Source organism: Dendrobates tinctorius, unplaced genomic scaffold (genome assembly GCF_039654945.1).
Source record: "Dendrobates tinctorius isolate UK_male_01 unplaced genomic scaffold, ASM3965494v1 ptg000019l, whole genome shotgun sequence".
In the NCBI taxonomy this organism is placed as follows: Eukaryota; Metazoa; Chordata; class Amphibia; order Anura; family Dendrobatidae; genus Dendrobates; species Dendrobates tinctorius.
In genome coordinates this window covers 80,917,370-80,989,458 of record NW_027361687.1, presented here as the reverse complement: position 1 = coordinate 80,989,458, position 72,089 = coordinate 80,917,370, and the positions used below count along the sequence as shown (strand labels likewise).

The following is a 72,089-nucleotide window of genomic DNA, read 5'->3' as shown; positions in this document are numbered from 1 at the left end:
AGCCCTTGTTTTATGCAGGACTCTGCTGTCTGTCATCATCCTGGATGAGGGAAGATTATTTGTGGGGTCAGGGGGGTTTACAGGGTGGATGTAGCAGAGCCGCGAGTGTGTGAGGTGTACGGAGCAGAGCTGCACGTGTACGGAGCAGAGATGTGTACGGAGTGGAGCTGTGTGTGTGTACGAGGTGTACGGAGCAGAGATGTGTACGGAGTGTAGCTGTGTGTGTACACGGAGTGGAACCGTGTGTGTGTACTAAGTGTACGGAGCAGAGCCGCGTGTGTACGAGGTGTAAGGAGCGGAGCCGCGTGTGTACGGAGCGGGGCCGCGTGTGTACGAGGTGTACGGAGTGGATCCGCGTGTGTACGAGGTGTACGGAGCGGAGCCACGTGTATACAGGTGTACGGAACGGAGCCGTGTGTGTACAAGGTGAACGGAGTGGAGCCGCGCATGTGGGAGGTACACGGGCAGAGCTGCACGTTTACGAGGTGTACGGAGCTGAGATGTGTACAGAGTGGAGCTGTGTGTGTACGGAGTGCAGCCGTGTGTGTACAAGGTGTACGGAGCAGAGATGTGTGCGGAGTGGAGCTGTGTGTGTACACGGAGCGGAGCCGTGTGTTCGTACGAGGTGTACAGAGCAGAGCCGCGAGTGTGTGGGGTGTACGGAGCGGAGCTGTGTGTGTGCGAGGTGTACGGAGAGGAGCCGAGTGTGTACGAGGTGTAAGGAGCAGAGCTGCGTGTGTACAAGGTGTATGGAGCGGAGCCGCGCATGTGGGAGGTGCATGGAGCAGAGCTGCATGTGTATGAGGTGTATGGAGCAGAGTCGCGCGTGTGTGAGGTGTATGGAGCGGAACCGCGTGTGTACGAGGTGTATGGAGCAAAGCCGCATGTGTACAAGGTTTATGGAGTGTAGCCATTTGTGTACAAGGTTTACAGAGCATGGCCACATGTGTACAAGGTGTACTGAGCAGAGCCGCATGTGTACGAGGTTTACGGAGTGTATGTACAAGGCATAAAAAGCGGAACCATGTGTGTATGATGTATGCGGAGCCATACGTGTACAAGGTGTATGGTGGGGAGCATTCATACCTCCCAGAGGGACAGTCCCGATTTTGAGAGAGATACTGCCCCGGCTGGGAGCTTACTTTTCCTGCGGACACAGGAGTACACGGCAGAGCCCCGAGGAGCACTTTAATATTCGCACGTGACGGTCCACCGGAAGTGACGTGCTAGAAGCTGACTGGAAATGAGGTAATTTCGGGAGGAGATTGTGACAGAACCATGGAGGCACTTCAGGGAATGCTTCAGATCCATCACAGTGTCCTCCCTCAACAGCGCGGACAGCAGGATCGTCTTGGACTCGGGGATGCCGGCCATGTGAGTGGATCATGATATGTCCTGCATCGGGAGGCTCAGGTGGGCACTACAGTGGGAGCCGGGCTGCTATAGTATCTTTATAGAATCTTTTTTTCTCTCTCTGTTTCTTTCTTTCTTTCTTTCTTTCTCTGTTATTTCTTTCTTTCCCCTCTTTCTTTCTCTCTGTGTTCTTTATTTCTTTCTTTCTCTCTCTGTTTTCTTTTTCTCTCTGTTCTTTCTTTCTTTTCCTCAGTACCAGTCAGTGTGCCCACAGTACCAGTCGAATAAGAGGGGTAGGAAAGTGGCACTGGTTACATTGAGCCTCTCATACTTTTTACTGGTGTATAATCATATGCCCTGAGCACCCCCATAAAGTTGGCCAGTGCCAACAAACAAATCACTATTACTATCAGTCCAAGTGGACAATTATATAGGTAAAGTTAATGATGTCCCTGTGCCAAGCACTGTGGAGGATCAGAATACACTGAGGAGACCAGAACAGCGGGGTTTGGGTAGAAGACTTATATGGGGCCCATTACACTGTATGAAGTAATATATGGTGCCCATTATGCTGTATGAAGTAATATATGGTGTCCATTATACTGTATGCAGTAATATATGGTGCCCATTATACTGTATGAAGTAATATATGGTGCCCATTATACTGTATGCAGTAATATATAGTGCCCATTATGCTGTACGAAGTAATATATGGTGCCCATTATGCTGTATGAAGTAATATATGGTGCCCATTATGCTGTATGAAATAATATTTGGGGCCCATTATACTGGATGAAGTAATATATGGTGCCTATTATTCTGTATGAAGTCATATATGGGGCCCATTATGCTGTATGCAGTCATATATGGGGCCCATTATGCTGTATGCAGTCATATATGGGGCCCATTATGCTGTATGAAGTAATATATGGTGCCTATTATGCTGTATGAAGTAATATATGGGGCCCATTATACTGTATGAAGTAATATATGGGGCCCATTATGCTGTATAAAGTAATATATGTTGCCCATTACACTGTATGAAGTAATATATGGTGCCCATTATGCTGTACGAAGTAATATATGGTGCCCATTATACTGTATGAAGTAATATATAGGGCTCATTATGCTGTATGAAATATTTGTGGCCCATTATACTGTATGAAGTAATATATGGTGCCCATTAGACTGTATGCAGTAATATACAGTTGTGGCCAAAATTATTGACACCCCTGCAATTCTGTCAGATAATTCTCAGTTTCTTCCTGAAAATGATTGTAAACACAAATTCTTTGGTATTATTCTCTTCATTTAATTTGTCTTAAATGAAAAAACACAAAAAGAATTGTCCTATAGCCAAATTGGATATAATTCCACACCAAACATGAAAAAGAGGGTGGACAAAAGTATTGGCACTGTTCGAAAAATCATGTGATGCTTCTCTAATTTGTGTAATTAACAGCACCTGTAACTTACCTGTGGCACCTAACAGGTGTTGGCAATAACTAAATCACACTTGCAGCCAGTTGACATGGATTAAAGTTGACTCAGCCTCTGTCCTGTGTCCTTGTGTGTACCACATTGAGCATGGAGAAAAGAAAGAAGACCAAAGAACTGCCTGAGGACTTGAGAAACCAAATTGTGAGGAAGCATGAGCAATCTCAAGGCTACAAGTCCATCTCCAAAGACCTGAATGTTCCTGTGTCTACCATGCGCAGTGTCATTAAGAAGTTTAAAGCCCATGGCACTGTGGCTAACCTCCCTAGATGTGGATGGAAAAGAAAAATTGACAAGAGATTTCAACGCAAGATTGTGCGGATGTTGGATAAAGAACCTCGACTAACATCCAAACAAGTTCAAGCTGCCCTGCAGTCCGAGGGTACAACAGTGTCAACCCGTACTATCCGTCGGCGTCTGAATGAAAAGGGACTGTATGGTAGGAGACCCAGGAAGACCCCACTTCTTACCCCGAGACATAAAAAAGCCAGACTGGAGTTTGCCAAAACTTACCTGAAAAAGCCTAAAACGTTTTGGAAGAATGTTCTCTGGTCAGATGAGACAAAAGTAGAGCTTTTTGGGCAAAGGCATCAACATAGAGTTTACAGGAGAAAAAAAGAGGCATTCAAAGAAAAGAACACGGTCCCTACAGTCAAACATGGCGGAGGTTCCCTGATGTTTTGGGGTTGCTTTGCTGCCTCTGGCACTGGACTGCTTGACCGTGTGCATGGCATTATGAAGTCTGCAGACTACCAACAAATTTTGCAGCATAATGTAGGGCCCAGTGTGAGAAAGCTGGGTCTCCCTCAGAGGTCATGGGTCTTCCAGCAGGACAATGACCCAAAAGACAATTCAAAAAGCACTAGAAAATGGTTTGAGAGAAAGCACTGGAGACTTCTAAGGTGGCCAGCAATGAGTCCTGACCTGAATCCCATAGAACACCTGTGGAGAAATCTAAAAATGGCAGTTTGGAGAAGGCACCCTTCAAATATCAGGGACCTGGAGCAGTTTGCCAAAGAAGAAAGGTCTAAAATTCCAGCAGAGCATTGTAAGAAACTCATTGATGGTTACCGGAAGCGGTTGGTCGCAGTTATTTGGGCTAAAGGTTGTGCAACCAAGTATTACGCTGAGGGTGCCAATACTTTTGTCTGGCCCATTATTGGAGTTTTGTGTGAAATGATCAATGTTTTGCTTTTTGGTTCATTCTCTTTTGTGTTTTTTCATTTAAGACAAATTAAATGAAGATAATAATACCAAAGAATTTGTGTTTGCAATCATTTTCAGGAAGAAACTGAGTATTATCTGACAGAATTGCAGGGGTGTCAATACTTTTGGCCACAACTGTATGGTGCTCATAATACTGTATGAAGTAATATATAGGGCCCATTATACTGTAAGAAGTAATATATGAGGCCCAGTATGCTGTATGAAATATTTGGGGCCCATTATACTGTATGCAGTAATATATGGGGCTCATTATACTGTATGAAGTGTGGCCATTATGCTGTATGAAGTGATATATGGTGCCCATTATATTTTGTACAGCATAATGGGCACCATATATCACTTCATACAGCATAATGGGCACACTTCATACAGTATAATGGGCCCCAAATATTACTTCATACAGCATACTGGGCCCCATATGTTACTTAATACAGCATAATAGGCACCATATGTTACTTCATAAAGTAATATATGGGGCCCATTATACTGTACGAAATAATATTTGGGGCCCAATATACTGTATGCAGTAATATATGGGGCCCATAACACTGTATGGAGCATTATATGGGGCCCATAATACTGTATCGACATTATGTGGGGATAGGGGATGACTTTCTGTTTGTTGTGGATCTGATCGCTGGGACCCCCATGATCCTAGGAAACGTAGCTTTGAAGAGCACCATGTAAATGGAGCTGTGGTCGATCATACCCACTGTGGTGCCATTCACATGTGGCTATTCAAATAACTCCTTAAAGAGAGTGATGAGGGGACGACAAAGTATAGCAAAAATTCACTGATCGGGGTGAGGAGTGCTATAGTTTGTGGGCTGGTGGGGTTTGTGTGGCAGGGCTGCATTTTTGTCCCAGTCCAACCCTGTGCCAGGCCTACCATTGCCATTAATGACCCTTGTTCTGGATACTTCTGTGTTGTTCTTGTATGTGCGTGTGATGGTGCTGACATCCTTGTGTTTGGACACCTTTTTTTACTATTTATCTAAATCAAAATGTCCACTATTGTACTCAGTTTTACAGGATAGATATGAAAATTTACTTTGTGTGTGGGGGGGGCGTCATTTTGCTGTTCGCCTCAGGCAGCAGATAGTCTGGGAATCAGGGGTGAACCTAGCCTATGAAAAATAAGATTCTCTGGCCTGAAAATGGAACTTTTTAGTGATAATTATAAGAGGTATGTGTGGAGAAAACCAGGCACTGCTCATCACCTGCCCAATACATTCCCAACAGTGAAACATGGTGGAGGGGTGGCAGCATCATGCTATGGGGGTGTTTTTCAGCTTCAGAGACAGGAGGACCGGTTGCAATTGAAGGAAACATGAATGTAGCCAAGTTCAGTGATATCCTGGATGAAAATCTCTTCCAGAGTGCTCTGGAGCTCAGACGTGGCCGAAGGTTCACCTTCCAACAAGACAATGACCCTAAGCACACAGCTAAAATACCAAAGGAGTGGCTTCAGAACAACTCTGTGACCATTTTTGACAGGCCAAGACAGAGCCCTGACCTAAACCCAATTGATTATCTCAAAAAATGGCTGTCCACCAACATTCACCATCCAACCTGATGGAACTGCAAGGAAGAATGGCAGAGAATTCCCAAACCCTGGTGTGAAAATCTTGTTGCATAATTCCCAAGAAGACTCATGGCTGTACAAGCTCAAAAGGGTGCTTTTACTCCAGACCCTTTGCTCAGTATTAATACTTATGACCATGTGATATGTCAGAACTGTAGAAATTTTTGCAAATTTACTGAAAAAAATAGTTTTTCTTTTTTAATAAAGATGGGTTTCAGAGTGTATATTCTTGAGAGAAAATGAACTTTGTTTCATTGCATCCGTTTGGTAAATTCAAAAAAGAGTGAAAAATGTAAAGGGGTCTGAATACTTTCCTACCCACTGTATGTGCAAAGTCTTGGTTAAATTTCAGAAAGTGTATTCAGTACTTTTTTCCTGTGTAATTATTCATTGTTACACCTATTTTAATTTATGGACATCTACGGATTGATTCCTTTGCCTGTATGAATTGGATATATTGTTAACAACATATGGTGATAATTTCATGTCATTAGTATGTCATTTCTTTAGAAATAGATTTAGTTTTAAAATTTACTTATATATATCAAAAAATATACCTATATTATCTATTTACTTTGTGCATATACTGTATATATATATATATATATATATATATTTCTAAAAATATATATACATTTTACCTTTGGCACCGGTCAAGGATGTAGCTGGGGGTCGAGGGTTCCTTGTGCATGTCCGTGGTCGGACACACTCCTGGTTCATTCAGGCTTTCTTTTTATTTGCGCGTTTCTGCATGGGTTCCTGGAACTGGACTGTCCCGAACTTATCAGGTGACATTTCCAGCTCGGGGTTCGAGGGGGTCTCTTCGACCTCTTCTACCAATACTTCTATGGGAAGCCTATCGGGTTACACTTTTCCCTAGGTTGGCAACCCCAATGGCAGGTATCCCTGACTTGGGATCTTCAAGTTCCGCGCCCAGAATAACATTTACCTTGGGAGGGTTAACCTTGGTCTCCCACAGGGACCAGAACAGGGGCAAGTCTCTTCCCAACACAGTCCCATATGTAAGGGTCTTCACCACTTCCACCACGCTTAATCTCCCTACATGATGGAAAAATTAACCTCTGCGGTCGTGTACTCCTGGATTTCCCCATGAATACCCATCACCTCCACTTTCCATCCTTTGGGGTTGTCCCTGGCAACAAGGGGCCCATGGACCAAAATCACTATGCCCCTGAGTTCAGGAGAGCGTCCGTTTGGCACCTGCTGACGAGTGCCCGGCACAGCTGTGGTTCGTCGCTGGCAATGCCCGTATTGGCAATACAGACTGGCTGGGCATACATAGACACACGGCGAGTATACCCACAGTCCATGGGTTCAGATGTCATAGGGCAGTTGACAGCCACATGTCCGGGCCCTTGACATCGCCAACACTTAATAATTACAGCACGACTATACCTTGGAGCCACTTCAGGCTACCACCTCCGTGGTCCTGGTTAGCCCCAAAAGTGGTTTGTAGACTTTTCCCTCACCAGCCGATTGACCCCGGCCCAGATGATAGAGTGGTGGTCGAAGTCTCAGGCTATAGCCATTCCTCCAATAAATGCAATAGGTTATACACCTGAGACTTGGTGCAATGAGACTCTGCAAAGGACCACTGGTACACACACTAATCGCCCCTTACCTTAGGGGTCTCTTTTTGACACTGCTGATCACTCCTCACCTTAGGGGTCTCCTTTTTACATCGCTGATGCTCTGGTGGCTGCCACTGCAACTGCAGCGCCTCTTACTGCTGCCACTGGAACTCCAGTGCCTCTTGCTGCTGCTGCTGGACCAGTAGCGCCTTCTGCTGCTGAATGAGGACCACCTGTTTCAAAAGTGCCTCCATTTTTCCAACAGGCTTGCTCACCGACGTGCAGCACGCTTTGGGGTATGCCTCAATTCACACTGCCCGCATTATCCACCACATGTAGTGCAGCAGTCTCCACACTCAGCAGTGATGAGGCAGTGAACCAGCAAAAATCAAAACAAAAGTCTCTTTAATGTTCAACTCACATAAACACAGCACGCGATATCCTCCGGATCGCAGCCGGAAACCATATCCTCTGGATTGCAGGCAATAAACACACCAGTCCTCCTCTGGTTTACTGCCAGGCACAAGACAGTCCACCTCCGGATCACATCTGGGCACAGGACTGTCTACCTCCAAGACCGGTTGCCGTGGTTGACTGCACTGCCGTGTATGCTGTGAGTGCCAGGCCTTTCAGCTCCGCTTGTCTGTGTTGCCTCACACAGGTGGAGCTCTGCGGAGCCATCTGTTCTGAACACTTGCCAGACCAAACTAACAATGACTCTGACACTGACACACCCAAACCCTTTACTGCAGGGTTTTTAACTGGAATCTGTGGCCATGGGCCACATGGAAAACCCGGACCGGGTGAAGGAAACGGACAGCACCACTACCATCCTGTAGTCCGTTTCAAAACATAAAATCCCAGAGCAGGTTTTCCCTAAGTCTGCCTTGGACACCAACCTTGTCAAAGGTCTGCTGTACTCACTTTTATTCTGCATTGCAATCCCAGCTACACCTGTGGCTGCAATGCACTTCCATCGCCTCAATGCACCTCCTTGCTCATCCTGGGGGGACAATGGTCACTGGAGTGTGACTGTTTGAGGTTGTGGACAGGTGTCTATGAACTTGTTAACAGTATAAAACAGGTGCCATTACTACAGGTAATGAGTGGAGGACAGAGGAGCCTCTTAAAGAAGGTTACAGGTTTCTGAGAGCCAGAAATCTTGCATGTTTTTAGGTGACCAAATACTTATTTTCCACCATAATTTGCAAAATAAATCTTGCCAAATCAGACAAGGTGATTTTCTTGGATTTGTTTTCTCATTTTGCCCCTCATTGTTGTGGTCTACCTATGATGTCAATTACAGGCCTCTCTCCTCTTTTTAAGTGGGAGAACTTGCACAATTGGTGGCTGACTAAATATTTTTTTTCCCCCACTGTATACATACGGTATATAAATATAATACCCCTTTTAATCTATTTTTCTTTCCTTCTTTTTCTTTTTTTTAACTCTTCCCTCCATCAAATATGCAAAGTAAATCGTTGTTGCGTACATATGTTATACTGAACTATTAGAAGCATGTACTGCATGGAAGAACAACTTTTATACATACACACACTTTTTTGGTATAAATTACCTCTCCCTTAACAAAAGTGTTAGCAGCGGATTAATCAGCGTAACATCCAGAGTCAGCAACACAGAATGTAGATTCATTCATATCCAGGTTGAACAGCTTACAGCATGAAATGTGATCAGTCTGGTATCTGCTGTGGCTTGCAGCATGGGAGCATTACAACAACAAGAAGGGAAGAGAAGGAGGGGGCATCCTGTCTGTTTTTTTTTTTTCACTGAACTTTGTTAACAAGCTCACAATATGCACAATATATAAAACAGTACAGTAGTAGTTGTTGCAATACATACAGATCAATATGCATTATTCCAACACCCCCACTCAACCACTACGTATCCTCTTAGTCCCAGTGTGGTCCTCAATTCTTGGAACCTGGCTCATGGCAATGGCTTTGTCATAATGTCAGCTGCCATCTTATCAGTTTCACAATAGACGAACTGAATTATTCCACGATCTATCAAATCACGTAAATGATGATGTCTGACGTCAATGTGCTTGGTTCTAGCACTGATCTTTTCACTGCATGCAAGTTTAATGCATCCTTGGTTTAGAAGAAAACTTCCATCTTCCTCTCTCTGGATTTGGATTCCTAGATAATATGTCACATTTCCAAGGTCTTTCGTTTCAAAATGCTGGTTCAGAATTTCAGCCATTTTTCCAATTTCTGCGTCTTCCTGATGAACTACAATCACATCGTCCACATATAAGAGAATATACATCCACTTTCCATCTGTATATTTTGTGTATAAGCATGGATCTGCTTGACCTCTTTTAAAACCTTCTTCCAACAAGACCTTATTCATCTTGGTATTCCATGCTCTTGCTGATTGCTTAAGACCATAAAGGGATTTTTGTAGTTTGCAAACAAGATTCTCTTCACCCCTTTTACATAACCTTTAGGTTGAGTCATGTATAAGTCCTCCTCAATGTCACCATTTAAAAAGGCAGTTTTTATATCCAGATGTCTGACATTCATCTTTTGTACAGCAGCTACAGCTAACAAAGCTCTGAACGTGGTCTGTTTAGCGACTGGAGCAAACGTAGCATCGTAATCTTCGTCATACTTTTGAGAATATCCTTTTGCCACCAACCTTGCTTCAAAACCAAATATGACTCTGAAGGTAAAGTCCACAGATTTAAAGACCCACTTGCACTTGATTGCCTTATTGCCCTGTGGCAGCTTGGTGAGTTTCCAAGTTTGAAGTTGATGAAGAGATTTGATTTCCTCATTAGCAGCATTGATCCACTTTGTTCTTTCATGGTCAGGTAGTTCTTGCATTTCATCCCATGACTGCAGCTCTGATTCAGGTAGTGTCTTGACTATGTAGGATAGACGTTTAGCTGGTATGCCTCTGTTTGATCTTGGAGATCTCCTGATTTCAGATTCACCTGATTTTTCTGTTGTTCCTTCAGTGGTTGAAGAATCCAGCCAGACCTCTACATCCTCCTTGCTATTGTCTTGTAATTGTGACTTCAGCTGGACTACTGGCGTTATGTCACAAAACTTGGGGGACACAAAGTTCTCATCAATCACTACATCTCTACTTATTGTGACCTTGTTTGTTTCTGATTGTAGAATCCTATAACCTTTCTGGGTTTCACTGTAGCCTACCAGGATCCCTTCCTTAGCGTGAGATTCCCACTTAGTTCGCCTTTCTTTGGAACATGTACAAGCGTTTTACTTCCGAATATTCTTATATGATGTAGTTTTGGCTTTCTGCTGTTCCATTGCTCAAACTGAGTTTTCTCTATAGCTTTACCTGGTAGTCTGTTCTGAAGATAGCAAGCTGTCATGATTGCTTCACCCCAATATGCTATGGGCAGATTTGCATCAAACAACATACTTCTTCCACTTTCACAGAGTGTTCGGTTCCTTCTTTCCACAACACCATTTTGCTCAGGATTGTACAGTACAGTGGTCTGAAATAGGATTCCATTTTTCTTTAAAATGCTCTGTGTCTCATTACTTGTGTATTCAGTCCCATTATCTGCACGTAGAATCTTTGGCATTCTCCCAAATTTATTATATACCTCAGCTAGATATACTTCAAGTTTCTCTGGAACTTCTTTCTTGCTGTGAAGCAGATGGACAACTGTATATCTTGAAAGATCATCAATAAATGTGAGAAAATATCTCTTCTTCCCAGGAGTCTGCTCATTAGACCACAGACATCTGTATGTATTAAATCTAGTGTCTGTTCTGTTCTTGTAGTACTTCTCTTAGGAAAAGCTTTTCTAGACATTTTCCCTTTGCTGCAGCTAGTACATTTCATTATCTGGTTACATAGATCAATTGTAATGTCCTCAGCTAGTTGCTTTTGAACTAACTTCCTTATTGCTTCTGGGTCTCTGTGTGCTAGGCGCCTATGCCATACATGAATGCAGTTATTGTGCCTTTCTTCCTGAGCAGTATACACACACTCTTTGCATTTAAGCTGGTAAAGTTCATTTGTGATTTTTCCTTCTGCTAGTGTGCGGCCCTCTTTTGAAATGATGCAGCTATCATGCTTAAATATAACTTCATTTCCTTGTTTTGTAAGTTTTTTCACAGATAGTAAATTACTCTCAAGACTAGGCGCATAGAGCACATCTTTTACAGGGATCTTCTTGCTTTGTGTTGGTGAGATTTGACAATCAATATAACCATCTCCTATACCTTGTGAAGTCATGTACTGACCATTAGCCATAATCACTTTCTCTGACTTACTTTGGTTAAGCTTAGAAAAGAAGTCCCTGTTATTAGTCATGTGACTAGTTGCTCCAGAGTCTATACACCATGCATGCTTTGATGTATTTACACTGACAGTAAATGCAGTTTCAGTATTCACAGAATCATTTTCTGCAGACACAGCACTTTTAACCCTTTGAAGACTGCTTTGCTTTTTCAGCTGATTCATTCTAGCTTTCCAGACTCTGCAGTCGGCTTTCAAATGTCCTGATTTCTTGCAAACAAAACATTCATGTCTTTCTTTTAGGTGCTTTCTGTTATCATTTAGATTTTGTGTCTGTAAAGCAGATTTTGCATCGCATGTCCTGCTGTTTACACCTTCCGCTTTCTGCTTATATTCATCTATGAGCTTCCCTCTGACATACTCCAATGTAAGCTCATCATCTGGGCGCGCATTTAGTGCGGTTACAAGCGTGTCATAGTTTCATGTAGCCGCATTACTGCTTAGTGGTCTTCCAGAAAAGTCCTTCAAATCTTCCCCAATGTCTCTCAGGCATTCTACAATCTCTAGAATGCTTGTTGTGTAGTCCTGCATATCCTGGCCATTCTGTAGTTTATCTCATGAGAAAATAGTACCAGTCTAAAGTTTATTGCTTAAATTTATCCTCTCATGCACCTTTTGCAGCTGCTCCCACATTTCTCTTGCAGTTTCACTTTTACACACATGCACAATCTGATCATTATCTATACTGAGTGATATGGTACTTTGTGCTTTCTGATCCATCTCTATCCACTCCTGTGATACTGGGTCAGGTTTAGGCTCCTGTGTGTATTTCCACGTACCTTCTCTTATCAGCAGCATTTTCACTTTGAATTTCCAGGATTGATAATTCTGGTTAGTGAGACTTGGTACTGTAAACTTCATGGAGTTGCTGCTGCTGGTGGCCATCTTTGCTGTCTTCCTTTCTTTTCTCTGTGCTCTGGGGATCTGGGACTCTAGGACTCTGGGCCCATAACCTGTTAGCAGCGGATTAATCAGCGTAACATCCAGAGTCAGCAACACAGAATGTAGATTTATTCATATCCAGGTTGAACAGCTTACAGCATGAAATGTGATCAGTCTGGTATCTGCTGTGGCTTGCAGCATGGGAGCGTTACAACAACAAGAAGGGAAGAGAAGGAGGGGGCATCCTGTCTGCTTTTTTTTTTTCACTGAACTTTGTTAACAATCTCACAATATGCACAATATATAAAACAGTGCAGTAGTAGTTGTTGCAATACATACAGAGCCCAAAAGAAATGACAAAAGGCAGATGATATTAGGGTTTGCGGATCGCACCAAATATAAATTATGAGAAGGTGCGATCGCAAACTGGGGTCCAATGGCGGAGCGATGCTGCGTGCAAGCATTGTAAACACATGGAGTTAAAGGTCAATCTGTATGCAAAGAGTACAAAGTACCTGCTTGGTTGCTTCACAGAGCGGTACAAAACAGAGCACTTGGAGCTATACCCTGTTAGAATTCATTGGAGTTCAGCTAGTAAAGACGCTAGTGGGGTTCCCTATAGCTACCCCCAGGAAAGTCTAGACTGGTGGTTGTGCTCGCTCTGACACATGGCTTTGCCAGCTGCACATGCGACTTAAGATGCCCAGTGTCAGATGCTGAGCCAAGCTGGAGTTCCAACCCTACACTGCCTACCTAGACACACACTTGCAGTGTTAGTAGCAGCACACGAGCACACAGGGTGGTAACGTATCCAGCAACACACCATACATAAATGATCGCTCGCTCCAGGGAACATTTTATACATTCCAGTCAGACAGGACCTTGCTCGTGGACCAATCCGGAACTGCAACATCACCTGAACAGCTGACGACCGACCACCAATGGACTTAGGCAGCGACGATCAGACGTTACAAAGGCTATTGCTAGTAACTGTAGTTTTTGCTGGAGAGCCAGCAGTAACCAAGCGAACAGCACGATTCTGAGCAGCTCCCACTGTGACCGAAGCAGTAAGGGAGACCGCAGAGACAGACAAGGATTGGGATCTACCCCGTGCAGTGGGAGAATCCCAATGCCTAACAGATGCACTCACGAATATTAATTTGCAGTAACAGCCAGCAATATGGTTATAGTACATGCACTTTTTAAATATGACAAGCAATATGGTTGAAAAACGTTTACGCTTTTTACTTATTTAGTTTTATATTGTGCCCTTCTTGATAAAAAATGCAACATAACCCGAAATTGCTACCTTGTGAAGCACAGCAGCTACATGTAGGGTCATGGCTAGAAATTGCTACCTTGTGAACCACAGTAGCAACATGTAGGGTCATGGCTAGAAACAAACATGCGGCAACCACTTGCAACATAAGACTGGGGTCACACTAGTGTAGAATACAGACGAGTGCCATGCGAGAAAACATCGCATAGCACTTGGCCCTGTGTTAATCTATGGGACAGATCACATCTGTGATTATTTTCTCATGCCAAATCGGCATGCGAGAACAAATGCAGCATGCTGTGATTGGCACTGAGACTCGGTAGAGTCTCGGCTCACTCACACCCATATAATAAGTCTATGGGTGCGAGTGACACATATCCGAGTGATGTGCGATATACGCCGACCCAGGCAATGATGGAGATGGAGAAATTACTTCTTCCACCTCCTCCGCAGCTGTGCTCTGATCTTCTCTGTGCGAGAGGCTCGGAACACAGTAACATGACTCTCAGCTCCCGCTCTCGCGTTGGATGCCATACGCTACTATGACCCCGCCTTATGCTGAGGTTTACAGTTGTTATTTGGACAATTAATACAGCTATTCAAAAATTATAATCTGTCCTTTGTTCAAAAGATGAAATGAAAAAAATAATATCCCCAGGCATTTACAAAAAATGATAGGAGAAGAAAGGCTTGTTCATTTAATATCCAAAAAGCATTCTACAACAGTTCGCCCTACTCGGGTGGCATGAACAAGTCTCATTTTGTACTATTACAGCAAGAAAGTATGCACAAAAATTGTATATTTTTTTTTAAAAATGCACATTTTGTGAGAAAAACAGTTCTCTATACATTTCTGAATGATGAAGATTTTTCTTTTGTCATTTAAAATCCCTAAAATATGACTTGCCTATCTCACAAGCCAGGAAGCTCACATTCTGTAACATAAAAACCTTGGTTTTAGGATTTTATTAATTAGCAAAATCAGGGCAGAGGGGCATTAAAATACCATTGCTGTTTACAATGTTTGTTACAGTGTTGTTATTGCAGTATATGTCAAATCACAGTCAAATTGACTATTCAGGTCCAGCACTTTCCTATATCACTTAAATTTTTTGATTTTTTTTTTTACAAATGTGACTAGCTCTCCCATTTTCAATGTGCTTCTGTGCTGCAGTAGTATATCACAATCAGGTTCAAGCATTTTTCTATCCCTACGTGGAATGATCAGCGCACTCTGAGCTTATATCCCTACACTGTTCAGACAACAAAAAAAGCGCACCTGAGCCGGTCCCCATCTTTTATACTGGCTGTGAACACCGCCCTGATTAGCTGAGCTAGACCACGTATTGTGAAAGCTGCAGGGCATTATTGGGAGGGTTGCTTGGCAATGCCTGATGACAAGAGTTCACACTCTAAGGCTATGTGCACACACTGCGGATTCACCCGCGGATTTGTATCTGCGGATCCGCAGGTAAAACCGCAGCTAAAATGACCTGCAGTTTTACCTACGGATTGGTCAGCGGTTTTCCCCTGCGGTTTGACACCTGGACAATGGAATAGGTGGCAAACGGCTGCGGAATCCGCAGAAAAAATTGACATGTCAATTCTTTCTGCGGATTCAAAACCGCAGCTTTTCCGCAGTTGAAAAACCGCAGCATGTGCACTGCGGATTGTAAATCACATAGACTTATATTGTACTGTACACTGTCTGCAGAACTGCTGCGGATCCGCAGAGGCCAAATCCGCTGCGGATCCGCAGCAGAATCCGCAGCGTGTGCGCAGTCTGTGAAATGGCACCAAGCATATATATATACCATATATACTCGAGTATAACCTGAGATTTTCAGGCCATTTTTAGGCTGAAAGTGCCTCTCTCGGCTTATACATGAGTCATTGTCCCAGAGGGCCGGCAGGGGAGGGGGAGCGGCAGGAGTCGGCGCCTGTCACAGCATACTCACCCACTCACCCACTCCTCGCGCAATCGCTGCAAGTCCTCCCTGCATCTCTCTGCTGTCCAGGCAAGGCAGCCTCTTCCTGTGTTCAGCAGACACATGGTACCGCTCATTAAAGTAATGAATATGCACACGTCTCCACTCCCATAAGCATGGAGCGCATATTCATTACTTTAATGAGCGGTACCAGGTGACCGCTGAACACAGGAAGAAGCTGCCTCGCCTGGACAATGGATAAGCAGGGAAGTGGAAGTGCAGAGACTGCACCATGAGGAGGTGAGTATAAAGGAGAGGATGGGGGAGCTATGCATACAACATGGGGAGGACAGAGGAGCCATGCATACACAGGGGGGGACACTGAGCCATGCATACAGCAGCAGGGGGGGACGAAGGAACCATATATACAGCAGGGAGAGGACAGAGGAGCCATGCATACAGCAGGGGGAGGAAGGAGGAGCCATGCATACAGCAGGGGGAGGACAGAGGAGCCATGCATACACGGGGGGGACGCCGAGCCATGCATACAGCAGCAGGGGGGAGCACGAAGGAGCTATGCATACAGCAGGGAGAGGACGGAGGAGCCATGCATACAGCAGGGGGAGGAAGGAGGAGCCATGCATACAGCAGGGGGAGGACGGAGGAGCCATGCATACAGCAGGGGGAGGAAGGAGGAGCCATGCATACAGCAGGGGGAGGACGGAGGAGCCATGCATACAGCAGGGTGAAGCGGAGGAGCCATGCATACAGCAGGGGGAGGATGGAGGAGCCATGCATACAGCAGGAGTAGCTACACACACCAGGACAGGGATGAGGGGACAATGCATGCCCAACTTATACTCAAGTCAATATGGTTACCCAGTTTTCCATGGCAAAATTAGGTGCCTCGGCTTATACTCAGGTTGGCTTACACTCAAGTATATATATTTTTATGATCTTTGCAGATTGAATTACAGAATTTTCAAATTCACGTAGATCTGAGAATTTCAGGAAATTTGTCTCAAGTCACTCCTCCAAGAATCGATCCACTAATCTCTTGAAGTAATTATTGATTTGATTGTATGAGGAATCAGAAAACAATTGTTTGCAAAATTTTAACATCTTTCTCTTTTCCTTTTTGGTCCTTCTTCATTTTATGAATATCTACAATGGACTAAATGAATGTGGCTAATCCTTATCTGACCAAGGACTCTTAGTATCTTTGATTTTCTTAGCGCTATTTTCACATCCTTGTTCCTTAGGGTATAAATAAATGGATTTAAAAATGGGATAATGACAATATATATAAGGGCAAGGAATTTGTCATGTTGACTGCCCTTAGGCTTGGCATATATGATAATGCCTGAGCTGTAGTACAAGGAGGCTACAATGAGGTGAGATGAACAAGTGGAAAAGGCTTTCTGTTTACCTCTAGTGCTTTTAATCTTTGAGATTAATGCAATGATGTGGATATAAAATCCTAAAATGACCAGGAATGGAATTAAACTGGCAAATATAGTTGTTGAACTTGTGACCAGGTTACTGACCATGGGATTAGAACATGCTAGATTTTGTAATGGAGCCAAATCACAGAAGAAATGGTTGACTTTATTGGGTCCACAAAAATCCAGTTCAGCTGTAAATATCGTAGGTATGGCAATGATGAAACATCCAATAACCCAAGGGGCAACTGCAAGTTCAATACAATGAGTTTGGGTCATTATTCTTGAATAATGCAAAGGGTTGTTAATGGCTAAATCCCGATCAAAAGCCATAACTATCAGAAGATAACATTCTGCTACTCCCAAAGAATCAAATGTATACAACTGGGCAAAGCATCCAATGAATGATATCTTCCGGCTAGCTTCTATTAAAGTAGCTAGAAGTTTAGGAATGGTGACAGATACAAATATAATTTCCATAAGAGCAAAGGTGCCAATAAAAAAATACATTGGTGTATGAAGCGAGCGCTCATATCTTACTAGGACAAGTATGACAGTGTTCCCCATGACACACGATATATAAGCCAATAGTATAAATACAAAAAGTAAAATCTGTAGGCTCTGTAGATCGGAAAATGCCAGAAGAATGAATTCTGTTACTGTGGTCTTATTAATTTTATTGATTCTGTAAAGTACAAATCCCTGTAAAAATAACAAAAACAGTTAGTAACACTATACAAAATAAATACTTTCAAAGGAACTGTCTCAACTCAATAATTTCTTGGTAAAACAGTAAAGCTTCGGTGAAGTGATATTGCCAAGGTTTTGGAAAGCTTATGTTGTATCACTGAAGTCATTAACCCCTTACCTACAATTGACGTAATATTCCGTCCATGTGACCATGGACCTAATTACCATGGACGGAATATTACGTCATCGCGATCAGCGGCGCCCACGTGGTGAGCGCCGCTGATCGCGGCCGAGTGTCAGCTAATTATCATAGCTGACACCCGGCACAATGTGTCAGGGGCGGTCACATAGCGCCCCCGACACGTTAACCCCTTGCACACCGCGATCAAACGCGATCGCGGTGTACCGGGGGTTAAAGGGAAGCATCGGCAGGGAGGGGGCTCCCTCCGTGCTTCCCTGAGCCCCCCACGGCAGCGCAATGTGCAGCGCTGCTGCGGGGGACTCCTTTCCTCCAGGCCCCCGAATCCAAGATGGCGACGGGGGCCTTCGGGGGCCTGAGGAAGCTGGCTTCCTCAGTGCCTGCAAAGCGCAGGCATGAGGAAGTCTGCAGCAGTGCCTGTGACAGATCGCTGATCTGTCACAGTGATCTGTGATGTGACAGATCAGCGATCTGTCACAGGACAGTGATGTCCCACCTGGGACAAGGTAATAAAGTAAAAAAAAAAAAAAAAGTGTTAAAAATAATAAAAAAAAAATCGCTAAATAAATTAGTAAAAAAAAAAAAAAATATTCCCCAATAAATCCATTTTTTCAAAATAAAAAAACCCAAAAACAATAAAAGTACACATATTTGGTATCGCCGCGTCCGTAATGACCTGCCCTATAAAACTGTCCTATTAGTTAACCCCTTTAGCGAACTCCTTAAAAAAAAAAAAAAAAAACAAAGCAAAAAATAATGATTTATTATCATACCACCGAACAAAAAGTGCAATAACGCGCGATCAAAAAGACGCATATAAATATCCATGGTACCGCTGAAAACGTCATCTTGTCCCGCAAAAAACGAGCTGCCACACAGCATCATCTGCAAAAAAATAAAAAAGTTATAGCTCGCAGAATAAAGCGAAACAAAAATAATTATTTTTTATATAAAATTGTTTTCATTGCAAAAAACCGACAAAACATAAAAAAACGACCTAAATGAGGTATCGCTGTAACCGTACTGACCCGAAGAATAAAACCACTTTATCAATTTTACCGCACGCGGAACTGTGTAAACGCACCCCCCCAAAAGAAATTCATGAAACGCTGGTTTTTGTTCATTCTGCGTCCCAAAAATCGAAATAAAAAGCGATCAAAAAATGTCACGTGCCCGAAAATGGTACCAATAAAAATGTCAACTCGTCCCGCAAAAAATAAGACCTCACATGACTCGGTGGGTCAAAATACGGAAAAATTATAGCTCTCAATATGTGGTGATGCAAAAACTATTTTTACAATAAAAAGCGTCTTTTAGCGTGCGACAGCCACCAAACATAAAAACCGCCATAAATCGTAAATCAAACCCCCCGTTATCACCCCCTTAGTTAGGGAAAAATAATAAAACTAAAAGAAAATGTATTTATTTCCATTTTCCTGCTAGGGTTAGGGTTAGGCTAGGGTTAGGGCTAGGGTTAGGGTTAGGGCTAGGGTTAGGGCTAGGGTTAGGGTTAGGGCTAGGCTTAGGGCTAGGGTTAGGGCTAGGGTTAGGGTTAGGGCTAGGGTTAGGGCTAGGGCTCAGATTAGGGTTAGGGGTGTGTTGAGGTTAGGGTTGGAGTTATAATTGGGGGGTTTCCACTGTTTGGGCACATCAGGTGCTCTCCAAAGGCAACATGGCGTCTGATCTCAATTCCAGCCAATTCTGCGTTGAAAAAGTCAAATGGTGCTCCTTCCCTTCCAAGCTCTGCCATGCGCCCAAACAGTGTTTTACCCCCACATGTAGGGTATCAGCCTACTCAGGACAAATTACAAAACAACTTTTGGGGTCCAATTTCTCCTGTTACCCTTAGGAAAATAAAAAATTGGGGGCAAAAATATAATTTTGCGGAAAAAAATGTTTTTTTTATTTTCACGCCCAGGCGTTATAAACTTCTGTGAAGCACTTGGGGGCTCAAAGTGCTCTCCACACATCTAGATAAGCTCTGTGGGGGGTCTAGTTTCCAAAATGGGGTCACTTGTGGGGAGTTTCAATAGTTTAGGTACATCAGGGGCTCTCCAAACGCACATGACACCCGCAGACCAATCCATCAAAGTCTGCATTGCAAAACGTCACTACTTCCCTTCCGAGCCCCGACGTGTGCCCATACAGTAGTTTTCTCCCACATATGAGGTATCAGCGTACTTAGGACAAATTGGACAACAACTTTTGGGGTCCAATTTCTCCTGTTACCCTTGGGAAAATAAAAAAATGGGGACTAAAAGATGATGTTTGTGGAAAAAATACGATTTTTTTATTTTCATGCCTGGGCATTATAAACTTCTGTGAAGCCCTTGGGGGTTCAAAGTGCTCACCACACATCTAGATAAGTTCCTCAGGGGGTCTAGTTTCCAAAATGGGATCATTTGTGGGGGGTTTCCACTGTTTAGGTACATTAGGGGCTCTCCAAAGGCAACATGACACCCACAGACCATTCCATCAAAGTCTGCATTCCAAAACGTCACTACTTCCCTTCCGAGCCCCGACGTGTCCTCATACAGTAGTTATCTCCCACATATGGGGTGTCAGCGTACTCAGAACAAATTGGACAACAACTTTTGGGGTCCAATTTCTCCTGTTACCCTTGGGAAAATAAAAAAATGGGGACTAAAAGATGATGTTTGTGGAAAAAATACGATTTTTTTATTTTCACGCCCGGACGTTATAAACTTCAGTGAAGCACTGGGGGGTTCAAAGTGCTCACCACACATCTAGATAAGTTCCTTGGGGGGTCTAGTTTCCAAAATGGTGTCATTTGTGGGGGGTTTCTACTGTTTTGGTACATCAGGGGCTCTCCTAACGCGACATGGTGTCCGATCTCAATTCCAGCCAAAAACGTCAAATGGCGCTGCTTCCCTTCCGAGCTCTGCCATGCGCCCAAATAGTGGTTTACCCCCACATGTGGGGTATCAGCGTACTCAGGATAAATTGCACAATATCTTTTAGGGTCCTGTTACTTTTGGAAAAATAAGAATTGAGGGTGAAAAGATCATTTTTGTGGAAAAAATATGATTTTTTAATTGTACTGCTGTACGTTATAAACTTCTGTGAAGCCCTTGGGGGTTCAAAGTTCTCACCACACATCTAGATAAGTTCCTTGGGGGGTCTAGATTCCAAAATGGTGTCATTTGTGGGGGTTTCCACTGTTTTGGTACATCAGGGGTTTTCCAATCGCGACATGGTGTCCGATCTCAAATCTAGCCAAAAACGTCAAATGGCGCTGCTTCCCTTCCGAGCTCTGCTATGCGCCCAAATAGTCATTTACACCCACATATGGGGTATCAGCGTACTCAGGACAAATTGCACAATAACTTTTAGGGTCCTATTACCCTTGGAAAAATAAAAATTGGGGGTGAAAAGATCATTTTTGTGGAAAAAATATGATTTTTTAATTGTACCGCTGTACGTTATAAACTTCTGTGAAGCCCTTGTGGGTTCAAAGTTCTCACCACATATCTAGATAAGTTCCTTGGGGGGTCTAGTTTCCAAAATGGGGTCACTTGGGGGGTTTCCACTGTTTAGGTACATCAGGGGCTCTCCAAACGCGACATGGCGTCCGATCTGAATTCCAGCTAATTTTGCATTGAAAAAGTCAAACGGCGCTCCTTCCCTACTGAGGTCTGCCATGCGCCGAAACAGTGGTTCCCCCCCACATATCAGGTATCAGCGTACTCAGGACAAATTGCACAATAACTTTTGCAGTCCAATTTCTCCTGTTACCCTTGGTAAAATGAAGAAAATTGAACCTGAAGTATTTTTTGTGAAAAAAAGTTAAATGTTCATTTTTTTTTAATATTCAAAAAATTCCTGTGACGCACCTAAAGGGTTAATAAACTTCTTGAATGTGGTTTTAAGCATCTTAAGGGGTGTCACTTTTGGGTATTTTCTATCATATAGACCCCTCAAAGTGGCTTCAAATGTGAAGTGGTCCCTAAAAATAAAATGGTGTTGCAAAAATGAGAAATCGCTGGTCAATTTTTAACCCTTATAACTTCCTAACAAAAAAAAATTTTGGTTCCAAAATTGTGCTGATGTAAAGTAAGCATGTGGGAAATGTTATGTATTAAGTTTTATTGTGTGCCGTATCGCTGTGATTTAAGGGCATAAAAATTCAAAGTTGGAAAATTGCGAAATTTTCAAAATTTTCGCCAAATTTCCGTTTTTTTCACAAATAAACGCAAGTTATTTGAATGCAATTTTACCACTAACATGAAGTACAATATGTCACGAGAAAACAGTGTCAGAATCACCGGGAGCCATGGAAGCGTTCCAGAGTTATGACCTCATAAAGGTACAGTGGTCAGAATTGTAAAAATTGGCCCGGTAGTTAACGTGCAAACCACCCTTGGTAGTGAAGGGGTTAAAGGTGTGGAAATTTTCACATACAAGAGAAGAATCAGGTTTGTAAAAGTTGATAAAATTATAATAACTTATTATTAACTCTCAAAAAACTACTGTACATAAAAACCTGACCTTATTATAAAACCCAGATCACTGGAAAAAACTGCAAGTTCAGAAGTTTCAAAAGGAAAAATAAATAGATAATCTTGCTAGATACTGCAGACATCTATTGGTATGGATAGACATTAATTTCCTGTTTTCATAGAAAAAAAAATAAAAGAGTTAGATTTGTTTTAGGATGTTGTCTGTGCACCACCATCAAATGATTCTTCTTGGTAGAGGAATGTTTTCCCACCCAGGGATAGCAGAAGGATGCATATGAACACAGATGTCAGTTTAAGGTACTGTCACACTTAGCGATGCACCAGCGATCCCGACCAGCGATATGATGCGGTCAGGATCGCTGGTGCATCGCTAAGTGGTCGCTAGTGAGCAGCCACACAGGCAGATCTCACCAGCGACATTGCAGGGGTCAGGGGTCGCTACTTACCTGTCACACTAGGCGACACGCTCGTCTCTCCACAGGAAGCGCCGCAGGAAGCTGACGACGAGAAATGGTCCAGGACCTTCTCGCGCGATCAGCGATAACCAGTGGGGGAGCAGGTCATAGGTAAGTATCAGACATAGCGATATCGCTAGCAATATCGCTATAACGTCACAAGTTATAGCGATATTGCTAGCGATATCGCTTAGTGTGACAGGCCCTTTATTCTCAGCCATGGGGTCATAAGTAGTGATGAGCGAACGTGCTCACCATTACTCGCTACTCGGCCGAGTATCATTGTGCTGGAATTACTCGGCAGGAACTCTGGTCTCCAGTCTGCATTTTTGGCGGTCTTTAGAGACCCAATCAACATGCAGGGATTGTCTGCCAGGCACACTGTAATGCTGCAGCCATTTTTGTCGTGGTCTTGCAGAGATTGGCTGGCCGCACAGCATCATCAGGGGTATAAGAGACCGGACGTCGCCCTGTTCGGCGCATACAGCTCCGTATTGAGATAGTGTAGGGAGAGCTGCTGCTGAGAGGGTCAGAATTGGGGATTTCTTAGTCAGTGTGGGGTCTACCATCCTAAACTACTCACATCCAGCTAAACCAATAGTCCTTCTAAGGGCTAATTCTGGAGTATATAGTGTTGTGAGCTCATTTTCTAGTTCATCTTTGATGTCCGATGAACTCCCTCTGCTGGTGAAAGGAGGTGGTGAAACTGATTTGGATGGGAGAAACCTGTCACCTGAACAGGTGGATTGCGATTGGACATCCGGAATCTCTGAGTGGGTATAAGGCAGCCGACGCCCTGTATGGTTGCTGGTGATTTCTCTGCTCGGAGCTCTGGCCTCCAGTTCAGTTCCTGTCTTCTAAAGCTAAGTTTTGCTCTGTTATTGTTCCATGAGATTTTGTCTGATTTGCTTAGTTTTGTGTTCTGCCAGCCCCGGCTGGGACTCTGCTGAATTTCCATTTTTGTCCCTGATCGGTTAAATCTCTTTTGCTCTGTCTTCAGAATATATCGGAGTGCTGATATAGGGATTTTGAAGTTTAGTGACTTCAGGGCTGTTTTTCCTATCAGACGTGTTGGGACATTTTTAGTAGGGTTTTTGCAGATTGCAGCCAGCATCTTTTCTGTCCTTTCCTATCTAGTTAGTTGGGCCCCATCGTTTGCTCTGCCTGTCTTTCTGTCTGTGTTTGTGTTTTCATCTGTTTTCACCGACAATACATGTTGGGGGCTGTCTATTGCTTTGGGGTCTGCTCTGGGGCAGTTTAGATTTCCCCTTTCTTTCTTTAGGCTTATTTAGTTCTCCGGCTGTGAAGTGGCGTCTAGGATCACCGTAGGAACGCTCCACAGCTACTGTTAGTTGTTGTGAATAGGATCAGGGCTCTGCAATCCGCTAGCTACCAAACTCTCTGGTTTTCTGTACTTAGCTTGCATTTTTGTTTTTTCCTCCTCCGGTGACTCATTCATAACAATATAGGTTGCAGTGTTAGGTAGGCAGGGGAGTGTACATCGCTCTATACATATCAGTGCAAGGTCTGCCGGCACTGTATGTGTGTATATAGATATCATTGCATACATCAAAAGGGTCCATTCCATTACTGTCTGCTGCTGCCTATAGCATATATTGACCGTATATACCTAGCGCCAGGTATAATTGGCTTTGAAAAATTTTTTGACCAGTGGTAATAGAGCTTTTTTTATTGCAAAGCAATCCAGAGCCCTTTTTTTCTCCATTTGCTTCTTGACACTGCACAATACAGCCAGATCCTTTTCCTAGCACAGCATGAAAATCCAGCAATTTTAAAGGGGTCACAAAAATCCCTTTGGAGTGCGCAGAGAAATATTTAATTTTTATGTGGTATGGTTGAGTAGATTTTTTTTAATGTCTTCCACAATTCCTTGACACTATTTTGCTGAAACCCCCCCTGTTATGATTGGGTCACCGAGGAGGAAAGCAAGACCAAGCTAAGCCACAGAAAACCAGAGAGATTGGTAACTAAGCAGATTGCAGACCCCTAATCCTATCCACATTATTATTATTATTATTATTTATTGTTATAGCGCCATTTATTCCATGGCGCTTTACATGTGAGGGGGGTATACATAAAAACAAGTACAATAATCTTAAACAATACAAGTCATAACTGGTACAGGAGGAGAGAGGACCCTGCCCGCGAGGGCTCACAATCTTCAAGGGATGGGTGATAATACAGTAGGCGAGGGTAGAGCTGGTCGTGCAGCGGTTTGGTCGATCGGTGGTTACTGCAGGTTATAGGCTTGTCGGAAGAGGTGGGTCTTCAGGCTCTTTTTGAAGGTTTCGATGGTAGGTGAGAGTCTGATATGTTGTGGTAGAGAGTTCCAGAGTAGGGGTGATGCGCGAGAGAAATCTTGTATGCGATTGTGGGAAGAGGAGATAAGAGGGGAGTAGAGAAGGAGATCTTGTGAGGATCGGAGGTTGCGTGCAGGAAAGTACCGGGAGACGAGGTCACAGATGTATGGAGGAGACAAGTTGTGGATGGCTTTGTATGTCATGGTTAGGGTTTTGTAATGGAGTCTCTGGGCAATTGGGAGCCAGTGAAGGGATTGACAGAGGGGAGAAGCTGGGGAATAGCGGGGGGACAGGTGGATTAGTCGGGCAGCAGAGTTTAGAATAGATTGGAGGGGTGCGAGAGTGTTTGAGGGGAGGCCGCAGAGCATGAGGTTGCAGTAGTCAAGGCGAGAGATGATGAGGGCATGGACTAGGGTTTTTGCAGATTCTTGGGTGAGGAATGAACGGATGCGTGAAATATTTTTGAGTTGAAGTCGGCAGGAAGTGGAAAGGGATTGGATATGTGGTTTGAAGGAGAGATCAGCATCAAGGATTACTCCGAGGCAGCGAGCTTGTGGGACTGGGGAGAGTGGGCAGTCATTTACTGTAATTGATAGGTTCGTAGGGGGGGTCACGTGGGATGGGGGAAAGATGATGAATTCTGTTTTGTCCATGTTGAGTTTCAGATATCTAGTGGAGAAGAAGGATGAAATAGTGGACAGACATTGAGGGATTCTGGTTAGTAGGGAGGTGATATCTGGTCCAGAGATGTAGATCTGTGTGTCATCAGCATAAAGATGATACTGAAAGCCATGAGATTCTATGAGCTGTCCCAGGCCAAAGGTGTAAATAGAGAACAGCAGGGGCCCTAGGACTGAACCTTGTGGGACTCCGACAGATAGGGGGCGAGGTGAGGAGGTGGTGTGCGAGTGGGAGACGCTGAATGTCCGGTCTGTTAGGTATGATGAGATCCAGGAGAGGGCCAAGTCTGTGATGCCGAGGGATGAGAGGGTCTGTAATAATAGGGAATGGTCCACTGTGTCAAAGGCAGCCGACAGGTCCAGGAGGAGGAGGACAGAGTAGTGTCGCTTGCTCTTGGCAGTTAAGAGGTCATTGGTGACCTTAGTAAGGGCAGTTTCAGTGGAGTGGTGTGACCGGAAGCCAGATTGTAAGCGGTCGAAGAGGGAGCAAGAAGAGAGATGGGAGGACAGTTCAAGGTAGACGTGTTGTTCCAGTAGCTTGGAGGCGTATGGGAGAAGTGATATAGGGCGATAGCTAGATACAGAGGATGGGTCAAGAGAGGGCTTTTTGAGGATAGGTGTGATGGAGGCATGTTTAAAGCTTGAGGGGAAAACACCAGTTGTTAGTGATAGGTTGAAGAGATGGGTTAGGGTTGGGATGAAGACTGTGGTGAGGTTTGGGATGAAGTGGGATGGGATCGGGTCGAGTGCACAGGTGGTGAGATGTGATCTTGAGAGTAGAGTGGAGAGTCGATCTTCTGTAATGGTGGAGAAGTTGGTTTTGAAGGTGGAGGGCTGGGAAGTCGGGAGGAAGGGCTCTGGGGGTTGTTGACCAAAACTGTCCCTGATGTTATCAATTTTCTGCTTGAAAAATGAGGCAAAGTCTTCAGCTGAGATGAGTGGGGAGGGAGGAGGTGCTGGGGGGCGGAGGAGAGAATTGAAGGTGTTGAATAACTGTTTAGGGTTGTGAGACAGGGAGGATATGAGAGATGAGAAGTAGGTTTGTTTAGCTGTGGCAAGTGTGGTCTTGAAAGTAGTGAGGGACTGTTTGAATGCGATGAAATGCTCGTTGGAGTGGGATCTTTTCCATCTGCGCTCAGCAGCCCTGGAAGCTCGCCTCAGCTCTTTGGTCAGGCTGGTGTGCCAGGGCTGTCTGTTGATTTTGCGAGTTTAGGTATGTGTAAGTGGGGCAGCGGATTCCAAAGCTACAGCTATTGTGGTGTTATATAGAGCGGCAGCGTCATCCGCATTGTGTAAGGAACTTATATCTGTAAGAGGGAGGAGGGATTCGGAGAATGAGTGTAGGTCAAGGTGTTTAAGATTCCTGCGAGGGTGTGAAAGTTTGTGGGGTGGGGATTGTAGACATGGAGTGAAGAGGGAAGAGAATGTGAGCAGGTTGTGGTCAGAGAGAGGAAGAGGTGAGTTAGAGAGGTTAGATAGGGAGCAGAGGCGGGTGAAGATGAGGTCCAGTGTGTGACCATCTTTGTGGGTGGCTGTAGAAGACCATTGAGTGAGGCCGAAGGAGGAAGTGAGAGATAGAAGTTTAGTGGCAGCTGAGAGGGAAGTGTCAATGGGGATGTTGAAGTCGCCCATGATGATAGTAGGGATGTCCATGGAAAGGAAATGAAGTAACCAGGTGGTGAAGTGGTCAAAGAAGGTGGTGGCTGGCCCTGGGGGGCGGTAGATGACAGCCAGTTGGAGGTTGGAGGGGGAGTAGATGCGCACAGAGTGCACCTCAAAGGAAGGGAGGGTAACAGAGGGTGGCAGTGGGATTGGGGTGAAGGAGCAGGTATCTGACAGGAGAAAACCAACTCCTCCACCATGTTTGCTGCTGGGGCGGGGGGTGTGAGAAAGGTGGAAGCCGCCATACGAAAGTGCAGCAGGAGAGGCTGTGTCAGAAGGGGTGAGCCAGGTTTCGGTGATGGCGAGGAAGGAGAGTTTGGTAGTAACAAAAAGATCATGGATGTAGGAAAGCTTGTTGCAGACAGAGCGAGCGTTCCACAGAGCTCCTGTTAGTGGGACTGGGGAAGCGGGGGCTGGGTGAATGGGTATAAGGTTGGAGAGGTTACGGAAGGTTGTGATAGAGCGTGGATGGGAGGTAGAAATGACTGTGGGAATGTGGTGAGGAGGACCAGGATTTGGAGAGATATCACCAGCAGTGAGAAGGAGCAGAGAAAGTGTTAGCAGGTGGGAGCAGGAGAGGGCATGAGGGGGCTGTCTGTGTTTGGAGACAGAGGATTGTATGTTAAGGAACAGTTTTGAGGCGGAGGTGAGGTGGATGGGGAGGATTGAAGAAGAGATGAACATAACTACAGTAGCCGTGGAACGTACCTACGATGATCCTAGATGCCTCGACACAGCCGGAGAACTAAATAAGCCTAAAGCAAGAAAGGGGAAATCTAAACTGCCCCAGAGCAGACACCAAAGGAATAGACAGCCCCCAAACATGTATTGTCGGTGAGACAAGATGAAAACACAAACGCAGGTAGGAAAATAGACTGAGCAAACGATGGGGCCCACACTAACTAGACAGGACAGGAAAGGAAAGACTCTGTCTGCAATAATGCAAAAAACCCTGCAAAAAATTCCCAACACGTCTGATAGAAAAATACTGAAGTCACTAGACTTCGCCCACTATATCAGCACTCTGGTATATTCTGAAAGCAGAGCAAGAAGAGGCCATTCTATTAAGGGACAAAAACAAACTGGCACAAGCAGTAACATAAGGATGGAAATTCAGCACAGCCCCAGCCGGAGCTGGCTGAACACACAAAACTGAAATGGACAAAACCTGATCAAATGTGAACAATAGCATAAGAACACTTAGCTGAGCATGCAGGGACTGAGCTGGAAACTAAGACCTCAGGAGGCAGTAAGAAAATCACCAGCAGGGATAGAGGGAGTCAGCTGTCTTAAATCCAGTCAGAAACTCCAGATCTCCAGTCATCCTCTTCATTATCAGGTGGCAGGCCTCTGTTAATTAGATCAGCTCCATTACCTCCAGTAACCACCAGAGGGAGCCCAGAAAGAGAACTTGTGACCCCTCTGTCAATGTAACCAGCTCCCCTACCTTCACTAGTAACCAGAGGTAGGCCAGAAAGCGAATTCACAACACCCCCCCAAAAAAGGACACATATTTTAGTGTGCTATATCTGTGACACGCCTCATCCATCCATCTGCTAAAAATGTTCGTGTTTTTAGCCCTAAATTCAATTTTTTTTGCTGTCTGTCACTGCACTTATATACAGCACTATTTAGCCAAAAAATATACAGGCCACACATTTGTCGGTGTGGTATCTCTGTGCCAGCTCATATCTGTGCGTGCTCAAAGTTTGGTCAGTTTAGGCCAGTTTTCCTTTTTTGTCCTGGGTGTCACTGTAGTTATATACAGCACTATGTAGCATCTTTTTAAAAAACAGGCCACATATTTTACAGTGGGGTATATCTGTGACATGCCTCATACATCCATGTGCCAAAAATTGTGGCATTTTAGGCCTAAATTCAATTTTTTTGCAGTCTGTCATTCTCAGTATATCCAGCACTCTTTTGCATAAAAAAAAAAAGTATATATATTTTACAGTGTGGTATATCTGTGACACGCCTCATACATCCATGTGATTAAAATTTGTGGATTTTAGGCCGATATTCCAGTGTTTTCCTGTCTGTTACTCAAGTTATATACAGCACTATGTTGTATTATTGTAAGAAGCAGGCCACATATTTTACAGTGTGGTATATCTGTGACACGCCTCATACGTCTATATGATAAAAATTTGGCGATTTTAGGCCAGTATTCCAGTGTTTTCCTGTCTGTTACTCAAGTTATATACAGCACTATGTTGCATTATTGTAAAAAACAGCCCACATATTTTACAGCGTGGTATATCTGTGACACGCCTAATACATCCGTGTGCCAAAAATTGTGGCATTTTAGGCCTAAATTCCCTTTTTTTTTGCAGTCTGTCACTCTCGTTATATCCAGCACTCTTTTGCATAAAAAATCACACATTTTACAATGGGGTATGTCGGTAAAAAGAATTCTATTTCAAGTTGTTATGGCTACTTCATGACTGTTAAATGCTCCAACTACTATCGCCATCATCATCTTCATCCTAAAGGCAGTCAATGAGCAGATCGAAAGTAGCAGAGGGTGAACGCTTAGGCGGTGTTGTACTCTATCTCTGTATTATGAAGGCTAAATCTTCTTGATGAAGTCAAGCCTGGAATAGCCAGAACAAGAGCACGTGGAAGATTACAGGGACAGTACTCGCAACTACTTAAGCCTGGTGTTCCTGGGCAGGATTCTGACAAGCCCTCACCTACTAATACTGAACTGGTTGAACAATGATGCCAAAAAGGAACCCATGCATTTTCTATAACTGAAGCTAGAGATTTTGACATTTCGGCTGCGTTTCAAGACATGTCAATTGGAGAGCGTGGTGGTCGGAGATGCGCCGCACCCCCCGCCTTCTGTCGCTTTCCCATTCTCCCACAAAATGAAAGTTTGCAAGGACAAGGTCCTCTCCCCTCTTTACAGAGAAAAACATTACAATGACAGACTGGTAAACGATATCTATTACTTTGTATGTAACCCCTTGTCATGTACAGCACCATGGAATTAATGGCACTATATAAATAAATAATAATACAATATGGGTGTTTCCACAAGACAATCCACCAAACATGTTATTGAAGGATTTTTTTTCTGACAACTCTTTTCAGCTGTGCACAAACTATGTCAACTTGGTAGCTAGACCCCAGTGGGTGTTGGCACAGTGTCATGTTGACTACAGTCCCCAGATGTTAGATAGGTTCCTAATCTCACCTCTACTTTAGCAGCATGATGAATTAATAGGAAAAGCACATGGTATTGGTGGAGCAGTTGTTTTCTTGCCAAAGAAATTCAATAACATCAATGAGGTGGTTAGCCACACATGAAATGGAGAAATAGTAAAGATGACAATTGACAAGTAGTTTCACATTTGAGGTAAAACACACTTCAAGAAGTTGCTTTCTCTCTTACAACATTATATTCATCTTTTTCTTCAAGGCTTTGGAATATATTGTGCAGCAAATAGGTATGAATAATTAATTACACAAATGATGTTACATAATTCAGAACATACACAACAGGGAACTTATTTTGCACAAAAAAAATTTAAATATGAGACTAGTGTCATCTTGTGGAATGATATGAGCCACAAAGTCCTTCAAATTGAAACTGCTCTGGAAGTACAGTACAATTGTCTCTACAAAATTGGAAGAACATGCCTTCTATGCTGCTTGCATTAAAGAACTGATTGGCCAGATATGTACGGAGTCAGGATGACCGGGCTGCGGGTACCTGTGCTGCACCGTGTCCGGAACTGTCAAGGCTGCGTCCCCTGTTTCCTGGGGGAAGGAATAGGGTAAAGGACAGGCTTCATTACACAGGAAGAGGGTTTGTGTTTAGACAGGGAACCTGGCCGGAAGCTGAGGGAAAAAAAAGCAAAGCAGAAATGAGTCCCCAGCTGTGAGTGTGTGAGCAGCAAGGGGGTCAGTGCACTATGCACCTGAAGCACCGATGCTGCGGCAAAATGCAGGAGACAAACAGACCCGGTGACCAAGAGGCAGGGGGACAGCTTAAAAGAAAGCAGACACAACAACAAAGATTTTTGGCGTGGACAAGCAGCCCATAGGAGGCTGAGTAGCGTACTCCGTCCTTAGAGCAGTGGCGCTGCAAAGGACTGTTCACGTTGTCTCTCGCCACTAAAAGTGGTACTGCCATTTAGCAAGGCACCGTGTGCCCAGTAACCGCCAGAGAGCGAGGCGCCGTGTGCTCCTTGACTGTGAGTATGTGGCGCCCCTGAGGCTTCAGTCGCCACAGAGGTACTGCTCCTTCTCCTAAGGTGTGGTACCCCACCATCCAGGTAGGTTGGGAACTCCCTTTCACATTCCAACACCTGCACCCCACACACAGGATAGTTCAGCAGGGACCCATCCATGCTTTATGCTGGAAAGGTCATAGGGTGCCTTTTGTGGTCCCTGGCTTCGTAACACGAGAGTTGCAGGGGAGGCGGGTGGAGTTAGCTATAAAAGAGAGGGAAGGTGTAGGATTTGAGGTCAGTCTGATGTAAGGTTAGTGGAGTAAGAAGTCACTGAGAGAGGAGTGAGGATCCCTGGAAGAGGGATCGAGGAGGGAGTGCTGCCGCTGCCTCAGTGACATGAGCCAGCTGGCACGGGAAAGGAACAGAAGGAAGGAGACGTAGACTGGAGACTACAGATTTCATAAGAGAGACAGAACAGATCGGAACGAAGGAGAATAGGACGGTGGGAAGCAGGTTGAGAAAGAGAGAGAACCCTTCCAGTCCAGAGCACAAAGGCCGGGGCCCGGTCCCCGAGGCTGATTGGATCTTTATGTCCGGCAACAGACACCGGAGGAGTAGTGAGCCACTAACGCCTTACTCTCATCATAGACTTGGGATGCAACAGCAACTGAATAGAGAACCGGGACGCAGAGAGGAGTCCCCGAAGCAGGCTACAGCTGTCTGTTATACAAGTAGTTACCCTGGAATGCCTCTCTCTAGGTGTTCCTAGTCTCTAAGTACTGGAGTGCTTCGCACCTAAAGGCACATTGGAGGAGTCGTTCAGTAATGTACATATTGGCGGAGTGTGGAGGGGAGAATCCTATCCTGCCTGGGGGTTGGCTGGGGCCCTGACCTGAAGAACACAGTGCGGAGGCAGGCATTTGTGTGAACTGCAAACAGTGAGTAAAGCTTTGGAACCGCATACTCTGGTGTCCTCCAGTTATTCCAGCATCGCTACACCTGGGTACCTGCACCTACACCAACTGCGCCTCCCCGCCATTACTTCATCTACACTGCCCTGGGACTACAGCTCTGCCTGTGGGAAGCTTTACCATCTAAGCTGCGCATACCATCAGTCCCAGAGGATCTGCCCGCAGCATCGGCCTAACACCACACTTGACGAGCACCACAGGTGGCGTTACGAACTATTCCAATAAACTTTAAGACCATTAACATCACCGCCATTGATATTGGGCGCCCAGGGCCACGGACCGGGTCACCGCTGATGTGACACACATTCCCCCTGACATTGGCCCGGTACCGAGTACCCCGCTGTCCTGGGTGTGAGGAGCGACCCAAGTACAGCACATATGTGCAGTAGAAAGAGTCAGTTCATGCCACAAGTTCAGCGTGGATAACCAATAATTATAAGGCACGGAGGAATGGCAGAGGATGTTAGTACGGTCAGCAAGGTACTCCCTCTGCATTTTCCCAAGCTTTGCACTCCTTGTGAGAGTCTCCAGTGCCTCAGGGCCAGGGCGATGGGATTGTCTGAGAAAACTCTCTCCAAACGTTGTCAGTGTTCCACTGCCTTTGCTGGCTTGGAGTTGTGTCCCTCTCACCTGTACTCCTTGCTTGGCCAACAAACTATGACCTCTACTGCCAGCGTTTTCAGATGTGAATTTTTTTAATTATTACACAAGAAGGGACCTCTGGTCCTCTAACATTTTAGTACACCTGCCTGCTTCTGGAAAAAGAGATGTAAAGTTCTCCTTGTAGCGTGGGTGTAGAAGTGTCACCAATCAGTATTGCCCGTCACCCAAAATTTTGACAACCCGAGGGTGACGGGAAAGGCAGTGTAACATAAACTCAGCCATGCATGCAAGAATACTAAAAGTCAATACTTCCGTGTCCTCACCAAGAGGACGACTGATCATGCTTTCCTCCTCCTCCTTTCCTCAGGCCTCCATGACTTTGAACTAAACTCAGTAATATCATTGTACAAACATCATTGTAAATACATTCTTGCAAATACACCCCTGTAGTTTTTATCTCTCCCACCTCATTGTAGATTGTAAGCTGTCACAAGCAGGATTGTTTTGTTTGGGTTTAATTATGGTTATCTTTGTTACCTAGTGTAGATTGTAAGCTGTCGCCAGCAAAGTAGTTTTATTTTGGTTTAATTATTGTATTATTGTAATCGTTGTTACTTAGGACTTTTGTGTGAAACAGTTATTATAGAGCGAAAACATATTTACAGTTTAACAATCAATCTTCAAATTAGAACACAGATAAGCAGGATGGAGCTGTTAATTATGGTGTCCTTGACGCTAAACCTCTTGGTGGATTCCTCAAAGTTTTGGAGGATGTTACATATGTCAGACATCCATGACCACTCCTCAGATGTTATGTGTGAAGACAGAACAACCTTGTTGATGCTGGTATACTAGTCACCAACTGCCCTCTTCTGCTCACAAATCCTTTCCTACATCTGCAGTGTAGAGTTCCAACGCCTGGGGGCATCACACACCAGTCGGTGAGCCAGAAGCTGCAAGCGCTGCTGAATCATGGCAAGGGCGGATGAAGCTGTAGCTGACTTTCTAAAATGGATATGCAGAGCATTGTACTTTTCCTAGCAGATCTGACAGCTCCGTGTCACTATTCAAAAATGTTGACCAATTAGGTTAAGCACATGAGCCAGGCATGGCATGTGTATGAGCTCGCCTCGCCACAGAGCAGCCACCAGGTTCCAGCCATTGTCACACACAACCATGCCTGGCTGTGGGTTTAGCGGTCTCAGCCACCGATTTGCCTGCTCTTTCTGAGCTGTTCAAAGCTCTTCTGCTATGTGGGGTTGGTCACCTAATCATATTAGCTTCAGCACAGCCTGTTCCCGCTTTGATTAGGCAGTGCTTCAGTGCTTCCAGCTTGTGACTGATGTGCTACTTTTGTAGCTGGAGGCTGAAGAGGAGGCGAAGGAGGAGGAGCAGGAGCTGCACACTGTGGGGGGCAACCCAGATTGACATAGGGCACACAATACTCCGCCCTTGGTATGGTGCCCGTCCTCCCAAACACAGAGTGGGTCCTGGCTTCCACTATGTTAACCCAGTGTGCCCTCAGTGAGATGTACCATCCCTGACCACGAGCACTTGTCCACATGTTTGCTGTTACTTGGAAAGTCAACCTAACCACATTGTATAGGGCATGGGTAATGTTGTGGGATACGTACCTGTGTAATGCCAGGAAGGCACACGGGGACAAATATTCCTGCATGTTCAAGACCTCGGGGTGATCCTTGATTCTGCCCTCTTTTTGAAGGTACATTTCAAAGCCCTTGCCTCCTCCTGTCCACTACAACTCAAAAATATTTCCTGGATCTGTACATTACAAGAAACTTAAAAAATGTTTGTTGTCATGTGAGACTTTGGTAGATCTCCTGGAGTGGACCCGCTGGACTGTGGCAATGAACCTCCCACGGGCGAGCTGGCCAGGTGAACCACCCCTATACAGAGAGTGTTTGGGGCAGACCCGCGGGTAACTATCACCACGGCAGCTGGTACCCAGAGAGAATACAGGAGAGCCGGAAAAAGGCCGGAGATGCTGGTGGAGGACCTCCCCAGAAACAGGAACACGGATGGCGGACAGGTCAGGAACACAGGCGAGACGGAGGGAAGCAGGCACGAACTGGAGAACTCAGCCAGGGGACCAGGACAGACCGGAGCACGACCTCAGAGTTCCAGATCCTAGGAGAGAGGACAGTGGAGAAGACGGGTAAGCTACAGGCAGGGAGGAAACGGAGGTGCACACAGAGACAAGGGCCAGAATCACTTAGCAGTGCACAAGTGATAATCAGGCCCCACCAGCAGGAAGAGGCGGCCTGACATAGGGAGTCGTGGCAGGGACTTCCGGGTCATGACCCCTCCCAGCGCAAGGTGAGGAGAGCGCGCGGCCTCAGGAGGGGTAGAGAGCACGCGTGCTCCTGACCACAGTGTGCGTGCGCGCCCGCCGAGGAGCAGGAAGCTGGGCCGGGGCGCGCACCCGACGGGACACAGGAGACCGGGCAGGAGCAGGCGCCGGGAAAGAGAGACGGGGAAAGGAGGAGCGCGGAGAAGGCCGAGGCAGCCGGGACCGCGGCGTGGAGGCCGCCAGAGAGTGGGCAGACTGCGGCAGAGGAGAAGGTATCGGCGGGGCTGCGGCGACAGCAGCGTGACAGTACCCCCCTCCCTACGCGCCCCCCTCCGCAGAGTGGAAAAAAACTTAGCCAAAATTCGAGGAGCCCGAATATTCTCCCCAGGCTCCCAGGATCTCTCCTCAGAACCAAAGCCCTTCCAATCGACCAGAAGAAAGGTCCTCCCCCTTCGCTTCTTCATGACCAAAATGTCTTTAACCTCAAACTCATCGTCAGCGGAGACAGGCGGCGGCGACTGAGTGGCAGAGGTTTGGAAGCGATTGAGGATGACCGGTTTTAGAAGGGAGACATGAAAAGCATTGGGGATGCGGAGTGAGGCGGGAAGTCGCAGTTTGTAGGAGACGTCGTTAATACGAGCTAAGACCTCAAAGGGTCCAATATAGTGGGGACCCAGTTTATGTGAAGGGATCTTGAGACGAATGAACTTGGAGGACAGCCAAACTTTATCACCAGGGTGATATGGCGAGGAATCCAGGCGCCTTTTGTCTGCGTGTCTCTTTACCTTGTCGCGTGCTAACTCGAGAGCGGCCTTGGTGTCCTGCCAGATCCTGGAGAAATCCCCAAACAGAAGATCAGCCGCCGGTACACCCGAGGCAGAGGGAACCGGTAGAGGTACACCTGGATGCAGCCCGTAGACAACAAAAAAAGGAGATTTGCCAGAAGACTCGCTGACGTGGTTGTTATAGGCGAACTCTGCCCACGGGAGTAAGTCTGACCAGTCGTCCTGGTGGGCATTAGAAAAGTGCCAGAGAGAGTTCACCAAATTCTGGTTAGTCCGCTCCGCTTGACCATTTGACTGTGGATGGTAAGATGAGGAGAAATCAATTGTGACATCCATCGACCTGCATAGGGCTCTCCAAAATCGAGAGGTGAATTGGACTCCTCTGTCCGAAACAATATGTTGGGGTAGTCCATGGAGATGGAAGATGTGGTGAATGAAAACTTTTGCCAAGTCTGGTGCTGAAGGTAACCCGGGGAGAGAGATGAAATGTGCAATCTTAGAGAGAATCTGTCAACCACCACAAGGACGACGGTACAATCTGCAGACCTGGGTAGATCGGTAACAAAATCCATGGCAATGTGTAGCCAAGGGGACGACGGAACTGGAAGCGGATGTAGAAGACCGGAAGGCAACTGCCTAGGTACCTTGGTTTTAGCACAGGACGGACAGGAAGCGACGAAATCTCGGACATCCAGGAGAAGAGTCAGCCACCAGTAGTAGCGGGAGACAAGGACAAGTGTTTTTTTAAGGCCGACATGACCAGCAAGTTTGGAAGCATGCCCCCAGCGTAGGATCCGTCTTCGGTCCTTCTCTGGCACAAAAGTCTTACCAGGTGGCGGCGAGACGAGAGAGAGAGGTGCCACCATGATGAGCTTGGAGGGATCCAAGATATGCGTGGGTTCCTCCTCCACATCTGCAGAAAGGAAGGACCTGGACAAAGCGTCAGCCTTGAGGTTCTTGTTACCGGGAAAAAAGTGCAGATCAAAATCGAATCGGCCGAAGAACAGGGACCACCTGGCCTGCCGAGGATTGAGTCTCTGTGCCGATCGAAGGTAAGCCAGATTTTTATGTTCCATATAGATTGTAAACGGATGTACGGCTCCCTCTAATAAGTACCTCCATTCCTCCAGAGCTAATTTGATGGCAAGCAGTTCCCGGTCTCCAATGGAATAGTTTCGCTCCAAAGTGGAGAAGGACTTGGAAAAGAAACCGCACGTAACAAGTCTACCAGAGGGAGATTTTTGAGACAAAACTGCTCCTGCCCAGTTGCTGAAGCATCCACCTCGAGGATGAAAGGTTTATTGGCTTCTGGGCGATGGAGCACGGGTGCCGTGGCGAATGCGTGTTTCAGAGACAAGAAGGCATTCTCGGCTTCAGGGGACCAGGCGTGCGGATTAGCTCCCTTACGGATCAAAGAGGAGATAGGACCAGTCAAAGAGGAAAAATGAGGAATGAACTGCCGGTAGTAATTTGCGAAGCCAAGAAATCGCTGAATGGCTTTTACCAAATGGGGACACGGCCAGTTAAGCACGGCAGATACTTTCTCCAGGTCCATGCGTAAGCCTGAGTCGGAGATGACGTATCCTAAGAATGGAAGGGAGGACTGTTCAAAGGCGCATTTCTCCAACTTAGCATATAGGCGATTCTCCCTTAGGCGTAACAGTACTCGACGGACATCTCTCCTGTGAGCGGGCAGATCGGGAGAGAAGACGAGGATATCGTCCAGATATACGACCACACAGGAGTACAGAAGGTCTCGGAAAATGTCATTTACAAATTCCTGAAAGACTGCGGGGTCATTGCACAAACTGAATGGCATGACGAGATACTCGTAGTGCCCATCCCTGGTGTTGAAAGCGGTCTTCCATTCATCTCCGGAGCGAATACGGATGAGATTGTAGGCTCCACGGAGATCCAGTTTGGTAAAGATTTGCGCCCCTCGCAGCCAGTCGAATAACTCGGGGATGAGAGGTAGGGGGTATTTGTTCTTGATAGTGATTTCATTAAGACCCTGATAGTCGATACACGGGCGAAGAGACCCATCCTTCTTCTTGACAAAAAAGAAACCTGCTCCGGTGGGTGAAGATGACTTCCGGATAAAGCCTCTGGCCAAATTCTCCTGAACGTACTCAGCCATGGCTTGGGATTCGAGCGGACTCAAAGGATAGATTCGCCCCCCGGGGCTGAGTTGAACCTGGAACAAGCTCGATCGGGCAATCATATGGCTGGTGCGGTGGAAGAGTCTCTGCCTCCTTTTTGTCAAAGACGTCAGCAAAGGCCCAGTAGGCCGTGGGCAGATCCGCTGGACCCGAGGCAGGTAGCGAAGTCTTGAGAGGTTGTACCGGAAGAAGACATTTAGTCTGGCAGAAGCGACCCCAACAAAGAATGTCTCCAGAGCGCCAATCCAAGATGGGTTCGTGTATCCTCAACCAAGGAAGACCCAGAAGCAAGGTGTGGGACAGTGACGGCAGCACGAAGAAGGCTATCTTCTCACGGTGCAGGACCACGATCTGTAACTCCACCTCTTCGGTGACCAAAGTGACGGTCTCGTGCAGGGGAACACCGTTGACTGAAGCTAACTGCTGGGGAACCTCCAAGGACCTGACAGGTATCCGCAATCTTTTTACCACCTCGAGTTTGATGATGTTCCCTGCAGCCCCTGAGTCAATATAGGCCACCTCAGAAAAATGTTTGGATCCCAGGACAAGCAAAACAGAGAGGGTCAAGGGTAGAGAGGTATCACAGACACCTAGGGAGGCCTCTCTTACCTGTCCTAGGTGAAGGCGTTTCCCGGCCTCACTGGACAGGAACGCAGAAGATGGTCTTTGTCGCTATTGTGGCAGCGCCTCCCATGTGTAAGTCTCTCCTGGTGACGCAGCTCCGCTGGTCTGAGTCGGTCCACTTGCATGGGCTCCGAAGCTGACGCCGTGGTGGTAGGTCGTGGGCGAGGAGGGCTGCGTGTAGAAGGGGAAAAACGAGAAGGCCCTCTCTCCCTGGCGGCTTCGCGGGAGCGCTCATGGAAACGCAGATCAATTCGCGCTGCCAGAGAGATGAGGTCCTCCAAAGACGTGGGTGTGTTTCTCCCAGCCAACTCGTCTTTGATTCGAGCCGACAAGCCACGCCAAAAAGCCCCCACTAGGGCCTCATTGTTCCATCCAAGCTCGGAGGACAATGTACGGAACTGGATAGCGTACTGCCCCACAGAGAGAGCACCCTGGCGGAGGTTAAATAAGGACTCGGTGGCTGAGACCAGGCGACCGGGCTCATCGAAGACTCTACGAAAGGTCTCTTCGAAGGTCGCAAGCTTGGGAGACTAACGGGTCGTCACGTTCCCACAAGGGATTTACCCAAGCCAGCGCCTCACCCTCCAAATGGGACACCACAAAGGCCACCTTGGCCCGGTCGGTAGGATACTGCAGGGTTGTCAACTCAAAATGCAGCTGGCATTGGTTAATGAACCCTCGACACAGTTTGGGATCACCGCTATAACACGGGGGTTTAGCCAGACGGGGGAACGGATGAGAAACTGCCGCCTGAACAGCGGCAGCAGCAGCGGTCTGGAGAGCTAGAAGGCGGTTATCCACCGAGGCCATGTAATTCAGAATGTGGGCCTGGGTGTCGCGCTGCTGGGCAAGCTCCTGCTGGAGGCCGGAGATCTGAGAGGCAGTCCCTGGATCGGAGGTTTGCAAAGAGGAAAGATGGGACTCCATAGATTTGAGGAACGACATGATCCTCGCCTGATTTTCTCGGAGGAACAAAAGTTCCTTCTGGGTCGGGGTCGGGGTACCAGCGGGATCCATGGCCTGATTATTTTGTGATGTGAGACTTTGGTAGATCTCCTGGAGTGGACCCGCTGGACCGTGGCAACGAACCTCCCACGGGTGAGCTGGCCAGGTGGACCACCCCCTATACAGGGAGTGTTTGGGGCAGACCCGCGGGTAACTATCACCACGGCAGCTGGTACCAAGAGAGAATACAGGAGAGCCGGAAAAAGGCCGGAGATGCTGGCGGAGGACCTCCCCAGAAACAGGAACACGGATGGCGGACAGGTCAGGAACACAGGCGAGACGGAGGGAAGCAGGCACGAACTGGAGAACTCAGCCAGGGGACCAGGACAGACTGGAGCACGACCTCAGAGTTCCAGATCCTAGGAGAGAGGACAGTGGAGAAGACGGGTAAGCTACAGGCAGGGAGGAAATGGAGGTGCACAAAGAGACAAGGGCCAGAATCACTTAGCAGTGCACAAGTAATAATCAGGCCCCGCCAGCAAGAAGAGGCGGCCTGATATAGGGAGTCGTGGCAGGGACTTCCGGGTCATGACCCCTCCCAGCGCAAGGTGAGGAGAGCGTGCGGCCTCAGGAGGGGTAGAGAGCATGCGTGCTCCTGACCACAGTGTGCGCGCGCGCCCGCCGAGGAGCAGGAAGCTGGGCCGGGGCGCGCGCCCGACGGGCACTGGAGACCGGGCAGGAGCGGGCGCCGGGAAAGAGAGACGGGGAAAGGAGGAGCACGGAGAAGACCGAGGCAGCCGGGACCGCGGCCTGGAGGCCGCCAGAGAGTGGGCAGGCTGCGGCAGAGGAGAAAGTATCGGCGGGGGCTGCGGCGGCAGCAGCGTGACATTTGTGCATGCCCTCATGATCTTCCGCCTCGAGTATTGCAACCTTATACTCTGCTAGATGGGAGGCTACACTGTTGCAACACTCAAATGTATCCATAACACTGCTGCCAGAGTAATCCAACTGTCCCTCTGTTATTCCACAGCCTCTCCTCACTGACATGCCCTTCACTGCCTTCCTATTGCCCATAGGGTTTTGAACTGTAGCCTAAGTATGTGAAAAATGAGGCTCAACGAACTCATGGAGATCAACATTCAACACTGCGGAGACACCATCACATGTTTCTCAACGCAGTGATTCTAGAGCAAAGCCCCCATCCCTTATGGGAAATATGTAAAAAATATGCAAAACACAAGCGGTAGAGACACCATCACATGTTTCTCAACGCAAGCAATGACTAGCCAGGTCTTTCCCCGGGAAGGGCAGTCTCCAATGAAGGAAACCACCTATGCCAAAACATGGTATCCATCCAGAGACAGCTGTTTCGGGGCATTGCCCCTCATCAGTGTGGAGAAAGAAACTGGCCAGTAGGAGCAATGCCTAATAGAAGCCTGTGAAAAATGAGGATGAATGAACTCATGGATATCAACATCCAACAATGCAGAGACAACATCACATGTTTCTCAACGCAGTGATTCTAGAGCAAAGCCCCCATCCCTTATGGGAAATATGTAAAAATATGCAAAACACAAGCTGCGAAGACACCATTACATGATTCTCAACGCAAGCAATGACTAGCCAGGTCTTTCCCTGGGAAGGAACAACCATGGGAAGGGCAGTCTCCAATGAAGGAAACTACCTGTGCCAAAACATGGTATCCATCCACAGACAGCTGTTTCAGGGTATTGCCCCTCATCAGTGTGGAGTAGGAAACTGGCCAGTAGGAGCAATGTTTTTGTACATGATTTCCCTGTAATAGCATTGTTGATGGCCCGGGTAATGTTGTGGGACATGTGCTTGCTTGTCTAATGTCGTGACAGCAGAGCGGGAGAAATAGTGCTGGGTGGGGACTGAGTACCTTGTTACGGTCACCTGTTATGAATGGGTCACCGAGGAGAAAAAACAAAACAAGCTAAGTCACAGAAAACCAGAGAGGTTGGTAACTATGCAGATTGCAGATCCCTGATCTTACCACACAACTAGCAGTAGCCGTGGAGCATGCCTACGATGATCCTAGATGCCTCGTCATGGCCAGAGGACTAAATAAGCCTAAAGCAAGAAAAGGGAAAACTAACTGCCCCAGAGCAGACCCCAAAGGAATATATAGCCCCAACACATGTATTGACGGTGAAACAAGATGAAGGCACAAACACAGGCAGGAAAATAGGCTGAGCAAATCATGGGGCCCAAACTAACTAGACAGGAAAGGAAAGGAAAGATACTGTCTGCAACCTGCAAAAAACCCTACAAAAATCATGTCCAACACTTCTGATAGCAAAATTAACCCTGAAGTCACTAGACTTCTCCCACTATATCAGCACTCTGAAATATTCTGAGACAGAGCAAAAAGAGACCGAACTAGTAAGGGACAAAAAGCCAATTGGCAAAATACTGATAAATAAGAGTTGAAATTCAGCACAGCCCCCAGCCGGGACTGGCTGGCCACACAAAAAACTGAATAGACCAACAAAATCAAGTGTGAACATTAGCAGAAACACCTAGCTTTAGATGACTGGAACAGAGCTGAAAACCAAGAACTGACAAGCCAGAAGGAATCACCAGCAACTGAACAGGGCGTCGGCTGTCTTAAATCCAATCTGAGAATCCTGAGGTCCAATCGTCATCCTCATTCTCAGGTGGCAGATTTCCACCAATCAAATCAGCCTCACTACCTCCTGTTACCACCAGAGGGAGTCTGGAAGGGGAACTCACAACTGGTGAACCAGAGAATGAACTCACAACAGTCACCACCATCAGGTTGCGGAAAGCGTCCGTTTCCCATGAGGCTAGAATACATTTTGAGCGCAAGCAGACAAGAAATTTGTGAATTTAGTACTGTGGCCTGTGGGGTGTTGGCTGTGTCTTTCCGCTTTCGGTCCAATGACTAGGGTATGGACAACTGAAGGCTACGCTGGGACAAGGACGTGGATGTGCTTGATGATGGTGCAATTTGATTGTGGTCAACGACAGGTGCAGGGCAGGAGGCATCTTCACATGCACTGTGGACAGGGGATTGGCTTGCACGCACAACAGTGGAAGAAGCAGTAGTATCACCGCGCAGAAACTGTTCATGGAGCCTGATGTTCAACCAACAAAGTCTGTTGCTTTGCAGCCATGTGCCTGATCATGCTGGTGGTAGTAAGGCTGGTAGTTTTACTACCCCTGCAGATGCGGCCATGGCCGGTGGCGCAAATGTCCTTTTTGGGGTTATTAATAGAGTCTTTAAAAAACAAGAAGACTGGTAGGGGGACATTCATTGTTTCCCTCTACCACACCACCTCCTCACCTGTCTTTCATTGCTCCACAAGTCTCTGTTCTAGGACCCCTATTCTTCTCCATCTACACCTGGGCTTGGGCCAGTTGATGTAAAGCACGGTTTGCAATATCATCACTACGCTGATGACACGCAGATCTACCTATCTGTACCTGACATCACCTCCTTACTGACCAAAATCACACATCTTCCCGCATAATCATTCTTCTTTTCAGCTTGCTTTCAAAAAGAGGACATGGACAAATCAGAATACATCATCTGTCAAGCATCTCACAGTGGGTACACCAGAGAGCTGTGTATGCCTCATAGAATCATAGAATCGTAGAGTTGGAAGGGACCTCCTGGGCCATCTGGTCCAAACCCTCGTCAAAGCAGGATTCGCTAAATCATCCCAGACAGATGTCTGTCCCGCCTCTGTTTGAAGACTTCTATTTAAGGAGAGCTCACCACCTCTTGTGGCAGCCTGTTCCACTGATTGATCACTCTAACTGTCAAAAAGTTTTTTCTAATATCTAATCTGTGTCTCCTCCCATTCGGTTTCATCCCTTTGCTTCTAGTCTTTCCTTGTGCAAATGAGAATAAAGATGATCCTTCTACAATGGGACAGCCCTTGAGATATTTGTAGACAGCTATTAAGTCTCCTCTCTGTCTTTTCTTCTGCAAGCTAAACATTCCCAAATCCTGCAACCTTTCCTCATAAGACAGGGTTTGCAGACCGGTCACCATTCTGGTCACTCTTTTCTGAACTTGCTCCAGTTTGTGGATGTCTTTTTTAAAATGTGGTGCCCAAAACTGGACACAGTATTCCAGATGAGGTCTGACCAAAGAGGAGTAGAGGGCAATAATGACTTCACGTGATCTAGACTGTATGCTTCTGTTAATACATCCTAGAATTGCATTTGCCTTTTTTGCTGCATCTCACTGTTGACTCATATTCAGTCTGTGATCTATTAGTATACCCAAGTCTTTTTCACATGTGCTGTTGCTTAGCCTTATTCCTCCCATGCTGTATATGCTTTTTTCATTTTTATTGCCCAGATGTAGCACTTTGCATTTTTCCCTGTTAAAAACCATTCTGTTAGTTGCTGCCCACTGCTCCAGTTTATTTATATCTTTTTGAATCCTCTCTCTCATCTCTAGTATTAGCTATCCCTCCTAGCTTTGTGTCATCAGCAAATTTATTCAGTTTACCCTCAATTCCTTCATCTAAATCGTTGATAAAGATGTTGAACAATACAGGGCCCAGGACAGAGCCCTGTGGTACCCCACTTGAGACATTCTTCCAACTGGATGTGCAGCCATTTACGACCACTCTTTGGGTCCAATCACTAAGCCAGTTATGAATCCACCTAACAGTTGCCTTGTCCATTTCATACTTAGCCATTTTTTCAATAAGGATTGTGTGAGATACTTTGTCAAATGCTTTGCTGAAGTCAAGATATATGATATCTACAGCATTTCCCTGATCCACCCAATCAGTGATTCTGTCATAGAAGGGAATTAAGTTAGTCTGACATGACTTATTAGTTACAAACCCATGCTGACTCTGTTTAATCACTTCATTCTTATCCAGGTACTTACATACATGTTGTTTAATAATTTGTTCAAAGATCTTTCCTGGTATAGAAGTCAGACGCACCGGCCTATAGTTGCTTGGGTCCACCTTCTTCCCCTTTTTGAAGATAGGAACAACATTTGCTCTTCTCCAGTTTTCTGGGACTTCTCAAATTTTAGAATTTTCAAAGATTATGGAGAGGGGTTCAAAAATTTCTTCTGCTATCTCCTTCAGTACTCTGGGGTGTAATTCATCTGGACCTGGAGACTTGAATTCATTTAGGTTAGCTAAGTGTTTCTGTCACGCTCGCGCCTTGGCTGAATGGTGTGAGCCGGGGGGTTGTGGCCCCACTGTGCCACAAACCAGACTACCCTGGAAGGGGCGTAACTACGGCAGCTTCCTTGGTCTTCACTGGAGCCTCTGATGGTGAGGTCAGGCTTGTGCGGCAGGTAGCTGCTGGGTGCCACTCCAGGGTGGTGTCTGGCTGTGGCTGCTGATCCCACTCGGGAACAGGACACCTTGACAGAGGCTATCGACAGGCAGGCAGGTAGACACGACAGGCACGGCAGAGACACAGGGCAGGCGGGCACGGCTTGGAGACACAGGACAAGCGGGCGCGGCTTGGAGACACAGGACAGGCGGGCACGGCTTGGAGACACAGGACAGGCGGGCACGGCTTGGAGACACAGGACAGGCGGGCACGGCTTGGAGACACAGGACAGGCGGGCACGGCTTGGAGACACAGGACAGATTGGCGTGGTATGAGAAGGAGCAGGTAGGGACCTGTTCACACAGCAGGTGTAGGCAAGAGGGAGTGGTGTATGCTGGAACAGGATCTGGACCTGTTCACACAGGAGGTACAGGTATGGATAAAGGCAGGAAGGAATGGAATATGAAGGAACAGGTTTGGGCCTGTTCACACAGGAGGTGTAGGCAGGAGGGAGTGGTGCATGCTGGAACAGGATCTGGACCTGTTCACACAGGAGGTACAGGTATGGATATAGGCAGGAAGGAATGGAATATGAAGGAACAGGTTTGGGCCTGTTCACACAGGAGGTGCAGGTAGGCAGAGCCGCAGGAGTGCGGAGCAGGCAGAGCGGCTAGGGAGCCGTGCAGACAGAGCTGCGAGCGTGCAGATGCACAGATAAAGCTGCGAGCGTGCAGATGCACAGATAAAGCTGCGAGCGTGCAGATGCACAGATAAAGCTGCGAGCATGCAGATGCACAGATAAAGCTGCGAGCATGCAGATGCACAGATAAAGCTGCAAGCGTGCAGATGCACAGATAAAGAGGACACAAGGAAAGACACGGCAGGGAAGGAACCACAAACAAGGAGACTGACAGACAGAGGTAAGACTGAGTTCAGACAGAGGCACAGGGACAAAGACACAAGGACCAGGATATTCTGCCTCCTGGCAGGCAGACAGAGTACGGACAAGGTACAGGGAACAAGACTCAAGGGCCAGGATATTCAGCCTCCTGGCAGACAGGGTACAAGGCAAGACTAGAGTAATCCTCCAGAGAAGGAGACACACAGAACAGGGCCTGGCTTCCTCAGCAGCGAGATACTAACTGAGTATAGAGATTGCTCAGGCAATGTTTCAGTGGGAGTGGCGAAACTAAATAGTCTAGGGCTCCAGGTGATTGGTCAGGGACAGATTACCCAGGTGCACCCAGACCGCATAAGAACCAGAGAGTTCAGGCGCCGCCCCCCTATACACACAGTCAGGAAACATGGAGAGCAAGCAGGAAAACAAGAGGCATAGCACATGGAGCTCAGGGCTGGCAACAGACAGATTTCACAGCATGGCTTGAAGGAGAAAGTAAGTTGGTGTGCGGGGGTTGGGAGGCCATGCAGTGATACCAGCAGGGTTGTTACAGTTTCCTCACTATCTTTCTGTTTATAGATATCCTGGATTCTTCGATTCCCTTAATAGGACAGTGAAGAACAGTTGATGTTAAACTTCCTTTCTGAGAGAAAACAGGATGTTGAGAAGGCTGAATTTTAAATTCATATTTTGCATCTGTCTTACCATTTCATCATTTCCATCCTGTACAAATCCTATAGCATCTTTGACTTTTCTTTTACTTTTGACATATCCCCAAAATCCTTTATTATTGCTTTTGACGTCTCTTGCAAACCTCAATTCTTTGTCAGCTTTAGATAATCTGATTTGTGATCTGCTGGTTCTGCAGACAGCATTATATTCTTCTTTAGATATGCCTCCCTCTTTCTATTTTATAAACATTTCTTTCTTCCTTTTTAGCATGTGCTTAAGTTCTGTGTTCATCCATCCTGATTTCCCTAAATGCTTCCTATTCTTCCCTCTTTTCGGAATTGTTATCAATTGTGCTTTGAGAATTTAATTTTTCAAGATTTCCCATCCTTCCTGGACATTTTTGTCCTTAAGGATATCCAGCCATTGGATCCCTCCAATTCTCTTTCTGAATCCATTAAAATCTGCCTTTCTGAAATCTAACCTTGACGTTTGAGTCTTCACAGGTCTTCCTCCTCTAGTTATCCAAAATTCTAAAATAGCATGGTCGCTTCCTCCTAGGGTCCCAGCCACTTTTACCTCCTCAACCATTTCCTCCCTGTTTATAAGGATTAGATCCAAAGTAGCAGTTCCCCTTGTTTTCTCTCCTACCTTTTGGAAGATAAAGTTGTCAGCAAGAGAGGATAAGAATTTCCTTGACCTGTTAGTTGTCATGGGAGATTTCAACTATCCTGACATTTGTTGAGAATCTCTCTCAGGCAAAACTATGCCATGAACTTGGCCATTTGATGCATAAAGAGTTCATCCATATCGTCAGCTTGCACAGGCAGCCTGTCGTAAATGCCTACAATGGTGTCCTTCCATTGTTCTGTCCTTGTATTCTTACCCAAACAGTTTCCACCGAACTCCCAGTCTCTGAAGCTTCAATCTCTATGCAGATATATGCGTTTCTAACATGCAATGCGACACCTCCTCCTCGTTTATCAAGTCTGTTTCTAGCAAATAAACTGTGTCCTGCTAGCCTTGTATTCCAATCATGTGTATCGTCCCACCAAGTTTCAGTGATTCCAATGACATCATATTTCTTTTCCTGTCTTAGTAGTTCCAATTCTTCTTGTTTGTTGCCCATGCTTTAGAAGCATTTTAGTTTGTGATTGGTTTCTCTTTCTCCAATATTTTTATTATTTATATTCTTTTGTCATTTTTATTCCTTTCCACTTCTAATAGCAGAGTTCTGAATAGCATTTGTCAGGTGTATGGCTTTTTCTGGCCTTTTGCTTCCCTTCCCACATTGTTCTAGTTTAAAGCTCTCCTGATGAGTATAGCAAGGCGACTTCCAAATACATGTTTTCCAGTCTTCGTAAGGTGCACCCCATCTCTAGCAAGTAGTCCATCGTATAGGTAATTCACTCCTTGATCCAGAAATCCAAATCCTTGCTGACGGCACCATCGACGTAGCCAGTTGTTCACCTGCAGAATCTTATTCCACCTCCTTGTTCCATGGCCATCCACTGGGAGGATGGAAGAGAAGACCACCTGCGCTCCCAGTTCTTTCACTTTCTTACCTAAGTTTTCAAAGTGACTGCAGATGGTTTCCAAGTCGTTTCTTGCTGTGTCATTTGTCCCCACATGTATTAGCAGGAATGGGTAGTCATCTGTAGGTCTGAAGAGTCCTGATATCCTGTCAGACACATCATTAATTTTTGCCCCTGGAAGACAGCACATTTCTCTTGAGGTTATATCCGGTCTACAGATAGCGGCCTCTGTTCCTCTCAACAGGGAATCCCCCATGACCACCACTCTCCGTTTCTTCTTCGCAACATTTTTCTTTCTCCATCCATGAGGATTCTGAAGGCATACAAGTTTGCTGTTTGTGGGAAAAGTCTTATCCTGATGTATTTCTTCATCGTTCTCCTGCGTAAGAGCCTGGTACTGGTTCCTTAGCAGTATGGGCGCTGAGTGCCTCCCGATCCTCCTGCTTCTCTGGGTCACATGTTTCCATTCCTCTGTTTTTTCAGGTGCACGTCGAAATTCTTCTCTTTCTGTAACATGAAGAGATAATTCTGCTCTGTCTAAGAACTCTTCACCTTCCTTAATGATCTTCAATGTAGCTAACCTTTCTTCGGGATTTTGCAACCTTTCCTCCAACAGGGACACAAGCTTGCATTTGTGGCATGTGAAGTTTGGCTTTTCCACTGGTAAGTCTGTGAACATGTAACAAGAAATGCAGCTCACCAAATGGCTCCTGGCTTCTTCCATATTGTTATTGTTAAAGAGATTTCAAAGCGATGAAAAATGAGCCAAAATTCCTATCGGCGCACGGTTTACTGATTTCCTCTTTTCAGCTGCAACGGCCAAAATCCAGTGATCATTGAGCTCATGGAGACTCTTCACTTATCCCAGAAGGCACTGGGAATATGCAAACTCTCTCCTCAGGACTCTTCCCCTGGTTAGGGGGTCATTTGGTTCCACTTTACCACTTTATTAAAAGGAAAACTTTGCCCTAGAGAACATGAATTTCCAGACATTCACTTCCTTTTGGGAACATTTTTTGCAGCTGTGATCTTCATCTTCTTGGTGTGGATGTGGAAATTTTCTAAGTCGTCATCAATACCATCATCGTCCACATGTTGTAAAGAGGAAATCAGGTTTTTCAAAGGGTCGTGGTTATTTACGTTTTGTGGCATTCCTTTAACAGTGTTGGTTACACTCAGACAATTATTTTTAGACTCTGACATTTGTATATTATTGGTAATTAGTGTTGAGCATTCCGATACCGCAAGTATCGGGTATCGGCCGATACTTGCTGTATCGGAATTCCGATACCGACTTCCGATATTTTTTCAATATCGGAATTCGGCATCGGAATCGGAAGTTCAGTTGATTGACGGCCTGACGTCATCATGATGCGCGGTGTGTGCGCATCATGATGCGCCGTCATTTCGGGCCTTCCGGGGGTCTCTGCCGGCCTGCCGGGGGGCTGTGCCGGCCTGCCGGGGGGCTGTGTGGACTGCCCGGGGTCTGTACCGGCCTGCCGGGGGGCTGTGCCGGCCTGCCGGTGGTCTGTGCACCCTGTGGGGGTCTGTACCGGCCTGCCGGGGGGCTGTGCCGGCCTGCCGGGGGGCTGTGCTGATGTCCGGGGGTCTGTGCAAGCATCGTCCGATGGGACTACAAGTCCCATCGGGCGATGCCTGCTACCATGACAGTGATTGACACATTAGCCAATGATGGGACAGTAGTAGTCCCATCATCCGGCTAATGTGTTAAATGTTAAAAAAAAAAAAAAAAAATACTACATACATACTACATGCATGCTACATACATACTACATATATACTACATACATACTACATACATGCTACATACATACTGCATGCTACATACATACTACATACATACTACATGCATGCTACATACATACTACATATATACTACATACATACTACATACATGCTACATACATACTGCATGCTACATACATACTACATACATACTACATACATACTACATGCATGCTACATACATACTACATATATACTACATGCATGCTACATACATACTACATGCTACATACATACTACATATATACTACATACATACTATATGCTACATACATACTACATGCTACATACATACTACATACATACTACATACATACTACATACATACTACATGCTACATACATACTACATATATACTACATGCATGCTACATACATACTACATGCTACATACTACATGCATGCTACATACATACTACATACATACTACATGCATACCACATATATACTACATACATACAATACATTCATACAATACATACATAGACATACAGTACATATAACATAGAGTAACATACTTACCAATACTTGTCACATTGTTCCCCGAAGCCATTGTCTTTTCCGGGATAAATATTAACATAACAAACCACAAAAATACTCACCCACGATCCGAAGCAGTCCACGAGTGTGTCCCACGACGATCTTGGGTAGAGAACTGCAGCATCAGATGATGCTGCCGTTCTCTACGGGCTGCAGGAATCCAATGACGGAAGGTAGGTATCCTTCCGCACTGTATTCCTCCGCCACTTAAAAAAAAAAAAGTCCCTAGTCTCACTTTATGCCATTGCTGTGTGGGAAATTCCCACACAGCAATGGCATAAAGTGAGACTAGGGACTTTTTTTTTTTTAAGTGGCGGAGGAATACAGTGCGGAAGGATACCTACCTTCCGTCATTGGATTCCTGCAGCCCGTAGAGAACGGCAGCATCATCTGATGCTGCAGTTCTCTACCCAAGATCGTCGTGGGACACACTCGTGGACTGCTTCGGATCGTGGGTGAGTATTTTTGTGGTTTGTTATGTTAATATTTATCCCGGAAAAGACAATGGCTTCGGGGAACAATGTGACAAGTATTGGTAAGTATGTTACTCTATGTTATATGTACTGTATGTCTATGTATGTATTGTATGAATGTATTGTATGTATGTAGTATATATGTGGTATGCATGTAGTATGTATGTAGTATGTATGTAGCATGCATGTAGTATGTATGTAGCATGCATGTAGTATGTATGTAGTATGTATGTAGTATATATGTAGTATGTAGTATGAATGTAGTATATATGTAGTATGTATGTAGCATGTAGTATGTAGCATGCATGTAGTATGTATGTAGCATGTAGTATGTAGCATGCATGTAGTATATATGTAGTATGTATGTAGCATGTAGCATGCATGTAGTATGTATGTAGTATATATGTGGTATGTATGTAGCATGTAGTATGTATGTAGCATGCATGTAGTATATATGTAGTATGTAGCATGTAGTATGTATGTAGCATGCATGTAGTATGTAGCATGTAGTATGTATGTAGCATGCATGTAGTATATATGTGTTATGTATGTAGCATGTAGCATGCATGTAGCATGCATGTAGTATGTATGTAGTATATATGTGGTATGTATGTAGCATGCAGTATGTATGTAGCATGCATGTAGTATATATGTAGTATGTATGTTGCATGTAGTATTTATGTAGTATGAATGTAGCATGTATGTAGTATGTAGTATGAATGTAGCATGTATGTAGTATGCATGTTGTATGTATGTAGCATGTAATTTTTTTTTTTTTTTTACATTTAACACATTAGCCGGATGATGGGACTACTACTGTCCCATCATTGGCTAATGTGTCAATCACTGTCATGGTAGCAGGCATCGCCCGATGGGACTTGTAGTCCCATCGGACGATGCCGGCACAGACCCCCGGAGCCTGCACAGCCCCCCGGCAGGCCGGCACAGCCCCCCGGCAGGCCGGCACAGCCCCCCGGAGCCTGCACAGCCCCCCGGCAGGCCGGCACAGCCCCCCGGCAGGCCGGCACAGCCCACCGGCAGGCCGGCACAGCCCCCCGGAGCCTGCACAGACCACCGGCAGGCCGGCACAGACCACCGGAGCCTGCACAGACCCCCTGGCAGGCCGGCACAGCCCCCCGAAAGGCCCGTACAGACCCCAGAGAGGCTGTACAAGGGCAGGAAAGGGTTTTTCTTATTCCGATACCGGAAGTCCCATAGACTTGAATGGGACTTCCGGTATCGGAATCGGCGATACCGATACTTTTTTTAAAGATCGGCCGATACCATCCGATACGATACTTTGAAGTATCGGACGGTATCGCTCAACTCTATTGGTAATTTGTATGGGTAAAGAGAAGATGAAGAAGCTTGTTGCATGGGTGTGTTTATAGTTACGGACGGTGCACTCCTCTTTAAACTTACTGTAGTTTTTCACAAGCATCCAGCAGTTTGTTTGTCTTTCCTCCTACACTGTTCTGCTTTGTATAATTCAGCATCTCACGAACATGTTGCACTTTGCTCTTTATACAGACACGTGCGTGTTTAGCAACATATTTTGGACAGGAATTTCTTAGGACGAGTCTCACAGCACATCTGCTACACCGATCCTATGACGGGTGTGAAACCGACTATGGTAATTGATGGTGGCTAAACGGTGGTTGGCTGTACCCTGGATCTTATACCTCCCATAGCCACTGCTGTTATTAATCATGTACTTTCCCATTCCTGTCATCACCATGCCCCTTTTCGAGATCACTTCATGCAATGGTTTTCCTGTTAGGGCTGGCAGAACGCACCAAATAATAAAGAGATGGTAATAAGGTGCGTTCGCAGCCCGGGGTCCACCGTGCAGAGATGTTAACTGCTGCTCGGTAATGGCGGACACTAAATGGTGGTATCACACTGGACAAACATGGGTTATGTAAATTAAAGAAACAAAGGCGGACGGCACCGCTATTACCGTAGAAGCTCAGGTGGTGTGCGGCATTCAGAAAGCTGACAGCTGGGATCCTCGGGTGCCCGACCTTGGAACAAACAATCCTTGGAATCCACATAGAAGAGATGGTCACACTCAACGAGTTAACAATAATTCACAGGTTTATTGACACATGAAACACATGTCAGGCCGGGGGAAGTGACAAGGAGTGCAGAAAAAGACTGACAACGGCCGTTTTGTGCTGTTTGAGCGCTTCAGCGGGTCAAACAGTGAAAGGAAGTGACGAGTTCATATTGTAATCACATCACCTAACGCCTCCTCCTTCCACAGCTGTTGTCTAAGTGACATTTGTGAATGTTAAAGCTCAGAGGTACATTTAAACATACAAAAAACACAATCAAAAACTTAATTTACAAAGTAAAATAAAACAAATCATCATCAGAGGACATTCATTGTAGACGAATAATACATTATAGAAAATTTAGTACTCCAACAATCATACACACCAATTGGCTAGCATAATTACCTAAACATGGTTATAGTGCACATAATATGCAAAAATATCAAATCGTATGAACACCTAATCCGATATCATCATTTTTGTATATTTCCAAAATAATTCATTACGTACGTATGTGTACTATTAAACTAAACCGGAGGAATACAATATCCAGTACTAATGAAATGTACACCTGACGTCAAACAAATCCTTACTAACCAGGCACAACTATATGCGCACGAACCCACAGGAATACTAAGCCACCTATGAAGATTGAAATCTAAAGCAGTCCATAAATCTATAAATGCCGAATATATACTGCTCAAGCATGCAGAATTTTACATCTACCACCGCTAAGATGAATATTCCTACAAAAAGGAAGAAAGCAATAAAGGCAACGGAAATGCTCCCAAAATCTGAAAAAACTTTTGTTTCTGCTCTCAGGTATAAAATATAATTACCAACCTTTCACAGGAAAATTGCCATGTCTACTTTATCGTTGAATCCAGTCGGACCCAACACATTAGTATTCATGATCCACCTGGACTCACGTCTCAGCAGAATCTTATTCTTATTCAAATTCCCTCCTTGCGGAGGCAATACCACCTTTTCAATTCCTGCAAAGGAAAGAACACCAGGATCGCCTCCATGTACATTTTTTACATGATTAATTAAACGTGGAACTCCCTTACTTGTTCTAATGGATCTTAAATGTTCCCTAAAACGGATATAAAGGGGGTGTATGGTTTTGCCTATATAGAAAAAACGGCATGTGCAAAAGATTACATACACCACATGATCGGTCTTACATGTGATGAAATCTAAAACCGTGTGTTTTATCGCTCCTATGTGCACGGTGCGATCAGTACAATGAAATCTACAATAAGAGCAATGCCCACACTTAAAATTCCCTCTAGGAGTTCCTTTACTCAGCCAAGTGTCGCGTTCTGTGACTATCCGATTTTTCACCAAAACGTCCCTAATTCTGGTACTGCGTTTACATGATATAAGGGGCCCTCTGGATGTCATGTCCCCAAAATCTCTATCCTGTTCTAAGATATGCCAGTTCTTCCTAATTGCTGCTCGGATCTGGCGATTCATAGAACTATAACGAAAACAGAAGGTAAATTTTTTCTCTGGTTTAGCCTTCTTAAAATTTTTTGGCGCATCCCTCTTATCATGATTCCCATGTTGAAATTTTACTTTCTCCAGTGTGGTGTCTAATAAAGTATGGGGATATCCTCGTTGTCTCAACCTATTATACAAATCTTTAGATTGCATTTCAAAACCCTCAATGGTGTTGTTCAAACGATATACTATCAATTCATTGCCATATAGCCAGTTTCTGAGAGTACATGTCAGATGGAACCTGTCATAGTGTAAAATAGAATTAGTTGCCAAAGGTTTCCTATAAACTGACGTGCATATTCCTTCATCTTTGATCTCCAATAAGACATCAAGAAACTCCAACCGCATACCTCCAAAATTATAAGAAAACAGCATATTCACCTGATTAACACCATTCAGGTGACTAACAAAATCCTCAAAAATATCCCTGGAGCCATCCCAGATGATGAACACGTCGTCCACATATCACAAATACAATTTAATGTGTTGGAGAAATGGATTAGCGTTATAAATGTATTTTTCCTCTAAAGCACCTAAAAATAGGTTAGCAAAAGTACATGCTGCCGGAGTACACATCGCGGTACCCACATTTTGTAAGTACCATGTGGAATCAAAGGTAAAAGCATTATGTGTTAAAATAAACCACAAAGCTTCACATACAAAATCCACAAAACTCTGTTCCTTTCCTGTCGTATCAAGAATCTCTCTGATGGTATCAACCCCCAATTTCTGGGGGATTCTTGTATATAAGCTCTCCACATTTATGGATGCCATCTTGAAACCCGGTTGCCAGACAAAATTCTGAACCACTTGCAAAAAGGCATTGGTGTCTTTAATATATGATGGAATTAATTCCAACATAGGACGTGGCAACCAATCAATATACTGAGACAGAGATTCTGTTACAGATCCTATCCCAGATACGATTAGGCATCCTGGAGGACAAGATGCAGATTTGTGGATTTTAGGTATGTGATACCAATGGGGACGTGTGGGAAACTCCGGCAATAATTTTTCCGCTTTACTCTGTGACATGACATTCATTATTACATATTTTCTGAGGAAAGACCTCAGAGCTCTGACATTTCTAGAAGTGGGATCAGCCTTCAATTTGGTATATGTAACTAAATCAGACAACTGATGATGTGCTTCACAGAAATACAAATCCCTCGGTAATAATACTGTATTGCCCCTTTATCAGAAGGTCTTACTATTGTATCCGACCATTCTCTAATTTCTGTCATTGCTCTTCTTTCTATCGCTGTCAAATTAGAGGACGCTGTTGGATATATAACAGATTCTATGTCTTTTATGAATTGCCTTTTGAATACATCAACAAGATTACCTGGAGATGTGGGAGGCATGTATTGTGAATGAACCCCCCCTGTAAATGGCGTGCTTGCCAATTGAATGTCACACCCGATCACTTCTTCTGAATCTGTGATACTAAGCAACAAAGCTGCATCTTTTCGAATATCCGCCAGTGCTCCCATCCCAGCCATAAACCCTAAGGGGCCGATTTTGCATTGAACTTCCCCTGGTAAAGGAGTACTACCAGAGGGTTTCGATGCAAAATGCTTATACAAATTAATTTTCCTTAGAATTTAAAATCGATCTATTTAAATCTATGTCATATCGAAAACTTGTGGAATGCAAAAATTAAGACCTTTAGACAATAATGTAAGATGTTGTCATGATCCTGGTTGGATCTGACAGTTTAAATGCACAATTGAACTTTTTTTCCTTTGGCTTGGTGCCAAAGTGGATTGATTGCCCCCGGTGGCCATTAGAATGAACGACACCACATGTAATAATTCTAAGTTGCCCCGGTGGTGGTGAGCGGTAGTGCACTTTAGTTTCTTTGGTTTAATGTGCACGTAATTATAAATCAGGTGTGAGGCTTTATAAAAGAGAGTCAGGTGTGTTCAATCACTGTTGGTGATATTGTGAGTTAGTCATTCTCAAGGAAGCCTGGGTGAAAGTAAGAGCTGAATGAGAGTCCTGGGCAGCCCAGCCAGAGGGGTTGAGTCAGCTATGGAGTCTGCATGGAGGGCTGGCATGGCGTGGTGGAATCGCAGTTTATGATGTCAGCAGGAGGTGCTTGCATGGCTTGGTGGAGTGGCGACGATGGTGAGAGTTGCACTCAGCACGCTGGACTTGATTGCTGAAAACTGGACTCAAGCATGCTGGACTTTTTGGCAGAAGCTGGACTCATCTTTGGGACTCTCTTTACTGGGCAGCTGCAACTGGTGGTGGACTCTGCTCCAAGGCTGCGCTATGGTGATGGATCCGGTTATGGTGATGGATCCGGGTGGAGGAGAAGATGCATGCAGGTGGTGGGCTCTGTTGCTAGGAGCGTACTCAACAGAGCAAAGCTAAGTGGTGTTCCCCCTGTATTGTCATTTTCCCTTGTGTGTGTTTAGTGCAGTGGTGGAATTAGTTTCCACACCGACCAATTCCCTAGTGAGGGTTTAGGGTCAGGGCGAGTCAGGGTTTTAAGGTTCCCGTGCGTCGCCCGGTGCGGAACCGGCATAGGGAACGTTAGGAGTGCAGGGACTCTGGCTCAGGGGAGTGCAGGAAGTCTCCACATCCCTATTCCCTATCGCAGGGCCCACCATTCTTAATGTTACCCAGGTTCCCCTTTATTACTTAAATTCGCCTTACTTGAGGCGGGGTTTCCAGACTATTGTATAAATACGTGTAATACCTAAATTCGCCAGTTGGAGGCGGTGTATCCAGCTGCATGTCTTATTATTTAAATTTGCCCAACTGGAGGCGGTGTATCCAGAGTCACTTGTGTCATATGGGTTCGCCTTGCGGTACTCGCTGCGTCCAGACACACGTGACCGTGACAGATATGCTTCATTCAGAACATGTCCCGTTTAACTCACTCTCAAATGTTTTCAGTGGTGAATTTATGTCTCTCTTTCCATGAGACCTGCTTCCTCTTGCGGTACCGGCCGAAATATCTTCCTCCGTCCTCTTCTGATTCTCCGCCTAAAGGGATATTGGATCCAGCTTTGGTTTCATCATGTACTAATTGCTGAGCAGGTGAAGCAGTAGCATTACTAGTCCCCTCACCAATGCTGGAATCAGAATCCGTTGTGTAATAATCTCTCTCTACTGCCGTACGTTTCTGCCTGTAATTAGGGCGTCTGTTTTTACCTCTCCCAGACTGTCCAAAATTAGTGCTATGATTAGATCGCTGTTTATTCCAGTTAAAATCTAGAAAACGTGACAAATTTCTGCGAGACAAGAATGATTTTGCCAGTGGTCAGATTTTTATTTCTGCCTGTATCTGTAAAAGTTTGCTGTCCATCTTTTTATTGAATGATACCCATTGGTTATCCATTAGTCTGGATTTTTATTCCTCCTGAGATTTCAATAAATCATTTTTTACAATATCATAATTCTGTAAATTTGTTGCCAAAACCAATTGTAACAATTCTTGTGAGCACTTTAGTAGAATCTTTTCCCATTCTTTGCAAAAGGACACATTGTCACTAAAATTAGAGATCTCTTTCCATACTCGTAGTCCTCGTGGTACTCGTCCGCATTCACTGTATGATTTCAAAGAATTATTCGTCCAAAACAATTTGATCTCTCTCTCAGCCAAATTCATGAGTTTAAACTCTAATGATTTTGTGCTTAATGTATGCACCTCATCACAAACTTCGCACTCTTTTAAATAGCTGTCTACATCCTCCTGGCCCGCCTGCAGACTTTTCCCCAGTGTAGTCACTTCTGATTCCATGTCAACCGACATAATTGAGTCAAAATTTCAAGCTGCTCTAATCACCACTTAGAGTTGGCAGCATAAGCGTGCACAATCCTGAAACTAGTCCACTTGTGTACATGTAAATTAAAGAAACAAACGCGGACGGCACCGCTATTATCGTAGAAGCTCAGGTGGTGTGCGGCATTCAGGAAGCTGACAGCTGGGATCCTCGGGTGCCTGACCTTGGAACAAACAATCCTTGAAATCCACATAGAAGAGATGGTCGCATTCAACGAGTTAAACAATAATTCACAGGTTTATTGACACATGCAACACATGTCAGGCCGGAGGAGTGACAAGGAGTGCAGAAAAAGACTGACAACAGCCGTTTCGTGCTGTTTGAGTGCTTCAACGGGTCAAACAGTGGAAGGAAGTGTATACTGCAACCAGAACCATAGATGAAAACTCTCTTGGAGCGTAAAATGGTCTACAATTGAGTGCAAGGTACTCTAGATCTGGAGAGAAACCTTTTCCCAGTATGTTAACATCACAGCACCAGCTAGTGTTGATGTAGAGACATACCCCACCCCCCTGCCTAAAATCCAGGATCTTTATGATAAGAGTATTCGATCCCATGCATTGAAAATTTCATCCGATCCCTCTCACCCGGGACACTCCTCATTCCAACTACTCCCTTCAGGACGTCGCTTCAGAGTCCCCAAATGCAGTACCAACCGCCATATGAACAGCTTCTATCCACTCTCTGTTCAACAATTAAATCGTCATGTGTAGACTATATACTGTATCTGTCTTGTTAGATGTTACTTGTTGTATCTGTTGTTATATATTATGTTGCCTCTTTGCCACAAAGAATTCCTTGTATATATGTAATATGTACTTGGCGATAATAAATTTGATTGATTGATTTGATTGATTGATTGATTGAGTATTGTATGAATGTCTCTGGTGACTGACTCATTAAGAAACCCCTACCTTTGATATGCATGTGTTGAGCAGCCTTGCCGCGTAGTGCAGGCTGGAGGCAGAGTCAAGGCCTAGATTCAGCGCCAAGTAGTGGCTTTGCTTTTTACTCACTCCTTTTTACTCACTCCACATTCTCTATACTAGCGCACGGCTGTGCTGCCATGCGATCCTTTTATAACCACAGCCATCTGGGACGTTGCTGATGGCCCAATCCAAGCTGCTTGAGGACCTGAGCATGTGACCTCCAACTACCAATGAGCGCTCGTCTTACAGGCATGCTCAGATGGAGAAAAGCAGAACTTAGTCCCAGGAGCATCTGCTCGCCACTGATTAATGCAGGATGCTGAAGCTGAGCCTGGGGTGGCAGTAGCAACCAAACGCATAGCATTAGCCTGAGCAAGATGTCTCTGCTAAACAGGAGCCTCTGCGGCTGCAGAAGAATGGGAGACCGCAGAGGACATCGCTTGAGATTCCCCCTGTGCAGTGGGGGAAACTCAATGCCTAAGATTACCCCCTCCTTGGGCCTTGCTATGCTCAAGAGCTGCAAATAGCTGAGGAGCATGAATGTGCTCAACAAATTCCCTGGTCCTGACCCTTCCAGTCCACCAGATAGTATTTTTTGCCATGTACCACCTTATACCCAACAATGGCATTCACCTCATAATCGTCCATAGACGAGCCCAATGTCCCAGTAGATGACTCAGAATACCGAGATATGTGAAAGGGCTTTAGGAGGGACACATGAAAAGGGTCTGTGATACCTAGGCGTGGAGGAAGTGCCAGATGTTAGACAACAGGGTTAACTTGTTCCAGGACCTTGAAGGGACCTATATAGCGAGGTGCAAACTTAGTGGACTCAACTCGCAGCCTGATATTACGAGTGGAGAGCCACACTAAGTCGCCAGGAGCAAAGGTCGGAGGGTGTGCCGGTGAGCATCGGCGGAAACCCTCATTCTCTCCTTTGAGGCCCATATGGCATCCTGTGTGCAGTCCCAAATGTCACGTGCCTCCACCGCTCAGTCTGCCACCCTGGAGTCGGTGGAAGACACGGGCATCCGCATTGGAACCCGTGGATGCTGGCCGTAGTTGAGGAGTGGGGTTTGTCCAGTACAATCAGCTACAGCATTGTTCAGCGCAAACTCCGCCCACGGTAGCAAGGATGCCCAGTCATCCTGCCTGGCTGAAACAAAATGTAGCAGATACATGACCAGTGTCTGGTTGGCCCTCTCTACCAACCCATTTGTCTCGGGATGGTAAGCTGAAGAGAGATTCAGCTCAATGCTGAGTAGGCGACAAAGCTCTCTCCAGAACCGAGACGCAAACTGGGGACCTGGTCACTGACGATTTTGTGCGGCATACCGTGTAGGCGAAAGACGTGTTTAATGAACAACGTCACCAAGACCCGTACAGAAGGCTCCCGCGGGAAAAGGCAACAAGTTCACCATTTTGGAAAAATGGTCGGTGATTACCTGTGAGATTGGAGACCTCCGGAGTGAACCCTCAGGACCGCGACGATGAACCTCCCTCGGGCGAGCTGAACCAGGTGGACACCCTATACTCCCTATACAGGGAGTGTTAGGGGCAGACCCAAGGGAGACTATCGCTGTGGAAGCTGATACCTGGGAACAGCCGGGTAAGTAAGCAGGCAGGGAAATACAGGGGACCAGATGAGAGATGACGACGGCCACAGGGATGACTGCTGAGACTGCGGGAATGGTGGTGGACGGCAGACGAGACTGGCAATGGCGGGAGGCAGGAACCGTTACAGGACAAGACACAGGAGCAGGAGGACGGAAGCAGGAACGGATTGGATCTAGGAGGGAACACAGGAATGTCACAAACAGGAAGAACAGCGGAGGCCATGGAGAGGTAGACAGCGCAGGAACGAAGAGGAATGCAGGAGCGCGTGGACCCGATACCACAAATGATAGTCAGGCAGTGAGCATAGGGTTAGACTGCCTGATATAGGACATGCTAGAGAACTTCCAGGTCAGAGTGCAGCTGAACCATGGGACCAGGAGATAGGACGCCAGGTCTAGGGGGCGTATCTAGCAGTACGCCTGTGTGAAGGAGCAGGAGTCGGCCGCAGGAAGGATGATTGACAGGCGCCAGCAGAGGGGGCGGAGTGAGAGGAGTGGATGCGCCGGAGAGGCCCAGACAGCGTGGAGGAACGGGAGGCGGCGGGGACCGAAGGCGCCACAAGCGGTGGAGCTGCGGCATCGGCAGATGGAGAGACCCGGGCAGAGGTAGCAGAGACAGCGGCGGTTGGGACAGCGGCCGCAGACACCACAGTGCGGACCAGAGCCGGGGAGGTGAGCGTGCCAGGCGCCAGGGAGGAGGTGAGCGTGACAGTACCCCCCTCCTTACGCCCCCTCTTCTTAAGACCTGAAAGGAATTTGGCCAAGATACGAGGAGCCTGAATGTTTTCCCGAGGCTCCCAAGATCTCTCCTCAGGACCGAAACCCTTCCAATCAATTAAGAAGAGGGTCTTTCCTCTGGACTTTTTCATTGCGAGAATGTCTTTGACTTCAAAGACATCTTGTGCAGATACAGGCGGAGGAGGACGGCCGGTGGTGGGGTGAAAGCGGTTAAGTACGACAGGCTTTAAGAGATAGACATGGAAAGAATTTGGAATTCTGAGCGAAACGGGAAGTTTCAGATTGTAGGCCACATCGTTGATACGAGCCGAGATTTCAAACTGACCTATATACCGAGGACCCAGTTTATACGAGGGTTGCTTCAGGCGGATGAAATTAGAAGACAGCCATACTTTATCTCTGGGCTGGTACCATGGGGAATCCAGGCGTCTCTTATCAGCATGTCTCTTGATCCGGCCTTGAGCCTGATCAAGCGTGGTTTTGGTCTCCTGCCAGACCCTGGAGAACTCCTCGGTCAGAAGATCGGCCGCCGGCACACTCGAGGCAGGACGTACCGGCAAAGGAACACCTGGATGTTGCTCATAGACAATAAAGAAGGGTGACTTGGAGGAGGACTCACTGTAATGATTGTTGTTGGTGAATTCGGCCCATGGGAGCAGGTTGGACCAGTCGTTCTGGTGAGCATTGGAAAAATGCCGGAGATAGTCTGAGGATGGTAGGAAGAGGAGAAATCCAATTCTCGAGACCTAACAGCCAGGCAGAACGAACAAATCAAACGTTACCTCCATCATACGGCATAGGGCCCTTCAAAACCGCGAGGTGAACTGCACCCCTCTGTCGGAAACGATATGCTTGGGGAAGCCATGAATCCGGAAGATATGGGTGATGAAAATCCTTGCTAATTCAGGTGCGGAGGGTAACCCTGGCAACGGAATAAAATGGGCCATTTTGGAAAATCGATCCACCACAACCAAGATGATGGTGTGACCAGAAGATCGTGACAGATCAGTAACAAAGTCCATTGCGATGTGTTGCCATGGGACCGAAGGAATCGGAAGCGGGTGTAAGAGACCAGACGGTAGATGCCGAGGAACTTTGTTTCTGGCACACGACGGGCAGGAGGTGATAAAACTTCGGACATCCTGAAGAAGAGATGGCCACCAATAGAAACGAGAGATGAGGAGTGTCTTCTTGAGACCCATGTGGCCGGCCAGCTTGGAGGCATGACCCCAGTGTAACACTCGCTTTCTCTCGCTCTCTGCCACCCGGTAAGACCTCTGTGCAAAAGAAGTCAGGTTAATGGGTGCAACCATGATGACTTTACCAGGATCTACGATGTGTGATGGCTCTTCCTCAGTATCGGAGACCAAAAAAGACCTGGATAGAGCGTCAGCTTTCAGATTCTTGTCACCGGGACGGAAATGAAGCTCAAAATCGAACCGGGCAAAGAACAGCGACCATATGGCTTGTCGGGGGTTAAGTCATTGTGCTGACTGGATGTATGCCAGATTCTTCTGGTCAGTGTAGATTTTAAACAGATGAACAGCTCCTTCCAGGAGATGCCGCCACTCTTCCAAAGCCAACTTGATGGCAAGTAGCTCTCTGTCACCAATAGTGTAGTTTCTCTCGGCGGTGGAAAACATTTTAGAGTAAAAACTGCAGGTGAGTAGCCGACCGGAGGAAGATTTCTGGGAAAGAACTGCCCCGGCTCCTATGGCAGACGTGTCCACCTCGAGAATGAATGGCTTGTTAATTTCAGGTCAGAGTGCAGCTGAACCATGGGACCAGGAGATAGGATGCCAGGTCTAGGGGGCGTATCTAGCAGTACGCCTGTGTGAAGAAGCAGGAGCTGGCCACAGGAAGGATGATTGACAGGTGCCAGCAGAGGGGTTGGAGCGAGAGGAGCGGACGCGCCGGAGAGGCCCAGATGGCGTGGAGGCACAGGAGGCGGCAGGGACCGAAGGCGCCGCAAGCGGTGGAGCCGCGGCATCGGCAGATGGAGAGACCCAAGCAGAGGTAGCAGAGACAGTGGCGGTCGGGACAGCGGCCACAGACGCCGCAGAGTGGACCAGAGCCAGGGAGGTGAGCGTGCCAGGCACCGGGGAGGAGGTGAGCATGACATTACCCAGATAATGGTGCAGCCACGAGACTTGGGTAAGCCCACCACAAAGTCCATCCCGACCATCTCCCAGGGCCTGACTGCCACCGGCAGGGGGTAAAGTAGCCCAGCAGGCCGTTGTTGAGAAGACCTCTTCTTGGCACAGGAGACACATGCCCTGAACATAGTCTCCGACATCACGGGCCATATGTGGCCACCAGTACGTACTCGCCAGCAGCTCAGATGTCCTCTTGGGCTCATTTGTTCAGGGTGGGTGGACATTTTGGGACCAAGACAGAACCTCTGGTCGCAGATTAGGTGGCACCAAAGTCCAGTAATGCTGGATGCTATAGCTGAACCTGGGGCGGCAGCAGCAACCAGACGCATAGCATTAGCCTGAGCAAGATGCTGAGACTGATGTCTCTGTTGAGCAGAAGAATGGGAGGCCACAGAGGATATGGCTTGAGATTCCCCCTGTGCAGTGAGGGAAACTCAACGCTTAACAAGTCCAACATATTTTTACTAAAACCTGCACCTTCCCAGCAGCAACTGTGTATGAAACCACGTTACAGTTTTGCAAGGTGTTTATGTTGCCCCCCCAAAAGGCCACACTATGCTGATATCTACCTCCAGGGGGAAATGTTTGCATTCCAAGTCTAGGAGACCTGCTTCTTTAAATTGGGCATAGTTTTTAATCAGGCCGTCCTCCACGTCTCATCATCTGCTGCCACTAGATCACCAGCATTAACGTGTGCCTTGCTGCTACAGCCATTGTAGAATTCCAAACAAGGGTGGATGTTTTTGCTTGGCGTAAAAGAATTGTTATGGAAAAGGTTGATGTGTACCCCACAGGGGAAAATGTTTGACAGCCAACACCCTTAGTGTATGGGCATTCCAAGTCTAGGAGATCCGCTCCTTTAAATTGAGCACAGTTTTTAATCAGACCTTCCTCCACTTCTCATTATCTACCACCACTAGATCACCAGCGTTAACGTGTTCCGTGTAAAAATGCTCGGGTCTCCCATAGACTTACATTGGGCTCGTTGTTCTGTCCAAGTACCCGAGTATTCCAATTTGCTCCACCCAAGCAACGAACACCTGAGCATTTTCGTGCTCGCTCATCACTAGTCATAAGGCAATGAGCTTCATGGTTTTGCTGTCTCTGAAGAGGCAACGAGTTTGCTCAAACAAAGGTAGACAATTGTCACTTGCAACAATTTCTTTTATACATACGACAATTACCAGACACTTAAAATAGTTTGCTGGCAGTCTCCTCTGCAGCTCTTTCCTCATTCTGTAACAATGTGGATTATTTTCTTAGCAGTTCACCTTCACAATGTCGGTTTCAACCCCTTTCTCGTTCACATTTCTTTAGCAGTCATGAATATTGTAGCTTGTCTAGTACATTGCACACACTTGAGACCAACACTTTGTGCTAGGGATTGTGACCTAGTAAATATAAAGTCTTTATTATTGTCTCTGGCACTCCTCTTCATACTTAGTACAAAAGGATATCACTTTCTGGACTATTCTGCTGTGGCTACTCATTGCCCGTCTTGGGTGGCTAATCTCTCACATACATTGCAGATGCATACTAAGCAATTAACCTCTATGCTCTAATGTACGTGGATTGATCTCCTATTTGAACAAACACTAACTGCAGTTAAGGTTTGAGCTTCCTAAGTGGCACCTGAATTGTGAATGCTACTCACTCCCACCTGCTAGATAACTAGGATACAAGCAATTACTCCTGCCTTGCATTACTACTCTGCATTTCTGCATTGACTGCATGTCCTTAACTTCTACTGGAAAAGTAGAATCCAGATACACTTGGGCAGAAGGGTGGATATGGTGCAAGCCCAAAAGGAAGACAGCCATACCTCCCAACAGCATAGTGCAGGAAGACGCCAATACCTAAAGAATCAAATTCTATTTTTTCTGCCTAATGGGGGCATGGCTGCTTCTATCTTGATTTTGCACCATATCCATGTTGCTTCTAATTAGAATATCTTGATTCTGCTTTCAACAAGTTTAACTGAGGACTAATCACAGAGAAAGTTAAGTTTGTTTAGTGTAGGTTCTCATCTAAAAGAGGTTATATTGTTGCTGGCATAAGGTTTCACATGCTACGATGAAAATGTGCATAGGAGTTTTTTGCTTTTTCTGGTTGAACTTTGTTGTAAAAAAACAAGCAAACTGACCTTACCCACCCTCACTGGGTCCAGCTATGAGTTTCTGCTGCTGATCCTGGTCTCTGCCATTGTCAGCAGCACCTATCTTACATCAGGAGCATTGCAGCCAAGGAGTGTGCTCAGTGGCTCTGGCTGAAGTGATGGCATGAGCCACTCAGATCAGCTGAGCTCTATGATTGGCCACAGCGCTTTTAACCCCTTTACCCCCAAGGTTGGTTTGCATGTTAATGACAAGGCTAATTTGTACAATTCTGACCATTGTCCCTTTATGAGGTTATAACTCTGAAACGCTTCCATGGGTCCCGGTGATTCTGACATTGCTTTCTCGTGACACATTGTATTTCATGTTAGTAATAAAATTTATTTGATATAACTTGCGTTTGTTTGTGAAAAAAATGGAAATTTGGCAAAAATTTTGAAAATTTCACAATTTTCCAACTTTGAATTGGAGAAATATGTCACAAAAAAAGTTAATAAATAACATTTCCCACATGTCTACTTTACATCAGCACAATTTTGGAACATTTTTTTTTTATTTGGAAGTTAAAAGTTGACCAGCGATTTCTCATTTTTACAGCACCATTTTTTTAGGGACCACATCACATTTGAAGTCAGTTTGAGGGGTCTATATGATAGAAGATACCCAAAGGTGACACCATTCCAAAAACTGCACCCTTGATAGGTGCTCAAAAAAGCATTCAATAAGTTTATTAACCCTTCAGGTGCTTCACAAGAATTTTTGGAATGATTAAAAAAGATGAACATTTAACTTTTTTTCACAAAAAATTTAGTTCAGATCCAATTTGTTTTATTTTACCAAGGGTAACAGGATAAATTGTACAACAATGTTTGGCATCCAATTTCTCCTGAGTAAACTGATACCCCATATATGCAGGTAAACCACTGTTTGGGCGCATGGCAGAACTCGGAAGGCAAGGAGCACCATTTGACTTTTCAATGCAAAATTGGTTGGAATTGAGATCGGACGCCATGTCACATTTGGAGAGCCCCTGATGTGCCTAAACTGAAAACTCCCCACAAGTGACAATATTTTGGAAATTAGACCCCCTAAGGAACTTATCTAGATGTGTGGTGAGCACTTTGAACCCCCAAGGGCTTCACAGAAGTTTATAATGTAGAGCCATAAAAATAAAAAAGCTTATTTTTTTCATAAAAATGATCTTTTCACCCCCAATTTTTTACTTTCCCAAGGGTAACAGGAGAAATTGTACCCCAAAAGTTGTGCAATTTATCCTGAGTATGCTGATACCCCATATGTGGGGGTAAACCACTGTTTGGGTGCATGGCAGAGCTCCGAAGGGAGGGAGCACCGCTTGACTTTTTCAACGCAGAATTGGCTGGAATTGAGATCAGATGCATGTCACGTTTGGAGAGCCCCTGATGGGCCTAAACAGTGGAAACCCACAAATCTAACTCCAACCCTTACAGCAGCACACCCCTAACCCTAATCCCAACCATGACCCTAACCACAATCCTAACTCTAACACACCCCTAATCCCAACCCTATCCCTAAATATCTCCAACCAGGAATTAATCCACACAGCAAGAAAATGCATTCATTGTGCACATGCCTGTGTGAACTGCCGCCTAAGAGTGCATGCAGTATAAGAAGTTCTCCATAGACCAGGGAGCCACTCCAAAGCAATAGGCACAACAACTTCACCAGAAAAGAAATTGAGATGGCACTCACCGGTTAAAATCTTCTTTATTCTATTTCTTTAAAACATTGGCATAGGGAGAATGGGAGCAGGAGTGGAGATGACAACAGCTGTTTCGCGCTGCAGTGGCGCTACCAGTAGAAGCGCCACTGCAGCGCGAAACGGCTGTCGTCATCTCCGCTCCTGCTCCCATCCTCCCTATACCGATGTTTTAAAGAAATAGAATAAAGAAGATTTTAACCGGTGAGTGCCATCTGTATTTCTTTTCTGGTGAAGTTGTCCAACCCTATCCCTAATCTTAGCTTTAGCCCCAACCCTAGCTATAGCTCCAACCCTAACCCTAACCCAGCCCTAGCCCTAACCCTAACCCTAATGGGAAAATGGAAATAAATACATATTTTTTATTTTATTATTTTTCCCTAATTAAGGGGGTGATAAAGGGGGGTTTGATTTACGATATATAGCAGGTTTTTATAGCGGGGTTTTATGTTTGGCAGCTGTCACACACTAAAAGACGCATTTTATTGCATAAAATAGTTTTTGCATCACCACATTTTGAGAGCTATAATTTTTCCATATTGTGGGCCACAGATTCATGCTAGATCTTATTTTTTGCAGGACGAGTTGATGTATTTAGTGGTATCATTTTCGGGCACATGACTTTTTTGATCGCCTTTTATTCCAATTTTTGGGAAGCAGAATGAACAAAAGCCAGCAATTCATGAATTTCTTTGGGGGGGGCGTTTATACTGTTCTGCATGTGGTAAAATTGAAAAAACAGTTTTATTCTTCAGGTCAGTACAATGACAGTGATACCTCATTTATATCTTTTATTTTCGCGCTTTTATACAATGAAAACTATTTTATATAAAAAATTATTTTTGCATCGCTTTATTCTGAGAGCTATAACTTTTCTATTTTTCCAGAGAAGGAGCTATATGGTGGCTTGTTTTTTGCGAGACAAGAAGATGTTTTCAGAGGTACCATGTTTATTTATATCCGTCTTTTTGATTGCGTGTTATTCCACATTTTATTCGGCAGTATGATGATAAAGCATTGGATTTTTGCCTTGATTTTTTTTAATGGTGTTCACTGAAGGGGATAACTAGTATGAAAGTTTTATAGGTCAGGTCATTATGGACGCGGCGATACTAAATATGTGTACTTTTATTGTTTAGGTTTTTTTTATTCAAATATTGATTTAATGATGGAATAAATATTTATTTTTTTATTATTTTTTAAATATTTTTACAATTATTTAAAGAAAAAAAATTATTTCATTCTTACTTTTACACTGTGTCCCACTATGGGACACTCATTTTGTGCAGGATGATCGCTTCTATAGCATGCAGAGCTGCATGCCATATAAGCTGTCAATGCCGCAGCTTCTGTGCACACTGACATCAGAGACTTCTTGACATTCACTGCGCATAACAGGAAGTCTCTCAGCTCTGGTAACCTGGATGTCATCATGGCGACATCAGGTTACCATGGGAGCTAGCGGGACCCCCTGCCTGCCCCGGTACGCTGCGATCATGGTTGATTGCAGTGTTGCATGGGTTAAAATGTCAGGAGCCGTCCGTGACCGCTCCTGGCACTTCGCGGCCGGGTGTTAGCTGATTCTCACAGCTGTCACCCAGCACTATCAGCCGCGGTCCCCAGCTTATCGCGTATGATGTAGTATCCCGTCCTTGGGAATTAAGGCCCAGGGCACATGGATGGGATAGTACGTCATATGTCAGAAAGCGGTTAATATGGCTTCAGGCTGCAGAGATAACTAGTCCTATAATGAGACTCAACTGCTGATAAAACACTGATTTTATCAAAACAGCAAAATACAGCCTAATAAGTGACACATCCCTGGAATCAAGGTCTTTACTCCTACATTATGCTGCTCTCAGATTACATAGCAATAACCTACTGGCATATTCGGTTTAAAGGAATTGTACAAATACTTCCGCTCTGATGATCATTCTATTATCTCTGATATTTCTGATTCTGCCAGGTTCAGAAACATTGGATTTTCTGGATTTTCCACACCACAAGTTGCATCCAGATACAGTACCAGGAAATGTTGAAAATACAATGTTTTCAATTGGTCTTTATTTCTTAGTGCAATTTATCCTTATAATTGCCAAAGGTAACATCCATGATGTTAAAATCTGCACCTCACAAGACACAAAACTCTGATACAAGAAAGTAGCAATTGTATTTACCTCTGATTTATTCCCCATATTCCTATGTGAGTAATGTTGTCTGGTGACAGCGCATTTTCTTCTCGTAGTTCGTGGATGATTAAAGGCTGAGATCAAATCTAACAATGATCTGTGCTAGTTATAATGAGCTGAATTGGAAAGGGAGTCGCAGGAAATAATCCTAAGGGGGAGATTTTCCACTGGAGACTTGACAGCCTGGGTTAGGAGTTTTTAATGAAGGAGCTAAAAGTAATATCAAGCACTTTATTTACAAAATTATCCGATCTGTCCATATTATTAACTCGTAGGAGCGTCATTCTCTGCAGGAGACACAAGCAGTGCTGCTAAGGAAGAACAGCTTTGTAATATGGCGTGATTTGGACAGAACACATGAGAAAAAACCTTTTGTGCCTCTGTAAGATTGGAGTCAGCCTTAAATATTTGGCCAATTGCCTACTTAACATTTGTCTGATTAAAATGTAATGTAGGTCATGCTTACGTTAGCCTCAGACCATTGTATGGGACACAACTCCTACACGTTTGATGCTGCACTCTCTCATGACTCATGACCATTAGAATCCTTTGGAACCTGGAGAAATTGAGCTCTTTGTTTCTGATCAAAATTACATTGCGTCTAGTTACCAGGCCAAATTTGGAAAACTTCCTATCTTCCTCCTAATTGTTGGAAGCCAGAATGCATGTACCATGGGTGTCCCTTTTACTGTCCAGCTCTTTTCTTAAGAGACAGCTAAATTTAGAAAATATCACAAAAAAGGGTCAATCACAGTTACTCTATGCGTTATGTGAAATTACTGAGAGAGGCTACCATGGACTATTGTCAGTAATCTCATAGCTACACATATCTAGGATGGGAAGGCAATGTCTTTCTGGACTTCTTTTAGCTTAGTCATGTTACCTCTTTCTGTATTTTTTTGGATGTTACTGTCTGAATTCCATACTATCATGTGCTCCAACCCCAGCTTCCAAACTCCAAATTTTCACAGCGCTTTTTTTGCATAAATGGTAAAAAGAATGCAACTGCAAGATTTTAAACATAACGGAACAATTATTTTTGACCTGGTTTGACTAGGACCTTCATGAGTTCTTCTTACCACCAATTCCACACTAATCATGTTGATTTGGTGGTAAGATTTTAAGCGTGGTGAGTGTGGCAGCCAACTTTCTAGTAGCACGCTGAAACATGACACAAAAAGAGGTCTAGAAAAGGAGGAGGGCAAAACACTCAGAGCATTTCGTACACTGAGAAAACTATCAGTCAAGTCAGAAATTATGATAATTTGAGGTGGAGAGGACCTGGGCACTGGATCCGATGGATATCTTTTGGACAAATGTTGGTCCTACTCTACAAGCTCTGATACCACCACACCCCACCTCTGATGACAAAAAGGAGGAGGGTGGTATATAGAGCAGGGCCAATGTCTGTCCAAAAGATTTTCCAGGAGCAAACCATTTTCTGTGGTCAGTTTGGGAGCAAGTTATGTTGCAACTGCTAGAGGAGAAGTCGCAACAGCACCTGGTCATAGTGTTGTTGTAAGCAGAAGGACAGGGCTGTGGGTACCTTTCTGGTACCGTGTCCGGAACTGTCGGGACTTTCTCCTCTGTCCGGGGAAAAGCTTAAACAACCGGACCGACCTTTGCACCTAGCATTGTTAGCTTGAGGAGAGCGGAGTGTGCGCAGAAGCAAGAAGACCTGGAGGGAAGGGACAGCCCCCGGCAGGGGGACATAAGTGCTCCATCCTGACGCTTGAGAATACTCTCGGTCACCCACAGGGACTGTAGACAGAGACATGGAGTGCCTCTGCGGGCTCTCCCATAGCAGGGTGCTGAAGACTTTGGTCCTGCTTGTGCAATACTCGTACCGCTTCAGAGGAAGGCCGGGT

The 72,089-nt window shown here is 45.5% G+C and overlaps 1 protein-coding gene across 1 annotated transcript; it reads right to left on the bottom strand.

The window, feature by feature from the left end:
• Positions 1-16,799: 16,799 nt before the first annotated feature.
• Positions 16,800-58,710, bottom strand: LOC141082664 (olfactory receptor 6N1-like). Its single transcript, XM_073566613.1, has 2 exons — positions 58,618-58,710; positions 16,800-17,789 (listed from the first exon to the last, which is right to left on the bottom strand). The coding sequence occupies exons 1-2, from the start codon at positions 58,708-58,710 to the stop codon at positions 16,800-16,802; spliced, it is 1,083 nt and encodes a 360-aa protein (XP_073422714.1).
• Positions 58,711-72,089: the final 13,379 nt, after the last annotated feature.

What these genes read in the sequence shown, in the direction of transcription:
- LOC141082664 (XM_073566613.1), bottom strand. Translation starts at nt 58,710, where the DNA reads ATGTCGGTTGACATGGAATCAGAAGTGACTACACTGGGGAAAAGTCTG. An exon ending in GCTATTTAAAAGAGTGCGAA is followed by an intron (nt 17,790 to 58,617) that starts GTTTGTGATGAG and finishes TTATTTTTACAG; the next exon opens with GGATTTGTACTTTACAGAAT.